This window comes from Cylas formicarius, unplaced genomic scaffold (assembly GCF_029955315.1).
Source record: "Cylas formicarius isolate icCylForm1 unplaced genomic scaffold, icCylForm1.1 PGA_scaffold_9__14_contigs__length_23061073, whole genome shotgun sequence".
Classification (NCBI taxonomy): Eukaryota; Metazoa; Arthropoda; class Insecta; order Coleoptera; family Brentidae; genus Cylas; species Cylas formicarius.
Window position 1 is genome coordinate 5,425,399 of NW_026844365.1, and position 69,021 is coordinate 5,494,419.

Here is a 69,021-nt window from a genome sequence, read left to right on the forward strand (position 1 = left end):
GATGTTTTACATATCATGTTACCTCGAGAATGGTAAGGTAGCGTTCTGTAGGTAGAGTTCAAATTTTATTTTAAAGTTTCTAACATATATAAAAGTATCAGATGCGATTGTGGATTATACCTATTCTTGTTTTGTTCTCAGCATTATTTAATACTTCATCAAGTTTTGAAAAGCTGACAAACCAATATTTTTGACTGATAGTGATTAATGTTTTACATAACCTAAAAACATCTATATAAAAAATGTTAAACAAAGATAAACAAAAATGGCGTCATTTACAAATGGATATAATTCCGGCTTTATATATCTACTAGCAGTAATTATATGGTTTTTAATTATTTGACATGTTTTCAGAGAAAAAAATGCATAAGGGTACTTGAAAATGTAATTTTTGCAAAAGGGTGGAAGCAAGATGGATAAAACGAAAAATAAAACTTTTTGAACTGCAAGATTAGAACACAATGATAAATTTGGTTATATGTCTGACCTTGATGTCGGGGAAACTCCTCATCGATTCCGATTGATCTATCGTTTGTAGCAACGTCTCAGTTAATGAAGTTTTGACTGTGGGCAATTCTAAAGAAATCATGGTGAAGTTGTTGACGAGTGGAGTTGGACCGCTGGCTAACAAATGCCTCAGTGACACTATAAAGGGAACGCCCAGCGTAATATGTTTGGGAATTTCACATCCGTTCTGAAATCAACAATTATTTCGATTGAATTTGTATTTCTATGATAACTACAATGTAGACATCTGGTATGTCCTTCCTTATCGCAAAGTTCTTATAACATCCACACCAGTTCCTTACAGCCTTTAAGTACTTTCAATATAAAATCTTAATCCCAATTTTTTTCTGTTAATATCATTTCCAGTTCCGTAAGTATTGATAAAAACTACCTGATTGGCATTTTCCCTTTTGTTTCGTGATATTCTCCAACAAATCGTCAACGCAAGTCATCCCTCATAAACCACGCACTGCTTACCACACAGAAATTCTTACCATGCAAAGTATTCACACTATGTGACAAAGAATGTTGTGGCAAACACACAAAGTTTTCAAAAAGAAAAAAAAAGAGACACCTTTTAAAATTACTTTGATATAAAATTTTCTAAAATCTTAACCCTGCATCTTTTAACAATTGACCCATTGTAAGCCAAATTTACAGCAAATTAAAACACTAAATAATATTTTATATCCAAACTACATTAAAACTTCAAACTTAAGAATTTAATATTATTTAAGTAATAAAAGGTAGAGAGAAAATTCCTGCAACAAAGAGTTCAAGAATTGTTCAAAAGATAAGAAGATGAGACCATGTGATGTTTTGCTACCTACCATGGCAAAAGAATGGTACGATCGATATAAACATAGAGAGTTTAGACGAACATAACTTCAAAAAAATCATTATTCTCATTAAAATAAAAATCTCATTTTTATTTTAATAATAATAACGGCGAATAACGCTCACCCTTTTATAGTAATCCGTGAAACTTGCCGACAGAGCAGCGTACAATACATCTGAAAATTTTCCTTTTGGCAGTCTGTTCCGGATCCTCTTGATAATGTTCAGGGATTCCGGCGTTTCCTCTGCGGTCCAAGCAGTTACTTTATCACCGATTAACGTACTTCCGTGCAAAGCGTGCCTGTCTGGATCCCTGATATAATGCCAGAACAAGCTGATCCCAATTGATACAGCCAGTACGTGTATGAGGTCAGTTATATTTTGTATTGCATTCTTCTAGAAGAAGAAATCTAACGGTTAGGGAATTAGGAAACAATCTACCTACCAATAAGGCGGACCATACTCCACTGCTTGCTTGGGATTTATCGTATTGCTTCGCCAGAATATCTGTAAGGTATGAGGTTCCAGCACCATCGCCCAGCGTTTTGATCGTTAAGGATATATAGGTTGCTCCATCACCCACTGCGTGACTGTATCTTAGTATTAGTGGATATATATAACGGTCCTGTTATTATAAAAAAATATTTATTAAAAAAACACTATTATACAGGATGTTACAGGGCGTCCAACCGGAAGCATCGATTAGTTATGGGAAAACGGCATGTAGCAAAAACTTGAGGTTTTGGAGTTGAACTAATGCGGGTGGAAGCCAATCCGGCTTAAATATTTTCAAGATGGCGGCATCAGAATATACAGAAAGTAGGTGTCAACTTTCCTATTTTAAATCGAGTTTTATATGACAAAACCCAGTCTAACTTGTGAAAAACTGCTACGGAAACTCTGTAATAGTCGATCGTTAACTAGATCAATTGATGTAAGAAAATAAGTTAATTCATGATGAAACTCTACGACAGTGGAGAGTTTCCCCAAATTGAAACCATTTATCGTAAAATATAGAACAACATCCATATAGTACGTTTTAGGAACCTCCAGGTAGATTTTCAGGTTTTAAAGGGTCTGAGAAATTTTAATAGAGGGATATTCAATATATATATATATATATATATATATATATATATATATATATATATATATATATATATATATATATATATATATATATATATATATATATATATATATATATATATATATATATATATATATATATATATATATATATATATATATATATATATATATATATCCTCACGTATTGATTCACGGATGGAAAAATGTGATGACACTATATTCCGGGATATCATCCGTTCGCTCGTTGAACTCCGACTGGAATCCTGCATCCGACTGGAATCCTGCAAATCCTGCATCCGACTGGAATCCTGCAGACGTTTCGCCAAAATCTCACTTGGCATCTTCAATGCTCGCTCTCCGAAAACACTTCGAATACAGTATTCGAAGTGTTTTCGGAGCGCGAGCATTGAAGATGCCAAGTGAGATTTTGGCGAAACGTCTGCAGGATTCCAGTCGGATGCAGGATTTGCAGGATTCCAGTCGGAGTTCAACGAGCGAACGGATGATATCCCGGAGTATAGTGTCATCACATTTTTCCATCCGTGAATCAATACGTGAGAATATATATATATATATATATATATATATATATATATATATATATATATATATATATATATATATATATATATATATATATATATATATATAAAAATTATTCACTCTTATTTTTGTGGATTTTCTTAGATTTCCTGGACACCAGTGACGTTTTTAAATCTCGCACTCCTTAAAAAATGTTTTCTACATTTACATCAACAGTAATTCACTCAGTTACCTGTCTTTTTTCCGATAGAGGTATCGGAGAGACTTTGGCTTCCCACATAGCAGTACCATTCTTCGGAAGTGGTTCGTTGCAGATGCCGCTGACGACACTTTTCAAAACGTTTTCGTCGAACGGCTTGTCCTCGGGTATGTCTAGCAGACTCGAGCAATCGTCCACGGTATAAGTGTCCCTTAACATGCACATGTAGCCCAGATGTTGGTGAAGAGTGCTTTTCAATTTCGGATAATCATTGGTGTCGAATATCTTGAACATATTTTTGTCCATGACCAGATTTTTTTTTCATTTCTCAAAAAAAAATCAGGTTTTATTATGCAGTTTAGGTTTGGAAGGTAGGTCTACGAAAGACTGGAATATCCTGCCGGAAGACTGTAACGATGATGTGCAGAGTGGTTATTCGAGCATTGGTAGTGCACTTAGCTTATGGTCTACAGCCGAGGTACATTTTTGCTTCCGGAGTCCCGGCGGTCGTAGAAGAGTCTGCCCAAGTAAAGGCATCGACTTCAATTTTGAATAGAACGTGCAACTATAGTTAGTGTAGTTTTGGATGCCACACCAGTTTTTATTTTAAGTCAACAGACTAATCCTGTTCTCGATGTCTTCAAATCAACGGAAGACGATGCAAAGTAAACTAAACTTGAAACTGTCCAATAGAGAACGTCAAGGGCGGTGACGTATGGAGTGCTATAAGAATATGATTTAAACACAAATGATAAAATAAAAAGTTTTGCTGACGACACTGTGATTTTTTATGAGGAAAAAACTGGCAGCAGTTAAACATAGATGTAGAAAAAAATTTTAAATATAACAAAATAAAATATATGCTTTACTTCATATACGAGCTCCCTCCCTAATCAAGGCCCCTTACAGGTAGAAAAGACAGACGAAATTCTAGAGACTGACTCGATAAAGTGTTTGGGAAGGACATACGAAATATGTCTGCAACAAAATTAGAGGCTTTTTATCTAAATTTAAATATCTTAGAGATTTTCTAGATATGACGCTGTTAAAAATAGTTTATCCGCCATTGGTTCGGTCGCAGTTATGTAATGACATCTGAGGTTGGGAAATTGTTGCACTATCACATCTCAAAAAATTGGTCAGCTCAGTTTATAAAAGTTACGTATAACTAAATACTTATCCAATCGAACGACTTTGTAAGGAAAATAAGTAGTTGGATATACAAAAACTATTTATCTCCAATAATATTCACAAAGGCGAATCGAAATGGAACCTGTAAGATATGAATGCAATACAAAAAACAATCAGTTTATCCCCCGCTTTGTGCGAGAACAAAAGTACTCTTTTATAAGTACTTTCTATCCCAACTTTGCAATCAATTACCAGAACAAAGTTTCATATATACAAGTCCCTTGTGAAGAAGTAGATTTTTGAAAATGGCAGGGCTATGAACTTCATATGATTTGAAATATGCCAGAAAACGGAATTGTGTTAAGAAATTGTAATAACTGACATGGCGTGGATTCTCTACGAATGATTTTTATGCATTAATGGTAAAAAAAATCTATTGCTTATATTGTAATATGTAAATCAAGTAAACCAACTCCAAATTTTATCACTAATGAGCATTGAATTGGTTAGCATTATAAGCAGTTATTTAAATATATTTGTAATTTGTTATTTGGAATAAACTTATATTTGTTTATTTAGTAAGTAACACATAAAAAAAGGATAAACCCATTGAATTATCAAAGGAATATGATCGTAAAAGACGACTTCTCAAAAAGTCCGGAAAAGTTGTTGCTGGTTTTGGCAAGTTTCTAACTACTGCTTTTTACAAAACTTCTAGATTCCTCCTGCGTTTCGAACTACTGTTAATACAAAAATTAATTTCCAGGAAAAGGAAAACTTAATATTTATGAATATGTATGACCAAAGTAATTAATCTAAATTAATACTTTGAAATGATCTTTTGTGTTCCTTATAATTTGATGGATTTAAGCGCAGTGCTCCGTTGCTCTGTTTAGAAGCGTTATCTTTTACTTTTTTAAGAAATTTTTAATTTGATTAATTAATTTCGTACTACTAAAGCGAACTAAATTAATCAATTACTCACGTGTTTCTTTACGTTAGCTTTGAGCTTACTCATCAAGTCGATTTTGGTATCGGCCTCTACTAGAGTGACAAGGCACAAGATGCTCCGCCAGTTTTTCTCCTGGACTGTCCAGATCATGTCCATACCTTCCAACAAACCGCCAAACTTTTTGCCGTACCTCCGAATCAACAGCAGCCGCACAAACTGTTTGTATAACGCGAGAAGAATAAGAACAGGTACTAGAATTATGTGTAGAGGAAATGTCATCAAATACAAGATGGGGCTCGGGCGTTGATTGCGTGCCGTACCGTGACGTACATTTCGAGTGAGAACCGTCTGAAACAACCAAAACAGGAAATCATTCATTTCATTTTTCTTGAACGAAATTGGGATAGTTTCTTTTCTACCATTCTAAAATGAATGCAGGATATGCAAAATCATATTTTTTAAAAAGCCTGTATTTTCTAAAACTGGCATGCCAGGGGAAAAAAACCCTAAAGTCTTCCAGGACCTATCTGAAAAAAGTAGGATTTCATCACAGTACGGAACAATTAAGATTTCTTCCATTTAATCATTTTTTATTTCGAAAACATAAGACAGGGGTATGGGGATTCTACCAAGTTTATATAGATGCGGCAACAGTGCATAATTGAATATATTTTAGAGCAATGACCTCTTGTTACATCGCAAGGAAATTAAAAATAAATGTTTTTGACCCGCCCTGTATAATTGAAAATATTTGTAACTTGTTGAACTCGGATAAGATTAGCACTTTACTTCTACAGCCATTGGTATTGGTATTGGTATTAAAGGGGGGCGCCCGCGCGGGCGTCCAAGCACTTAGGCCACCAGATGGGCCCGTTGTGCCCCCAGGCCGCTCTAAAGGGCGTCCAGAATCCCGCCCCTCCTATAGAAGGTCAGCAACTCCTTTAGCCCAATACCGTGCACTGAGTCCGGATCGATCAGGGCCGTTCCGAAGACTCATAATCTTGCCCATGTCAAGGCAGGGCACTCGGTGAGCAGATGATACGGGGTCTCCTCCCCTTCCATGCACCACCTACACTCCGGGTCGTCTCCAACGCCTAGCAAGCAAAGATGCCTCCTAAGCCTGCAATGTCCTGTGTAGGCCCTTGTTAGTGCTCTACACTCCCTTCTGGTCAGTCTAAGCAGCTCCCTGGTCCGAGGAAGGGCGGGCCCATCCATCATAAGCCTCGCCTGCCTCATTCCCGGAGCAACTCTCCAGCCCCCCGCGGCCCGGTCTCTCGCCCAGGCTTCGAGAGCTCCCCGCCTCACACACGGGGTGATACCCAAGCAGGGCTCTGGCCCTATATGCCTATGCGAGGAGCCCTCCCTGGCTAAGGCGTCCGCTGCCTCATTGCCCCGGATACCGGTGTGACCCGGGACCCAGACCAACGTGACCTTTCTCTCCTCAGCCACCCTCCTCAGTACCCCTTTGCACTCCTTTATCAACAAGGAGGGCGTACAGCTTCTACAGCCATATGGAACATGCAAATTTTTAGGTGATTTTGGCTCCCCTGTACATTTTATAGCAAAGTTGCGATGTGATTAACTCATGTGCCGAGTTATTACATTTTAATAAGCCAATCTTGAATTAAACATAATGGCAAAATTAGCAAATTGTTATACACTTACGTGCGTAGAAAACTATTCATTTGATCCATAAAATAAACATGCTATTTGGAATACAATTTAATATGCTTTAGTAAGAGTTTAAATTTATCAAAAGTGCTGATCTTTTATATGCGTAGCAAACGGTTAGAGCAATGAAACGTGTTCATGCTTGTTTAGTGATAGTAACAAACTTGTTATAGACTTAAATGAATCGCTTTTGCAACTGGAATTTTCACATTTCGATAACGTTTATCGCTTTAATTGAAAATGGACTTCGCCAGCGTGCTGTTGCTCGACAACTGGATGTGACACGCGCAGCACTTCGGAGAGTATGCCTGTATGAGGAGACTGGTTCCTTTGCTAGACGCTCAGAAACTGGCAGAAAGCGAATTACAATGGCTCGTGTTGACGGCTTTATTGTGCCAACAATAATAAGAAATCGTCACCTTAATGCGGTTTAAGTGCAACAACAGCTTCATGAAGTTCAAAGAGTGACCATTAGTCAGTGGACAGTGACAAGAAGGCTGAAGGAATATGGCCTGGCCCGAAAAACAACGGCAATTGGTCCAAAACTTACTCCAGGTTATCGACGCTTTGCACGGGATCAATGGGGGCCGGTTCTGTTCTCAAATGAGACCAGAATATGTCTTTTTGGTAGTGACCGACGAAAAAAAGTATACCAAGGACCAGGAAAGCGATTTGCAGAATGCTGCAATGGAGAGCGGAGCCCTTATGGAGGTTTTTCCTGCATGATATGGGGTGCAATTTCTATGAACGCACGAGCCGACCCTGTTTTCATCCGTAGGAGCAGCCGTGGTCAAGAAGCAAGAGGTGTAACAGGTGCTAAGATATATCGATACATCAGATCACGTAATATCATGACAATGCTAGGCCGCACACCGCAAGGATCGTGCAAGATTACATTACAGAAGTCGATTTTCCAGTTATGGAGTGGCCAGCATACAGTCCCGACCTCATTATCTCTCGAACAGCATTTTTGTTATCCGATCAGTAGTTTCTAAAAAAATTGAAATTAAAATCAAAAGTTTACAACGGGCCGATTTCTATGCACGCAAGTAGAGTTTATGTAATACATCAAATCCAAAAAAATACATTCTGATAATGACGAAAGTCCGTAACAGTAACAATATTTCTATTTGCGAATGTTATAAGTTATTAATCACGCTTTAATTAAAGCTAAATATGCCGTTGTTCAATTGAAGAAAAAGAAGACATAATTTAATGTTTTCAGTTAAAACTGTACGCTCGGTTAAACCCGGTTCGAGTCCAAGGCCACGTTAATGAATAACCGCAAGTATTGAGCAGAATATGTCGATAAAATAGCAGAAGAGAGCGTGGAGAAAACCAGACGTGGATTGTTCGACAACCTGTCAGGAACACAGCGTTAAGTACATTAAAAAACACAAATATTTCGGCAATGCATCACCCGGACTAGTAATAACAATTAAAAAAAAACCTGCTGACGTTCCGTCAATCGTTCTGTTAGCTTCTTCAAAGCTTAACTGAAACTGAAGATTGATGAAGAAGAAAGGAAAATTTTATTGTCGTTCAGAAAATAATTTCCCCACAATTTTTTTTTTATTATTGAAAATCTTGAATCTTCAATTCCGGGCCTACGCTTTTTAGGTTCACTTTTTTGAGAATTGACGTATGTTCTTTTTTTAAATATCCTGTATACGAAAAACTTTCCTAAAATAAACCTAATTTATTTGATGCCTGAGGTAAGAGACGCAAAAACAAATTATACGGAATATCCAATGACATCGACAGGATCAAATGTAACAAAAAAAGTAACCTTCAGCGATGTTTACAAGGATTGATATTAATTTTTTTGTTGTTTGCTAAAGTCTAATGTTTTAACCGAGGTTCAATTTTTTTCAATCGTTATTAAAATTACCAATGCGCGACATCAGTTTTTAACAATTTTTAATTATCATTAATAATCAATAATATCTAATTTGTTGGTCCAAATCAGTGTCATCGGAAATGTAATGTATGAAATGTAAAACATAATAAAAAAAGTTAAACAAAACTGTTTCCCTAAGATGTGGAAAAAGATTATAAAAACAAATTCTCGACCACAAATTTTATCCACGAAAAAGGAAACAAAGTCGAATTCCTTTAATTTATCAAGACATCGTCCGGTTCATTTCATTGCCATCACAAATTTTACAGCCTTTTTTACTTCCCAGCAGGCTCAAGTAAATATCGTTTTCACAATGAAATCAGATCAAAACTAGAGCTAAGAATTCACAAATTCGCAATTAAATTTATAATTATTTCTTACGATTTTGTGGAAAAAAATAATAAACAAAACCCATTATAAAATCCCCAAAATCAAACTGACTTATTGGAAAGAAATGAGATGAATAAAATTAATTTTTCAAAGAAACTTCCACAGCCTACTGTAACACTATTTGCAACTTGGTTAGAGGAAGAATCGTTGAGAGCGTAGCACCAAGTGTAGTACAGAGTAGTGTAGTGTTTCAAATAGATATTCTATTCACCAAGAGCCACAAAAGAAACAGATTTCTGCTACCCCAAGGGTACAAACAATAAAATGTCAATTACAATGCAAAATTAAAACAAACGAAATGCTATAGAACAGGAGAAAGACAGTTTTGACCAACCTTCAATATAGACCACATTTTAACCCGACGAACCTACTAACCGATCATGTACAATCAGCGAAGCGATCACTATCATTGCCCGAAAGCAATTGAAAATCATAAAACGTTCATTTAATAACTCTACATCAATTTTAGTATTAATGACCCAAATTATGTAGTTTTTGCTTGAATAGTAATAATTGGTCATCGAATAAACCTTTTTCACACTTCAGAAGAATGTATCAATTCTCATATCATTAAATATAGCCTTTGATCACTTTAATAAACACAGTCGACTTGCTCTTGAAAAAAGAAGTTTTTGATAAAGAAATATCTACCCATAGGAAGAAGATTTTTGGTTATGTTTTGCTTGTGATCACATAACACTGTTGATTTGTTTATTTGTTACTTAGTCGGTTAAATTAAAGTACACATTTTTGTAATTTTGAAAATTAGAATTTATAAAGGTTATGAATGAAATTTAATTTGGGTTTTAAAAAAGGGTTAGGGGGTGACACTTGGTTTAGAACAAAAGATAGTTTGTTATGTAAACGCCATCAGGGAGATACAACGAATATGGCGGATTGGCCAACGACAAATTTAATTAAAAATCATGGTTCACTTTTTGTATATCTACAAAACAAATGAAAATTCATATCATAAATTTACCCTGCCGTATATTGCACAAAGTGACTTTGATAAATGTTTAATATAAAATACAAAGTCTAATACAATATACAAAATTACACATAATACAAACATTTTAAACACAAATTTTACTTTAAACTTGATACTGAAAACAAGCAACAAGTAATTCTTAGTCTTTTTATTTTGGACATTTTCCCCTTTTTTGTTATTTATTTTTGTATATTTTTCTCATATTTCGTTTACTTTTTGATCGTTATGCGTTTATATTTATTAAGTTGTTTATTGTTGCGAGGTATACAGACAGAATAAAATTTTTGAGATGTGTTTTAAAAGCACTTAAGCACTTAATTGGCATTTTTCAAACCTCCCAGGTGTTGATTTTTATCGTTCCAGATTCGGCAGTTTTGGTACTTTTTGCTAACCCGACCAATCAGCCAAACAGTTTAATGGTGGTCCCAACAAAGTCGCAACTATTAAACAACAAAAACTAAAATTAATTATTGTCGCCAAAGTACGCACCGATACAATTTGATTTGATAAAAACGGGTCCGTCATGATGGGCCGCGTACGGCCGCCTTTAGATAGAGCGTACGAGGCCAGTGATATCTATTTCGCGTTTTTGCAGTATCATCCGGCAATTGAAATTTATTACGCGCGAGACGGGAGATTTCATTCCCACAATGTCGGCGACAGAAGCGGCGTGTACGAACGAACAAGTCGCGCGTGACGCTACCCGGTTCGAAAAGGCGTACCTCCAGTCGCCTGCGCAGTGCGACCTTCAGAAAATCAAAGCGGCCTTGAAAGACTTGGCCGCGCAGCATTCCAGAACCGCGGAATCCGAGCCCGAGAACTGCGACAAGCATCAACTGTCTGCCCAAAAATGGAGGCACCAACTGCAATTGCAAAGCGAGGACGAACAAAAGCTGCAACTAGAAGTTGCCAGGTTCGCGGAGTTGCAAACGCTGGGACCCGCTGTGCGACGGGTGGTGAGTTTAGGAAACAAAAATGGAGTCGTGCCGCTGGCTTTCGACCTCTTGGTCTTCGTGTTCTGGGTCACCGACGAAAAATTCAGACAGCATCACTACCAAAGCCTTCTAGAGTACTATTTCGAGAACCTCGGTTGTGGGCAACCATTCACCAAAGACGACTTCAAGGCGCAAGTCCACGCCGCGCTGCTAGCTGCAAAGCTGGAAGTCGCTGGTCACTTGGAATGTAACTCCGACAAACGAAAGGAACTGCTGGATAACATCTCATCCGATTTGAAATTTAGGCGTCTAAGCAGGGAGGATGTATACGAAATCGTCAGAAATAAGTTCGGAACTACGGACTACGAGCTGGTGTTCTACGAAGTGGTGAGGCTAGGCGAGCAAAACGGCCACTTGGGTCAATATTATAGACTGAACTTGGACGTGGAAGTCGAGGGACAACTTCAGCGGGTCGAGCTGTTTGTTAAATTGTTGATACAAGATAACGCCACGTTGAAAGTTCTACTGGAGTCGGCTTCTAGGAAGGAAGAGTTCTTCTACCAAACGCTCATGGCAGACTTCGAACGTCACGGCTTGCAGTCCATACTGACGTTCGCTCCGAGATGTTACTTCAGTCGGGTGAACGATATCTTGGTGCTGGACGACATGACCGTGAGAGGATTCTCCGACTTCAAGCCCAACGCGACGCTAGCCTACGAAGAGCTAAGCTTGTTGGTGCAACAGCTAGCAAGGCTCCACGCGTGCACGTTGATACTAGAGGAGAAGCTCAGCAAAACAGAAGGAAAAGAAGTACGCTTGAACGACTTGTACGGCAAGTACGTAGATCCCATCGAAATGACTCACGAGTTGGAAATGTACAGAGCTAGTACCGACGGGATCACCCATTGCATAGAAAAATTTCCGCACGTCGCTCGGGATATACCCGTCGACGAATTCAAAGCGAGAGCTGAGAAAATATACGACCTGAACTTGAAAAAGTACCAAGATCCGAGAGGTTTCCGCAGAACGATCGGACACGGCGACATGTATGTGGCAAACACTTTGGTTAGATTTGACGAATTCGGAAAACCGGTGGAAGCGAGCCTCATCGACTTCCAGCTCGTCAAATATAGCCTGCCCACCGAGGATTTGTTGATCCTCATTTACATAAACAGCAGCAAGGCAACGAGAGACAGATACATGGAAAAACTGTTGCAGGAATATTACCGGGAATTAGCTAGGTGCTTGGAAACTTTCGGAATTGATATCGGCAGCGTGTTTAGTTTGAAAGATTTCAACGCGGCCGTGAAATACCTGAAGTCGCTAGCAATCTGTCACGCGATGTCGTACAACCAGTTCATCAAGAGTCCGGACCACGTAAAGCAAAACGTCTTCACGAACGAAGAGATGCACAAGCATTACCTGATCGACAACAAGAGGGAGTTCATTGACATGGGTATGGCTTCGGAGGATTTTAGGAAGTTGCACGAGGATATGATTACGGATTTCTATGAAATTTGTTTAAGCGAGGATATTTCAGATTAGGCTAAGGTGTAGAAATAGCAGCTGTGTAATTTTTAAGCTCATTAAAGTTTTTCGAGTATCCATAGTACAAACATCAACTAGAAGAAAAAGGTAACTCTACCTCTCCAGTAATTGAAACAAATCTCGATAAAGTTCCGTATGTCCCAGCATGGGCTATTAACGGAAATTATTGGAATATAACTCAAATTATTGTTTTTCACCTTAAGCGTACGGAATGCTGTAAAAACTTGTTGATAGACAGACGATTCAGTTCCGATGTTTCCTCCCTAACTCAAAAGTCTTTGGTAATAGTATATTTTCTACTCCCGCCTGCAAAATACCTAATTACACACCGATCAAGCGTGCGAGAACGGCCACTTTACCACGTCAGGTTCGTTTCCCACGGATCCGAGCCACTTCGGACATTTCCGGAATTTTACCGCACGGGTTTGGGAGCAATCGGATGTTTCCGGTGATATTTCCCGAGCTTTGAATTTTGACGTTTGTTTATTCTGACGGTTATGTCAGTGAATGTACTTGTGCGGTTTTGCGAAAACTAACGGTCATAGAAACTGTATAATATGCAACACATTCGGAATTTGATTTATTAGATTTTGCAATCCGAATTGACATATAAAACATTATTTCAAACTTTTCTAACCAAAGATTCGGCAATAGATTTATCACTACTACATTTTCTGAGAAAGGTTCCGAATTACTGGAAAATGGGTTCAACTTTAACATAAATTACTCAAACAGCAATAAGGAGTTAAATTGTTTAGGGGTTGATTCCGAACCTGTTCTTGACGGTAATAATAACGATATCGTAAATAAACGCGGCAACAATACCAACTAATATTTATGAATCTTCAACCTCCAAAATTATATTATTCAAATAAATTATACAAACAGGATATGCCCAGTAGTTACGTAGTTTCTTTTGTAACAGTCAACTCTCAACTCTACTAATAAAAATTTTAGATTATGTCGCCTTTAAACCTAAATACGTTATCAAAAATTCGTTCGAACTAAACAACAAGGTTAAAATTCCTCTTAAGGCAATTCTAGTTTCCTTTGACGTCCAAAATGTATTTCCTAGCATTCTACCAATTGATGCAATAACGATAATAGACAATATTCTCACTCAGAGAGTAGTTAACACTATCATAAAACAACAACTAAATAGTCTAATAGTTTGTTTGGACTAAAATTATTTTGAATTTACTGATCAAGCGGAGCGAAGTTTTTAATAAACAAGTGAGTTAAAAAGTTTACCGAACTTGTTGAGTACTATACTTTTTCTACGACCGTCAGTTTCTGGGTACATTTTCGCACTGACATGAGCGTCAGAACTGACAAACGTCAAAATTCAAAGCGTGGGAAATATCTCCGAAAACATTGCTTCCAAACCCGTGCGGTAACATCCCGGAAATGTCTGAAGTGGCTCGAAACTGACGTGGTAAAGTGACGCTTCCTGCACGCTAGATCGGTAATTAGGCATTTTACAGACGGGAGTAGAAAAACTTTTTAACTCGCTCGTTTATTAAAAACTCGCTCCGCTCGTGTCAAATAAACTCATAAGTCAGATGCCGTTTATCGCACTTATTGCATAATATACTTGTTTTGATGGACTACTTATTAATTTATTTGCTCAAATGAACAACGTAATTTCACTGGCACCCCAGCGCCTGCTACAACATCCTGCCTATACGAATATATAAACAAGTCTGGTAAACCCTTCTTCGGAACACGGGCGCGCTCTCCTTTTATCAGCCGCGCACTGTTGCCACTGTTGCAAAATAACAAAATGCGTAGTTACAGAAAGAAAACCGTACAATACAATTATAAAGTTTACCAAACGTGTTGCATACTATACTTTTTCTACGACAGTTAGTTTTTGGATACAATTTTGCAAAACAACACGAATACATTCACTGGCATGACCGTCAGAATTGACAAACTTCACAATTCAAGGCGTGGGAAATATCCGACTGCTCCCAAACCCGTACGGTAAAGTCCCGGAAATGTCCGAAGTGGCCCAGACCCGTGGGAATGGAGACTGATGTGGTAAAGTGACGCTTCACGCACGCTAGATCATTGTGTAATTAGGCATTTTACATATGGGAGTAGAAAAAAATTATTAAACGAGTTATATTCATCACTCGGGTTACATTAAAAGTGAAAATGCAGATTTATTTAGAGTCCTAAAGCGTCGATCTGTGTTGGTAAAAATATTACGAAATTACCGAAACTCACCTTAGTCCAAAAGTTGATAATAAATGAGATACATTCATTTTTGAAATAATCGAGCTTTTTGCACAAAGTTTCGCAAATCGGTTTTTTTTTTGGCATGACAAATCAATTTTCGTGAAAAATTTTGGGGCCAATTGTAGAGGCCGCTACGTGTATTTGATACTTCATAACTGGAAATCTTACAAAAACCCCTTATGCGCTGCTTTTGAAGCTTAGCCTTCAGTTGCTGTACCCATTTCAAAATCATTAAATCCGTGAATACCTTTCACAACTGTCTGAACAGACGTAAACAACATCTAACATTTAAACGTGTCATTATTCCTCCATTATACCTAGCTTGACTGCCTGGTCAAGATTTAAGTCAATTTAATTTAAGGGAAGAGATTCAATAATAACAATATGCTATAATCTGGGTAAATCTTGATTCGTTATCATTTAATGCATGGTGTGACTATTTTCAACATTTTTTCTTCCTGTTTTATTCTTAGAGCGACTTAGTTGGATACTTACATTGTCACTGTGTAAAGCAAACAAAATCCATTTAACATAATTAAATTAGAACAAGAAATGTTCAGATTTTCACAGTTGTTTATTGGTCTTATCAAATATAAAATATGGCAATTATCCGACACCTATATATATATATATATATATATATATATATATATATATATATATATATATATATATATATATATATATATATATATATATATATACATACATATATATATATATATATATATATATATATATATATATATATATATATATATATATATATATATATATATATATATATATATATAAACAGGTAGTAATAGATTTTTAATTACCACTATAGGACTATAAACTTAAGTTTAACAACGGAGATGCATGTAACTGCAATTGGTCAATAGGTAGTAGATTGAAAGAATCTCCAGAGCTTCCAACAAATTTAATTTTTCAGTTTTACTATATTATTTTGAGAAGCCTTATTTTCAATTGATAGACATATGTAAAAATATTGGAATTTACTGTTGAGATTATATTAAATTAGACAATACGTGTTCGTTTACGATATTGTTGTTATTACCGTTAATATCAAGCCCGCAATCAACCCCTTAGCAAATTAACTCCTTATTGGTGTTGGAGTAATTTTAATTGAAATTGAAACCCTTTTGTACTAATTAATCTTTCTCAGAAAAATTTAAATTAAAAAATCTGTTGTAAAATTTATAATTAGTTGTAAATTTATGGTTAGAAAAGTTTGAAATGACTTACTGCTTTTTAGTGGGTTTTATTAAATTGTTCAACTTGGATGTTTGTCTTCTAAGACCTAGTAAATCAAATTCTATGGGATTAATTCCATGAGATAATTCAGAATGTGTTACCTTTATATCTTTTTGCTGTACTTATGCTTCGCTCTTCTTTTCACCATTTTAACTCACCTTGGAGTTGGGATCTTTTTGCAGGGGGGCTATTGTTGTTGGTTGTTAGTTTCATAAATTTCGGATATACTCTGTTGTGTAATCACTTGTTGAAAAACCAAATGTTTTGAATATATATTCTGCATCGTAGTAACAGTTTAAAATACCATTTTAACAATTAACACAATTAAATTAGAACAAAAAATGTTCAGATTTTCACAGTGACTTATTGGTTTATGTTTCGGCACTGTATTGTTATTATCCCCGTCTCCACTGTAAGCTATAGGACTACCTATTTTTCAAGTTTTGGTGGGCGTAAAATCTGGGATTTTCAAAACAAGAACATCTAAGAACACTAGTAGTTAGGAGGATGGAGGAAGGTCCTTCAGCGGACCCAGCTGTAGTTTACTTTTTAAGTAATTTGGCTTTATTTCAAAAATGGAAAATATTAAAAGAACAAAGGGCAAAATAAAAATACAAACAACAAAAACAAAAACGAACTAGATTTTATTGTACTACTTTCACCAAAACTAGCAGTGTGTAGCCGCCTTTAGACATATCAGCTACATCTGATGATGATCAACAAATATTCAAATCCTTCTTATTGTTTAAAAAATATTAATTGGAAAATATATTGATCTGAAAAAATCAGAATCTATTATTTCTAACTAACCAAAACTAAATCAAACAAACGTTAAGATTAAATTAATAATTTTGGTTGTTACATATATGGAAATACTTTATTTATGTATTCATTAATTCGATCAGTAATTATTTACAAACCAAATCATCAGCATAGATGTCGCAGTATCACCAGACCTATCTAAAAGTCATAACATCATATAATTTAAAATTTCAGTCAAGAAAAATTGTTGAAATTCCATTTTTTATATTAACGTCTTAATAATACGAAACTTTTGGATCGACGAGACGTGGTACGTCAGTCTGACGTCACTATCACAGTCGATGTATTAACACTGGTGGAAAACCACTGTCCACAAAAAGAAGAAGGTATCTGTAACTGTCAAGGAACATAACGAAAAAGAAGATCGTATTTGTTTCTAAGTTTGCCAATCCTTCTATGACGTTTTCCTGTTTGTTGCTTTGATGTTTTTCTCATTAATCATAAGTTATACAGCACAAAGTTTTGATTTTTGGAAAGATGCGATGAAAGTGACATTTAGTTGACGCCTTTGCGATGTGAAAGGAAAAATACAAGCAACTATGCCCTGAAGACTTCTATAGCTTTTGGGCATTGACCAAAATAAAACTGGGTTAGTGCAGCTGCTATTTGTTTAAATGCCTTCTAACAAATAGTCAAACTGTACAGTATTTTTATCCACTTAACTCAGAAAGCAAGAGCATAGCTTAATTTTATTTATGGTAATTTGATACAGTCCACAATATGGATCCTTTAAGGCTTGGGGAACCTAAAATTCCCTGTCCGAATGCAATAGTGATTAAGGAAGAGGATGATATTCGGCCTTGGTAAGTTTTTTAACCTTTATTGAACCAGTAATTATTTGTTTTTTTTTTATCAGCAAGCAGGAGCCTCAATTTATAGAAGAACTACTTGAATGTGAAATACAGCAAGACCCATCTGAATGTGCTAATGGGAATGAAATTGATATTGATAATCAATTACAAAACCACCACAGTGTGTTCTCCATAATTGATGGTAAATATAATGACATGGTGTGCTTAATACTATTATCACTTTTTTAGATTCCAAGGCACAGGGTGGACGAGTCCGTAAATTATGTGAGTGCCCTTTGTGCCAAGCAGGTGCAAAGTGTACAATCGGTAAAAGGCAGCATAGTTGTCATGTACCGGGCTGTACCAAAGTGTACAGCAAAACTAGCCACTTACAGGCACACCTTAGGAAGCACACCGGAGAAAAACCTTTCATTTGCAATTGGGGAACCTGCATTAGATCTTTCACAAGATCGGACGAGCTCCATCGCCACTACAGAACGCACACGGGGGAGAAAAAATTCGTTTGTGAAGAGTGTAATAAGGCATTTACTAGGTCTGACCACTTGAGGAAGCACAGGAACACTCATAAAGGAAAAACTGGAACGGGCAATTCAGTTCTGCCTAAATTATATACCATCAAGCAGGATGAAAAAAACGATTCCCCCCTGCCAGGTACCAACAGAAAGGCTCCAAAGCAAAATTCGGTAGAACCAAAGGATATTGTCAACAAGGTTGTGTCAGATAATTTCCCAATCCCAAACAAACAGGGTAAGTGTTTTTGCCATTTTCACTGCAAAAGGGACAATTTTATGTGTTGCTAAAAGGTTTTAATAGCTAATTTATGACCTGTGGCGATATGAGACTGTCAATTTATGTGCCTTTTAACATTTTCTGCAATACTCCAGATTTAAATTATACAAATACAATTACTTTACAAAAATCAGCATCATTCAATGGAAAATCTGCGTAATACCACTGGAAAAAATTGTTAAAAATAATAATTTAGTACTAGATAGTAATTAATGTTAATTAACAAAAACTAACTGTTAAATATAGTTATTAAATAAAATGGCCTTCTATAAGAAGTCATACTAAAATATTATGATATTGAATTGAATTAAAAACAATTGATAAAGTATATTATAAACTATTATCATTTAAAAAAGCACAACTTTATAACTCAAAAAAAAAAACTGACAAAAGTGGCTACTCCATTGGTTTCTAAGTAAAAAAATTTCTATAGACGTATTTATTAACGGAGATAAGAAAATATTGGTGACATCTTTCCTTTGACACAAAAGGGCACCATGAACTGTAAATTGCGAGCCTACAATTATACTTATAATTTATAATTCCGCCCCCTTTAAATTTTTTATTTAACATTTGGGAAAAAAACGTCAAATATAAAAGTTTTATATATACAGGGTGTTGCGGAAATCACCTATATATAAAAGCCATATCTTTTAAATCCCATAAAAATTCTGCATTTATAGATTTAGCAAAACTTACATTCTCTTTATTATAAAATGCCTTATTCCGAAAGAGTAAAGCAAATAAATGTGCTAAATGCACGGTTCAGGCAAAAAACCTTTCATCGAATCTATGAAAAATTTTAATAAACACGCCGCATAGTCAAAAAGGAGAGAAGATTGGAAAGGAATGAAGACAGTGATTTCAGGACTCTTTAACCTCCCTCAAAAACCCAAGGTACCACAAAAATTTACACCCAGACATCAAGAAAAAAGGTTTGTTTTGCCTATACAATAATGGAAAAAATTAACTGAAATGATGCTTATTTAAAAAATGTTTTTTGGTATGTTAAATCGAAAAAACAGCACACAGTGAGCCACAGTAAATCCTCAAAGGGAATTTCAATTTCAAGGACATCAAACTGTAAATCTGTGGCGTGCTATTTTAAACAACAGGATAATAGGTCCTCATTTCTGCGACGTTACTCTAAGCGGTAATGGTTATCTAAAATTTCTTCAGAATAAATTAGAAAACTATATGGTCGAGCTCCCAATGGTACAAATAGCATTTGTTAAATACTATTTAAATCAAATATTTAATGAAAGAACTTCACAACCACCTAAGATATTAGGTTTTATTCATATATCGGGAGTATTATATCTTTAAAAGAAGTAGTATCGTGTCTATTTAAAAAATGCCATATTGCCAACAAGTTACCTAATGTGGGCAGCTTTAAATTCAACAAGAATTTGTATGGGTGTTATCTTAAACCTCGAATATCTCAAAAGGTAAGTAAGTAAGTAAAAACTTACCATATTTTTTGTCCTAGAATTGTTATCTGAATAAGAATATAGGGTGTTTCATTTGAAAATATTGAGGTTTTGTTAACAGAATTCGCCAAACCGGCACCACCTATTTGGAACATCCTGTATAAGCTGCTGTAGTGCATAATCTTCTTAGTCTGTGGTTTAATTTGAAAAAAAAACACATAACCTCAATTTATGCCTAGACTGTGCAAAATTCGGATAGGAATTTCTTGAGAAAGTGATCTCTATTTTAACGAAGGATTCAAAAAATGTCGAAATATGCAGGGTGTTCCATTTAAAATAACAAAGATAATTTTGGGGGGGGGGGACACTTTCGCGATACCCTGTGTCAACAAAATTCCAATAAACTTTGGTACAAACCTTTTTTTCGTATCTCCTATGGTGTACAACCACCAGAACTTACAAGCGTAATCGAGTCAATAAACAACCGTTGATTACCAACTTACTAATAAAATCAATTGAAAACGAGTATATCTGGCAACACCGCATGGCCAGAGTAACCAACATTTCAGATTTTTGCCGTAAATGTCTAATAGGACACTCACCGTGTTGTTGTATTTTTCGTCTTTTTCTCAAACGTTAAATGGATGAAAGTTAAAGGGGAGTGGGGTACATTATAAATAATCACCGGGTACATTTTGACGTTACATGTCGCCGTAATTTCAGCGACGTCGTGCGATTCGCACTGTTTGGAAAGCCAGGACTCTGGGGACGACGAAATGACGGGGGAAACTTCCGTAAAAACCACCAACGAAGAGGAGGACCAGCTAGACCTGTTCTTCATGGAAATCGGGCCTGTGGTAAAATGCCACGAGTGCGACTACGAATCGAAAAGCATACAACAGTTGAACGAGCACGTGAAAAAGGTTCACGAGTCGGTGAAAGGGCGTAGACTGTACGAGTGCGACCATTGCGATTACAAAAGTTTATGGAAGAGGAACGTCACCCGACATTCCACGACGCATAACAAGTTCAACGATACCGCGCTGTACAAGTGCGCCACTTGCGGTTACGGAAGTATCTACAAAGGCAATTTGGTGACCCATATCCACACCGTCCATCAACGTTCGTCCCCGGAAACCGAATGTAAAGTTGACGACGACGTTATCGAGTGCTCGAGCGACGAAGAGGTAGAAGAGGACGAGGATAGTGCTGGGGGAATCTTGAAAACGACACTGGGTGAACATTTGAAAACTCACTCAAAGCAGGTCAAGGGATTGAGGGCGTCGGGGAGGGGTAAAAGAAATTGTGTCGACGGTGTCGCAGAAGACAAACGGAAATTGGTAAAATAAGGGTCCAACGGTTACTAAGTGCACAACCGATTGACGCAAATTTAAGGGCGACGTTTATTTTAGTGAAATGGTAATTTTAGTAAAGACTAATGTGGAAGGTTATGCTTTGGCGATGTACATAAGTGAATACAACTGTTATTAGATGAAACGTTTGTCTTATTTGGCTTTAACGACAGGTTCTGAAAGAAAGTGAGGGGAGAATTCCTTTAGCTTTAGCTTTTAGCTCTCTCCATGTGGAAGTCTAAGACAGTGACTCCATTCCCTGCCTTTGCTTGAAGGTGGTGGACAATGATTCAGGATTTCGGATTATTGGAGGTGTTTTCTAATTGGATGGGGCGATTTTTGGATCTATTTTAAAAAGAAAACTTCATATGTCCTAAAAATCTTAAATTTTGAGATTAAGAGTGATAAAATTTTCAAAAATAACATTTTTTTTTTTAATGTCGGTAATACCACTTTAGATATGTTAATCTGTGACGAGGCATTAATTAGTATACCTCAGTTTTTTCAACATACACCAGTGGCGGGCGTACGGAGTTTGAGTGGCGTGCCACTGACTGTCTATGAGCAAATAATATTTTGGTGAATTAGGTCATCACTGCACTGGTTAAATCGAGAACTTTTTTTTTTGAAAAATAAAATATCTATCCAAAATAAAATATATAGTTTTTAGTTACCAACTAGTGTCCTTCGGAAAAAATATATTACAAGACTATTCCTTTTACTTTTACAGTTTTAGTGAAAAAACAACATCCTAAAAAGATAAATAATAAACGAATCTTATTTAAAAAAAAAAAAAAAACACTACCTACTAATAATAATTTTTTACCAAATTATCTGTTAATAAATTGATAAACTTTTTGAAAAAAAGTAGAATATAGGGTCAAGGGTTAAACAATCAATGAATCAATCAAAAGAGATCAAATCTGCTCATAAATGAATGTAAATGTCATTATTTGTCTATGAGCAAATAATATTTTGGTGAATTAGGTCACCACTGCACTGGTTAAATCGAGAACTTTTTTTTTTGAAAAATAAAATATCTATACAAAACAAAATATATAGTTTTTAGTTACCAACTAGTGTCCTTCGGAAAAAAATATATTACAAGACTATTCTTTTTACTTTTACAGTTTTAGTGAAAAAACAACATCCTAAAAAGATAAATAATAAACGAATCTTATTAAAAAAAAAAACACTACCTACTAATAATAATTTTTTACCAAATTATTTGTTAATAAATTGATAAACTTTTTGAAAAAAAGTAGAATATAGGGTCAAGGGTTAAATAATCAATCAATCAAAAGAGATCAAATCTGCTCATAAATGAATGTAAATGTCATTATTTGCCTATGAGCAAATAATATTTTGGTGAATTAGGTCACCACTGCACTGGTTAAATCGAGAACTTTTTTTTTGAAAAATAAAATATCTATCCAAAACAGAATATATAGTTTTTAGTTACCAACTAGTGTCCTTCGGAAAAAATATATTACAAGACTATTCCTTTTACTTTTACAGTTTTACTGAAAAAACATAACATCCTAAAAGATTGAGATAAGGATATAACAGCAATTTAAATGGAGTATGGTCTGTTCATAGATAGATAGATAGATATTTATTTCGCTTTTCGATACTACATATAACACATATATGGGTATATTAAGCACGTCATATCACATTGAAATACAGTGTTTAAACAATACATTTAAAAAAAATCATCTAAGTAGAGACACCTATCAGTTAGAAAGGTCTTAATTCTTTTCTTAAACAGAGATAAACTATCAGTTTCTTCGAAGCATTTAGAGAAATTTAAAGCTCTGTTATATACTTTCAAGCCAAAATACCTTGGGTTTTGTTGCCCGATATGCAGTCTAGAGAATGGAACATCATCATGTTACTTTTGACGTAATTCAAAAAGAAATAAATAGATAATGAAGGAAGTTCCCTAAATAAATCCCTTCATGAATGTTTACTAGTTACACGCATCATGTAACGAATAGCACGTTTTTGTGCTAAGAAGACCCGGTGTGCACCTGTGGCTAGACCCCAATAAATTATACCGTAACCTATCACTGATTGGAACAGCCCATAGTACACCAGCTTTAAAACGTCAATGGATACCATATCTCGAATATTTTCGGTTAAGTATGAGCAGGAGCTTAATTTGGGCAATATGTTGTCGATGTGATGATTCCATGTAAGTTTGTTGTCAATGTGCAGACGGAGAAACTTGGTAGCCTCCACGTTTTCTATAGAACGTCCCCCTAATTGGAGAAGAATACTGGAATCAACGCGAGTATTTTTTGTGACTATTTCCATAGCTGTTGACTTAGATTTATTTAATTGTAGTCCGTTATCGCGACACCGTTCATTCACCCTCGTGACCCTTGGTTCTGCGGCCCCTTTTAAATTAGCTCTGTTTTTATCTGTAACTAAAATGCTTGTGTCATCTGCATACAGTACAAATAATGCATCTATATTTTCCTGAGGAAGATCGTTAATAAAACGATTAAAGAGGAGCGGTGATAGGCAGGATCCTTGCGGGGTACCTCTGCCTACATATTAAGGGCTAGATTTTGAACCGCCGATCACAACCTGCTGTACTCTCTCGGAGAGGTAAGATTTGACCCATGAGTTTGCTGGACCTCTAATGCCGATGTTTTCCAGTTTTTTTAGGCTGTGATCGACAGTGTCGAATGCGCGGCTCAAATCAAAAAATAAGCCTAATGTGGCTGTTTTGTAATTAAGGCTATTGTAGATATGCTCCAGAGCACAGTTCAGAGCTGTAGTTGTGGCGCGGTTGGCTCTAAATCCGTTCCGAGCATCAGAAATCAAAGAGTATTTCTCAAGGAATCTCTGCAGTCTATCATTATAACAGGACTCAAACATTTTTGCCACTTGACATTGAAGAGCTACCGGGCGGTAGTTCTCTATGTTGGTTTTATTGCCTTTGTTTCTAAAAATAGGTACGATTTTTGAGTTTTTTAAGGCCTGTGGATACTTGCCTTGGAGGAAGCTCAGATTGACTAAATATGATAGAATAGGAGCTATAATATCTTTAATAGAGATTAACAAAGTGCCCGGTATTTCATCGATTCCAGATGATTTCTTACGGCATACTTTTCTAATTACTTGTGTTATCTCTACTGTTGTAGTAGGGTAGAGAAACATCGAGCTTGAGTGTATTTTAATATCAGGCGTTAGATTTTGAGGCTGCTTGCTATTGTTAGCAAGATCAGCAAAATATTTGTTAAAAATTTCACAGATTTTGTATCCGTCTTGTAGTGTTTCACCACCAACGGTTATGTTGGTTATAGAAGAGGATTTACTTTTATGGTTGCTATTTTCCCTGACTATTGCCCAACTTTCCCTACTTATGTCATCAGATTTCATTAACCTTAAATTGTGGTGAGTTTTCTTTGCGTGTTTAAGTTTTTTGTTGTAATGGGATTTATATTTGTTTCAGTTTTTCGTATAAAGTCTTAAATTTTTTATCTAAGTCGTCAGATTGAATATCGTAGAGCAAATTATTCCAATCTGTGTTGGATACATAATCTATAAAAGAATTTACATTATTTTCGCTAAACTTTCTGAAAAAGCGTTCTGTACAATTATTATGGCAGAACTCCTCAAAAAAGAAGAGCTGAAACGTGTGGTCAGAGACACATGTGTCTACTGCCAAGCTGCCAAGTGGGCTCTTCTATAGAAGCAACTAAATTATACTCAAGAAGTATATTATTTAGTATTTTAGTTTGTTTGTTGTTTTCAAGCAAGTTGACGTTAATGTCACCGCACAAAATGTGCTTATTTTTAGGCTCGTATATAGCTTCTAACATTATTGAGAGTTTCTCTACAAATGCTTCGAAGTCTCCCTTTGGAGATCGGTATACAGAGAAAATTGTGATACATTCCTTGTTAAGCTCTAATTTTATTGAACACATTTCAAAAGTTTTTTCTTCAGAGTTATTAAATGGAATTTTTGAAAAATTTAAACTTTCTCGACCCAAGATACAGACTCCCCCTCCTCTGCAACTAGTTCTCGAGAAATAACTAAGAACCTTATAATCTAAAAGCTTAAGAAACTTAATGTTTGAGGATTCATGATGTTCTGAGATACACAGCACATTGACGTCGTGATTATTTAGTATTGATTCGAGGGCTTCTTTTTTGTTTGCGATACCCCCTTGAATATTAAGGTTCATAACTACGAATTTGTTAGGTGTCTCGCCGTCTGGTTTAAAAAATCCTCATTTTCTGAGTCGTATTTACTGGCGCTGTTTTTTACATTTTTCTTGGGATAGAAATATCCGCTTAGTCTTGCACCTTGCGGCCATAAGTCTCCGTTTAAAATTGCATCCTTGTGCGTGAAAGGAGCACATATTTTAAAGGAACTCCACTGTTCGTTGTGGTTAAAGTTAAGTTTTTCACAGCTTACTCTACAGATATCAGATAAGTTTTCTTCAATCTGTGTTGATGTTGTGGATTTATCCAACCTTGTTACATATATCCAAGCTTTCTTCTCAACTCCTTGTATTCTACTTGTTGTGTTTGTTACTTCTATAAAAGTTCTATTTCTTCGCCGTATCGGCTGGACTAATTGAAATCCATCGTCATCTTGCTTGTTATTGTCTGTGTTAGGCCAGGTTTTTTTAGGTGTCGTCATTAAAGTGTCTCTTTTTTGTGGGTCTGGTTGTTGTTTTGTTTTTGTTTGATGTGTCTTTGGTGCATGTTTTATCGAGACGTGGTGAATACTGCGGCTGGTACCCGCTTCTTTTCGAATGAGCTTATGCTTGTCATTGACAGATGTCACCTCGTGTTCTACGCTAGTTGTTTTATTTGAGGTGGCTAGAGCCGCGTTGTCTTCCAATTGTGAGGTTAGAAATTTTAGATGTTCGTCTAATTTCATAATTTTCTTATTTTGGTAGTTAATTACTTTATGTTGCACACCTGCAGTTGTCTTTAATTGACCGATGTCGTCCTGAAGTTTCATAAACATCGTAGAAATTACACTAGTGCTAACATTACAGCTATCGCAGAACCATTTGAGATTTTGTGTTTCTAGCAATAATTTCACTTTATCTCGCGATAAATTGATACACTGTTTGTGAAAAAGTGCGTTGCACACACCACTACAATTAATTTTTATATCGTTTGCCAAAATTTCCTGCGAACAGGATCCGTACGTCTGAACTCGTCGCCGCCATCACTACATAGATATAAGAAAGTGACCAATTGCTTTTGAATGAGATTATCCAAGGGTGGCCATTAACATACAACGCAATAAGATTATTACCTAAAGTTTCGGAATTTAAATTCAAGTAAAATTGTGGTACGCAATAGAAAATAATTTTATACCTACCCGTGTTTAATATTCTTTGGTTTGGTATACTACTTAGTTTAAGTGTTTTAGTAATCTTTCTTATTTCGTGTGTAATACGGCGTGTGTTGAATCGTGTGCGAATTATGCAAAATATTTGCGAGTCTAGTGTATCTCAGGAGATGCTCCCGCCCAAATGTAGAAAACACTATTCTATTGAGACTAAGGAAGTTATAAACAAGGTTTAATTGACTCTCATTGAACGTGGTGAAAGTGATCAAGATATAATATGGCGTAAAATTTACCAGTTATAGGAGGAACAAAGCGTGCCTACATTAGATATCTTAATTAGGAGGCTTGAATAAGATGAAACCGATGTTAAATGTGGCAGAACTACCTTATGGAAGTGTATTCAACACATGGGTTTTAGATTTAAAAAAATTGACCAGAGGCAAGTTTTAATGGAATCTTTTAGAATTCGGAAATGGCGACTGTAATGTTATTTACTTGGATGAAACCTGGTTCGACACTTATGATACCCCGGAAAAGGGTTGGTTAGTTTGTTGACTCAACTGATAAGTGTAAAACAAACGCGCCATCAAAAATAGCGAAAAGAATAAGTATTTTGCATGCTGGCTCTAAAGATTGTTGCATTCCAAATGGACTTTCTCTGTCTGCGAAAAATATTAAAGATCCTTCTCTGGATTACCATGAAGACAATACGGCTGATTGTTATTATTATTAAAGTTGGGCGAATTCTGTTAAACATATAGAAAAAACAGAACCATCGTATATCCATATTAAAAATAATATAGAACAAATAATAATTAGAACAGGCGATGATAGCGATAGTGATACTGATATATTATGTGAATAATTTTAAGTAATTTAAGTAGGTAATAAAAATAATTTGTAATATTATTTTAAACATAAATACATAAATAAATATTGTTTAGTATCTTTCCTAAAATAACCGGCCGCTCTGCAGGTAAACCCTGTACGATTTCCTCGTCGCATCACGGTTGGCGACATTGACCTTGACAGCAGAGACCGTTGGGCTCTGGCCGTGTTATTGTCTGAAAAAGGGATGGGTTTTTAACAGGTAGCAGGTTAGAAACCCATAAAAGAAAACGCATTGCCGACTTGATCGACGGTCGTCTATTTACTGAATCTTTTGTGCATTCGGTGAGTGCAGGTATTACCGGCATCTTCATCGCAAGTGTGTTAGAAAAATATCAGTTTGCAACGATCAATTTTACGATTCGTAGGATGAACATAGAAATAATCGGCGCCGTCAAAGGCGAGGCCCGAGAGTTGGTGGTGAAGGAAGAAGCAGTGGAGATCACATCCGGAGATGTTGCAGTGAATTCTAGCGACGACGACATTACTTTTTTAAGCGAAGATGATTGCAGTGTTGTACGGCAAATAACGACCAAGATTGAAATAACCGATGACAAGCCAGTTTTGAGTGAGATTAAGGATGAAAACAAAGAAAATGCGCAACCTGAAACAGAAATGCTCGTCCTGAACAACCAGGTTATACCTCAAAGAATGTGAGTGACTAATGACATATTTCTTATAATTTTAATTATAATTAGCATCATGGTAGTGGCGAGAGGCGGGGAAAAAAGGTGCATTGTTGAGAGTTTTGTTTCAAGTTCCGTCTCTAGCGCTAGAGGTCGCAACTGGTATGGTAGCATAAAAACTGTTTTCTGTACAGATTAAAGCAAAGTAGTTTGACAAATGACGGGTAAATTCTGATATTTGATTAAAAAAAAACAACGTTGGAGTGTTTTAATAAGAAAATCCTGATCTGAATTAGGTACTGCAAAATAGACTTACATGGACTCGATTTTGGAGAAACGTTTAATGGCTAAAACCGCATGGCGATATCTTAACCACTCACCGGGCATTTTGCATTCAATCTTCGGCACTTTTCAAAATTGCTCATAACTTTTTTATTTACGAAAATTTTGGATTCGAGTAAAAACATTATTAGGGCATTTTTATAAGGCAGGTTCAAGTTCAAGTTCAATGATGCGTTTCACAGATAACTGTTGGGCACGACTACCAGGATCATTCGCCCATTGCCGACTTCCGTCGAGGATTCTCGGATCTTCTCCAGGAAGGAGACAGAATATTGAAGTTCTAAATGTCGAGGATTTTCGTATCTTCTCTGGCGAAGAAGACTGATTTTTGAAGTTCCAAATGTCGAGGATTGTCAGATCTTCTCCAGCGAAGGAGACTAAACTTTAAAGTTCCAAATGTCGAGGATTTTCGGATCTTCTCCAGCGAAGGAGACTAATCTCAGAAGTTCTAAATGTCGATTTTTCGGATTTTCCCCCCAAGTCTGCGCTTTAAAATATCAATCTTTGCTTTAATATCTAGTAAAATGTAGCTGTTGGAAGCTTCAACCGCACTGCATCCGAAGCTCTGCAGGGCACTTTTGGAATCGGAGACAACTACTGCCTGTTTAATATTATAATCTAATATAAGATCTAGGGCGTAACTAATAACTACCATTTCTGCAAAGCAAATACAAAACGCGCTATTCAACCCATGCCCGACCCTAACATTGAGAAACGGAATAAATACTCCAAAGCCAACTCTATCATCTGGTCCCTTAGAGGCATCGGTAATTATAAATGTCTCTTCCCATGGGAGTAAAAAAGATTCATTAATCATGACTATATCCGGACCAAAGTCACGAATAAGTCTAATAATACTATCACAATTACTTCTAATACCGCAAGTGTTCCAATGAATAATTGAGAGATTACTAATTTTAACAGAAAGATTTGACTGTCGATCTGGGAACATTCATATATTAAAACCTGCATCCTCCGGGAGGAGGCAGGGAGTCAAAAAGACTCTCAATTTCATGGTAAGCACTTTTACTGGGTATATTGGACAAGACTTTTTTCTTTAAATTTTCAAACCGATACCAAAATTCACCAGAGGAGGAAACCCCTGGAGAAGCAGTGTCCATCTCGGACTCTGACGATAAATCATTTAAATATGAGGGAGAAGATTGACTTTTGCTAGTGTGATTCAACTTCTGCCTAGTCAACGGCGGCACGAGACAATCCCTGTGGGCGTCCCTATCATACCCTGATTCTATTTGGGGGGACTTACGCTTTTTTGCTATGACAGAATAGGTTTTAGAAGCAGATCTAGGGGAAGGCTGAGAGACGGGGGCAACCGTGTTATGAATAGGAGGGAAATTTTCATTAGAGCGATTAAACTCACTTGATTTGGGGCCTCTTGGAAAGAGTTTGGCCGCTTCAAAAAAGGATAAGTTGTACCATGCCATAGCCTCATTGATTTTCTTCTGTCTGTCCATTTCCGGACATGATCTATCAGTGGCCTGATGAGAGCCTTTACAATGGATGCAAGTTGGCTTTGGAGATATTTCGCAATTACCCAGGCTGCATTTACCTTCATGATTTAAGTGGTCTGTCGGGCATGGTTTCTTCTTATAAAACTGTTCTTTCAGTTCACAATGAAATACTGGATGATCTCCAGCGCAGAAACTACATCTACCCTTGCTTTTACATTGGTTTTTCCAATGACCAAACCTGCAACAATTCATACATAAGACAACAGGACTAACATATTTTTCGATTGAACACTCATTTTTATAGATACTGATTGATTCTGGGAGAGTTTTACCATCAAATGTTATTATATAATCATTAGATGGAACTGTCTTGAAACCAAAAGTGCCAGGCAGAACACCTGGGCATTTGACCCTTTTAGTTAGTCTGCGAACATTAACAATCTTAACGCGCTTTAGCGATCTTCCGATGTTAACCTTGGCTTCTGCCTCAGAGTAAAAATCATCCTCATCAATTAAGTCACCAATGTCCCTCACCAACCCTCGGCAAGTGACTAGTCTTTGAGGTATATACTTATTATACCCACCAGCTGTCGAATATGTTTCATTAGATAAAAATTTATTTGCAGACTCAGAGGTGTTAAACTCCAAACCGATTTTATTGGCTCCTTTTCTAGAAATTTTCAATATACCTTGAACTTTCTGCGCTTGAAGTAACTTCCCAAAGTTCATAGGATGAAGAGTCCCCACCTTACTTGTAATCCCCTCCAGAATCACCATAAAAGGCCCCTGGTCGGTGATTTCATATTTTGTTTTCCGATTTACTGTCCTTCTTATGTTTGCGGAGATTTTGGCAACTTCCCGCAGGATTTCAGCGTCTTGCTCGAACTGATTCTTGATAATCTGGATCTCTGCCGATAACTTTGACAACTCTTCACCTGAGGGCACATCAAAATACTGGGGCCTGGAAATATCTTCAGCAGTTTTTTTGCAATCCGGTGGCAAAATGTTACAAATAATGGCGTTCAACGGACGATTTTGAGAATCATTGGATAAACTGTCATTTTCTTGTGCTGCACTAACCGTCGGGGGGCCCTCGCCCCCCGAAGAGTCCCCCATGGTTGAGGTTAGAGGGCCAAGAGGAGGAAACTACCAGCCACAAAAACTGATATATAACTGGATGCGTTAAATGGACTCACCAAATAACAGAAAACAATAAAAATTAGGGCCGATGCCTAAAGATTTGCACAACAATACTCAGGTAGTGTTCACTCCTTCGCTGTTGTACCGAAAAAAAACTATAAGGCAGGTATTTTGCAGTTCTCTCTTTTCTCATAAATGAATACAAGTTACTTATTTTATACGGCCATCATAGTTACTATGGTCTTAAAATAAATGCCCGTGTCGTGCCGTTTTCAGGCATGTAAATTTGCTGGTATCTGTCATGAAAAAGGCGAAAATATAGGGTATTTTTTCTGTATGTGTTAGTAGGCCGTCCATACCGTAGGCGATTTTTGGGTCCATTTTCAAAAGAAAACTTCTTATGAACATATGTCCCAACTTTATCTGCCAAAACATCCGATTGCTCCCAAACTCGTGCGGTAACATCCCGGAAATGTCCGAAGTGACTTGGATTCGTGTGAAACGAAACTGACGTGGTAATGTGACGCTTCCCGCACGCTAGATCGGTAGATAATTAGGTATTTTACAGACGGGAGTAGAAAAAAATAGCAAATTGTCAACTCGATACTTCTGATCCACCCCACTGTGCGTCGTAGCATTTTTATAATGGAAAAACATTTTGTTGCTGTTATTTCAAAATATACAACATAGTTGCGTCTGCTAAATACGACAAGATTTTAAAAATCGAGTGTTTCTCTGGGAAAAAAATACTTCACGATTTTTACAACTTAAATATTAGTTTTTGACCACCCTGTATTTATTTATACTTAAAGTATCAGGCCACTCAGCAAAATTTAATTGCCTTTATGGATATTTTACAGTGTACAAGAATATGAAGTGACTTTAACCGAGAATGGAGTATTCAAATGTTTCCATTGCAAATACACACACAAATCCCGGAAACAAGTGAACACTCACGTAAAGTAAGTATGAAAACAAAATCCTGATTCGATGATTATAATAGGTCAGTGTGCTAGATCTCCTAACTTTTGAGCTACAGGATACATATTTTTTTTTATCTAATTTTATTTATTTAAAAAGATTTTCTAATTTCTCAACCAGTGACGTATGTGCAGTACGCGGTCTAAATAGGTTTGCAAAATATTATCCCATTTTCCTAGTGGGCATCCTGCTTAAAAAAAATAAAAAATCTACATCCTGTTGGTGCTTAGTGGTTGATGCCAACAAAATTCATTAATATATCCAGAAGGTTGTCTTTTGTTAACTATGACTGAAAAAAATGTTTTTTGGAAACGCCAAGTGGCTCAAAAGTTAACATGCGTTTATTTCAGTTTTTCCTCTTATTTGCCATAGAGCCATGGCCGATAGGTTAAATAAAAATTAGGAGCAAATATTAACGACGAAAAAGATGGCGTGATTTATTTATAGGGTTATCTGTTGTTTTATTGTGGATTAGTTATGTCACAACTCGTATACAAGGTATTTCACAAAATATGCGCCAACGCTGTGCTGGAGATTCGATATCCAAAAATGAAAAAAAAAACACTTTTAATTTTCAAGATACGCTGTGCTAGACGTTTTTAAAATAAAAACGGCTTTTTCATGATAGGTTCTGAATTCCAGTGCCCTTGCGGAAGGTATTCTAACGAATACTCGAATAGTATCTTTAGAGAGATGACAGGTGTTTGTTTATATTTTGTACCATATTCATGGATACGTTAAGGAAATATTATTTTATTTTATACTTTTTCAAAAGTAATTAATACTAATAAAAAATCACATCCGTATCATATAAATTTGCAAATAAATAAATATTAACGGAATAAATGTCTATGCAGACATTATTTATTTTTTAGTAAGTTCACTTAAAATTTAAATATAAATATTGCATAAACGGCTAATGCTAATATGAGGAAAGTTCCTGGGTGTTGTAGGATATGCCATTTTGACATATTTGCAATTATTTTTTTTCTATTCTATTATTACCAAAAGAGATAAGATAAAAAATGCTACAGTTTTTGTATGTAAAGTTGTTCTGTAACTCTTCAACATTTGGCTGTTGATTTTTTTTTGCAACTTGAATAAGCTTCCTGTACTCTTGAGTTATTTTCGTAGTGATGTCTATTTATTTACACCCTAAAATTAGTTATACAAAATGAACACCAAAGAAAATACATTAATATTAAACACCCGGTGTTTTGGAGAGTAAGCATCTTGGGACCTTCATTTATATTTCCAGCTGATCGTTGATTTTTTAAACGCCCTGTTCATTGTGAACTTTTATATACAGATTCCGTTATTGGTTAGTTTGTTTTTATCTAGACAGCAAATGAAAGCATTAAAAAAAAATTAAGGAAAGGAAAAACCAATCAAAACTTACCAAAATTGTCAAGTGAAAATATTCCCGCAAATCTCGGAACAAATGCACATCATGTGATTGATTTTAGGAAAATACACAGACCTAAGAAAAAATGTCCCCATTGCCCCTACAGGTCCAATTCACACATGAAAAAACATATCTTGAATGAGCATGGCGGCCAATGTACGAAGTGTGATTTTAGAACCTCGAACAGATCCGAAAGAAGAAATCACTTGTTGGAAAAACACGCGTTTATTTGTGACAAATGTCCTGACAAGTAAGTGGGTTGCACTGAAAAATTGCAAAACTAGGAGATGATAGTTTGTTTCCATTGTCGCTTTCGCGCTGACATGTTTTGCGAAAAACACTGACGACATATCAAAGAATCTCTAATTACAAATTCTGGTTTAGAATCCGGGTATTTAAAAAAAAAAGAAACTAAAACGAAAATAAAAAAAACAACTTTGTATTTTTTTTGTAACCCCGGTACGTTTCGAGATATATAGTCTGTTCATAGATATAAGAAAGTGACTAACAGGCACGAATGGGCCGTACGGATGTGTATTTTGCTTAGAATTTAATTATTTTGAGTTTTGTTAGGAAAGATACTAAACAATATTTATTTATTTAACCCTCTTCCGGGGTATCATAAGTGTCGAACCAGGATTCATCCAAGTAAATAATTGGCCTTTGTTGCTCCCCGTAAATCCAAATTTTTTTCTAGATATTCCAGTCGCCATTTCCGAATTCTAAAAGATTCCATTCAAACTTGCCTTTTGTCAATTTATTGTCAATAGAATAGTGTTTTCTACATTTGGGCGGGAGCATCTCCTGAGATACACGAAATAAGAATGATTACTAAAAGACTTAAACTAAGTAGTATACCAAACCAAAGAATATTAAACACGGATAGGTATAAAACTATTTTTTATTACGGACCACAATTTTACCTGAATTTAAATTCCGAAACTTTAGGTAATAATCATGTTGGATCACCCTTGAATAATCCGTTCAAAAGCAATTGGTCACTTTCTTATATCTATGAACAGACCATACCTATCCCCTTTTAAACGGGCCGCCCTGTGCATTGTTGCCACTATGTAATTGGGCTTGTTTGTTCAGGGGTCTGACCAAATAAATAAATAATTTTCTAATCATGTCAATTGAAAAAGTAATAAGTCGCAATCAATTTTTTTTTTCGTTTAATTCGCAGTTGTTTGAAGTGTCAACGATTGAATAGGCTCGAGTGCAGATTTTTGCATAATTACGAGTTGGTGGGTCACATGGAAAGGTGTCACGAACCGCGGGACCAAATCCAATGGCTGCAATGCCCGCAATGTCCGGCAAAACGTAGACACCAGATCGACCTTCAGGAGCACATCAAGCGTATTCATCATCCCGATATTTTCAAGTGCCACATTTGTGACGTAAGGTAACTACACCCAATTAATTTTGACACGGCTCCGAAATTATGTTCGAGCGAGGACGAGGTGACTTTTTAAAAACTTTATTTTCAAAATACAATCGAAAATTAAGAGTTTCTGCAGCAGCAGTTACAACAAGAATCCTTCATATTACTTAAAACTAAGACTTTATAGGTTCGTATCCGAAACGTTGACAATGTGAATCTCACGGTCTCTTCACAGTACCATCGTGAAAAATGCTGACGTCGTAGATCTCACGGTGTCCTATCCTTATTACGTAGAAATTATTGTACATAACTCCGACGAATTTTAATAATGCTTAAAGCCTTACTTGACAGTCTACTTGTAGCTTGTTATTGAACTGGGCCTTTGTTGGGGTTTTAAAAACACATTCAACTCTCTGTTAATAAAAAAAAAGGGTCAACATGTATTGAAGAAGTTCTTTCTGGGCACACCTTCCGGGTCAGACTGTTCGCAAGACTGAGAGAAACTTAAGACTGGTGTGCCGCAGGGTTTAGTTTTTTAGCCCCCGTTCTTTTCGGTGTATTTATGCGCAATCCACAGTGTGCTGAACTTAAGTAGGATCTGACCACCATGAAGGAAAATGGCGCCGAATGACAATCGTTTTTAATATGATGATCTAGCTGATCCAAAAGTTTTGCATTTAACACACCCAGCAAAGATATACGACAGCGTGCCGTTCTAAAAAAGTTCTAAAAGCAGGGCGAAAATGAATTGCGCGGGATGAGTTCATTGTGTTCAAAAGTTTTCAAAAGTTACGAGAAAACGGTAACTACAAAAGTTATCAAGATTATTTAAATGCACAGAGTGGCCCAAAAAAATGTTTTGAATTAGTTTTAAAATTTTACTTTAATAATTTGAAACCTAATAGTTTTACCAATATTTTATTTTTTTTTTTACAATTTTCACACAGTTTTGGTGTGGTTCCATGTGGAAGGGATGATATTTGTTAGCTACTTGACGGCTACTGACCTGGGGATTATATTCATCTTCTTCTTCATTAGTAGCATTCCGGTTTACCACTTTAATTTTTTCATATTCAATACCACCACTAGCACCAAACTGTTTCATTAAACACTGAATAGATTGTCGAGTTAGTATACGTCTATTAGTATTTTGTCCGCCTCACCCAGTATATTATAAATCATATTAATTCAGCCTTAGGAAAATTTATACTTTAATATATACTTACACCACAACAAAGTTTATGAACTTTTATAGCAATAGTGTTAAACAGAAAAGTATTAAAAATAGGTATAAGACATAGTTGTAGGTTTTTGTAATATTTTTCAGAAAAAATGATAATATACAGTGTGTCCAAGATAAGGATGCACAGCATGGGGATCTCGGAAACTATAAGAGATACAGTGTCGGTTAAATTAGACAAAAGTTGCGCATTTTGATACCGAACAAGATCCCGTTTTACAAATTTGAAAATTCCAAGCCGTTCCGGAAATATCCGAGAAAAACCGAAATATTGCGATTTCGTTTTTATTATTTTTTAAAGCTATTTGAGAAGATATGAAAAAACGGAAAACACTTTTCCATTGGCACTTTTTAATCTCTCCAAATTGACGTTAACAAATTTTCATTACAGCGTTTCGATTCTATGGAACCACCATCAACTTTGATTTTTCTTATGGGACGGAAAAAAAGTACACACAGTATTAGGTTGTGCTTTTCATTGCGAATTCAACGATGTACGATACAATACGGTTACTTATGTTTTTATCCAGAAAAATGGCTTTTTAATACATTTCTAGTATTTTATTGTAGTAGGCCATGAGATCCGAACGATGAAAGGCAAAAGAAAATGGTTGACAAGTTCGAGTTAATGTGTTTATTTATTTACTAACTCTAACTGTTCATTTAACATAACAACTAAATCCAACAAGTTAATAAAAAACAAATTCTATAACAAATGTTCGAATAAATGACCTCCATTTTCTAGGCATAAGTACGCCCGTCTCACGGTAGACTCCAAAACACGACTTAACATTTCAGGAGTAATTTTATTAAACGCTGCTCGTACTGATTGACGTAATTGTTCCTCGTTGTCAAAACATTCTTTGAATACCTCATTTTTTATGTAGCCCCATAAGAAAAAATCCAAGGGAGTTAAGTCCGGGGACCTTGGAGGCCAAGGTGTTTCACTGTAAGTCCCAATGTATTTTCCATCAAACCGTTCAGTTAAATATTGGCGAACTTCTCTCGAGTTATGGGCTGGGGCACCATCTTGTTGGAACCAGCAGCCTTGCACAGCGCCTAGCGGTAAATCATCTAAGGCATCTTCTAAATCGTGCCTCAAGATGTCAAGGTACCGCTCGGAAGTTAAGGAATTATTATAGAAAATAGGGCCTATAATCTTGCTACCAAAAATCCCACACCAAATATTAAACCCAAAGCGAACTTGATGTCTGGATAGTCTATTAACACGTGGATTTTGTTGCGACCAATAGTGTGTATTGCGCCTGTTATAAATACCGTTATTGGTCACCATACTTTCATCAGACCAAATCACTTTATATGGAAAATTAAAACTCTCATCACACATCCTGGTATACCACTCACAAAAATGTCTACGTCGTTCGTCGTCACCCGGTTTTAATCTTTGACATATTCTGAATTTGTAAGGCTTAAATTCATTTTTCCTTAAAATAAACTGAGCTGTAGATTTAGCTACCCCATTCTGGTCTTCAATTTCTCTGGTAGAAGTTTGTGGATTTTCGATAACAGATTGTAGAACAATGTATTGGTTTTCTTCATTGGAAGGTTTTTGTCGGGATAATGCAGGCTTCTTAAATGATCCATATTCTTTCAGATTAAATAACAAACGCCGAAAAATACTCTTGTCAGGTTGTCTCCGCTCTGGGTATTTGTTAGAATACATACGCTCGGCTTCCACACAATTTCTTTGGCATCAGATGTAGCAAGACAGCATATCACATTTTTCTTCGTTTGTAAAATTACCTCCCTCCATTGTAGAACAAAATAAATTAGAAAAAGACAACAACAATAAAAATACAAAAACAATAACTAAAGGAATAAACTTATGATCGACTGATAACAAAGACAAATAACATTAATGTGTCATTGAAATTGACTGGATGTCATTTTGTCATGGCCTACTCCATTTAAATGCTGAAATGTATTAAAAATCCATTTTTCTGGATAAAAACATAAGTAACCGTATTGTATCGTACATCGTTGAATTCGCAATGAAAAGCACAACCTAATACTGTGTGTACTTTTTTTCCGTCCCATAAGAAAAATCAAAGTTGATGGTGGTTCCATGGAATCGAAACGCTGTAATGAAAATTTGTTAACGTCAATTTGGAGAGATTAAAAAGTGCCAATGGAAAAGTGTTTTCCGTTTTTTCATATCTTTTCAAATAGTTTTAAAAAATAATAAAAACGAAATCGCAATATTTCGGTTTTTCTCGGATATTTCCGGAACGGCTTGGAATTTTCAAATTTGTAAAACGGGATCTTGTTCGGTATCAAAATGCGCAACTTTTGTCTAATTTAACCGACACTGTATCTCTTATAGTTTCCGAGATCCCCATGCTGTGCATCCTTATCTTGGACACACTGTATATGGCGTGCCGTTTCAGAAAATAAAGATTTTTCAATTTAAATTGATCCAAATATATTTTGAACACCCTGTAGCGTCTCATTCAAATTCCGTCACGTCGTCTTCGAATAACGCCAATATCAAATATGAGTGATCGATTTTTAAAAATAATGGCGCTAAATTAGAATATTGGAAAAACCATTTAAACTAATTTTAAATTGTGCATCCTAAGTATACGTACAATTTTAGTATTTATCATTTTCTCATAGCTTTTGAAACCAATGAGATAACGAACGACCTGTACAACGACTGTATACCAACATGACAGGAAATCGCCTATCAAAAGCAAGAATATTATGTATGACTTCTATACGTTTTAAGATAGAAGACGCGCTTTTGCTGCAACATGAAAGTGCGACGTTCGTGTTTCTTTATGTTTTTAGTGTATCTTACTTGGTTCAATGAAGTATCAAGACGTTTTTTATCATTCTTTACTACAATACCTTGACGGCTCATTTACGTGTATTCTCTGCCTATGTACTATATAAAATGTTAACAATATACCAAGGTCAAACATAAATAAAGGAGGAATGCGCCGTATTTCTGTTACTCATATTTTATGTACAATTTACAGAAATTCCAATCAAAATACAAAATATTCCGGATTATAGAAAAACCAACAAAGGGAAGTTCATAACCAGAATAGAACAAGCTACAATTTTTTGTTGTCTGTCCGTTCTCGTCTTTTGGTTTTTCCTGAATAACTTTCGAACCGTTGGAGTTACAAAATTGAAATTTGCCTCCTTTTTAACCCTCCACGAGGCACATAAGCTTATAAGAAATGGCCCTGATCCGACGCCGGTATCCATCTTTTTTTCGCGATTTTCGACTGTTTTTTGGACGTTGCTATAAATAACGATAAGTGTTCGAAATTTGAAGCAATCGACTTCATATTTCGCAAATCTATGCAGCTTTGCCCCGTGACGGAACCTATTGAAAATACGGGGGCTGGGGGGTCGGGAAGTATTAAAAAAAAAAACAAAAATCGCGTGTGCGAGGGACTACAAAAAAGACCATTTTTCAAAAACCGTTTACAAGACCGAAGAAATTCTTGAAGCAAAAGACGCAGAGGAAACGATTTCATAAACTCTTATTCTTGACAATTTTTCAAAAATATACAAATTCAATAAAACTGAAAAATGGGTCTCCTTATTATTGAAAATTGGCAATAATTTCAAATCTGCGTTTTAGATGTCGGTTTCTTTTACATGACGATATAGCCCATATAGACAGTTTAAACTTTTGTATCTACGGTTTTTAAGTATTGTACAGGGTGTTCGCGATATTCCGTGCAATATTAAAAAATATAATAAGTACTCCAAATTTGCAGCTACGGACTTCAGACTTGGGAGAGAAGTAGAAGTCTGGACCCGCATTTTTTAAACTCTTTAAATTGAGAGCAATAAAATAACGCGAAGTACTTTTTTTTTTTTTAATTTTTTTGTGGTTATTTTGGGATCCACAAAAACAGCTTTTCCACCAAAGCCATTCATCCGATCGGAAAAATTTTACATCCGTAATACGTGGGACACCCGGGGCTATAACTTTTGCCTCACGCATTTTTTCGATTATATACAAGGTGTCGTACAAACAGTAGCTAATCCGTTCAAACATTGTTAAGAGCCCGATCAGGGGCGACAATTTTTGTATTTACGGTTTTCGTCTATCAGATACGCTGCTCGAGATATTTGAAAAAATATAATTTTAAATTGCAATTACCAGTAAAATTTTTAATATTTACCGAAGTGTAACTTTCAAGTTCGACGAGATATGAAGGACACTTTAGACGGGGTGTATTCACAATAAAATAACATCGATTTTGCGAAAGTTCCATAGTGGTCAGCAGGAGCTCGATAGAAAAACAATGCATCCCTCTAGGACAAGAATAAGCTAAGCGCCTTCTTTTTAAAATAAAAAGGTGATTGGTTCTATTTGCGACGAACTTGCCCCGCCCAGCAATGATTTTTTCGAAAGCAATCTTGTTTCTTCTTCTACTGGATTTTTTCTAAAATATAATGTTTATCTCCTAATTTAAATTCGCGATTATCCTGTAGGTATAGAAGAACACATTAACTTAGGTTTATTCCAATCGTCAGTTGCCCGAATTGGAAAGATTTGCTTCAAAAAATTAATAAAAGTTTGTCCGAGCCGTTTCAAATTTGTTGACTTCTTTCGGTAGTCGGTAGATATTGGTTTTTGTAGGTTCAAATTGGCACAAACTTTGGAGAAGCACGTTAAAACGGTGCACAACGGAGAGGAACCGCCACTCAAATGCGACAAGTGCGATTTTAAATGTTTTCGGCGGATCGTTTTGCGTTTTCATCACGTCCGTTGCAAACAGGACGAAAATACTGAGACGTTTCAGTGTTACCACTGCAACTATACAACATGCTACAAAGCTCATTTGTTGACGCATATCAACCACAATCACAGGTAATTAAAGGTTTTTAGGTTTCCGTAAAATCCGATTTAGTAGCAAAAAAACGGATGTTCCGAAAAATTTGAAAAAAAAATTGTGGTGCTTCAATATATCCGAAAATAAATGTCGATAAGTGCAAAAGGACTTAATGGGTCTTAATAAACTTAAGTCGTTAAAAAGGGCTTTTCCTAGGTTATGAGCAAGATGATTTCCTATCGGACGGTTTGGATAAGTCTGTTATCAAAAATTTGTCAATTGGTCAATACTACGCAGAGTTATCGCAACAGTTGACGTACGAGGTACAAATTAAACGCCCTCATTTGGCGAAGAAAAAAATTTGTTTCGTCACTATAACTCACCAGCGCATCCGTCGCGCGTCCAGAATTCACGAACTGAAATATGAATTAATATCACAACCTCCCTACTCCCCAGACTTAGGCCTCAGCGGCTACTACCTGCTTCCTAACCTCAAAAAATGGCATGGCGGTAAAATATTTAAGAGCAACGAAGCTAGAAATCAGTATTTTGAATAGCTTGAGGAATCTACTACAATTGGTATAGACCAAATTAGAACACCGTCATAAGAAATGCATCAGTGTTGATGGAGATTACGTTGAGAAATAAAGCAATTTTTTTTTAAAACATCGTTTTTCTTGGGCAAGTTTCCGGCTTTTTTCGTCTGTAAAGGAACGTTTTTTAATACAATAGGCAAATGGTTTCTTAAAAAGGTCAAATAAATCTTGCCTTTAACTTTATGATAACAATTGGAAGACATATATTTTTTAAGCTACCCTATAAAAATTGTTATTATGTACCACGCACTAAGCAACCACTTGCGAGAGAGATGCAATCTTGCCAATAAAGAGCGTTTTATTGGTCAACTGATGAAGACTTTCGAATTTGCAGAAATTTCCTCACTAGCTACTACCGCTATAGAATAGTTCTCACGAATTCATAAGTTTTAATATAATATTTCATTTGCCCATGCATTTAGTGGCTGCGACACCTCTTCTGCCTTTTTTTGAAAAACGAACCAAGACAAAGCATTACTCAAGGGTTATTAACGGCTAATTAAATTGTAGTTCTTTTTCGCTTTGCCCTTCCTTCCCCTAATTGGGTTGTATCACCGCCATTTTCCGAAAGTGTCTTTAAGATCTTGTTATAAATTGCTTGTCGGCTCTGCACTCTTCCCGCCCTTAATGAAACATTCCACTTGTTGAAACTGTCACAATCACATTTCATATTCACATTCAATAAGATGACTACATAACACAGGACAAAAATAACATTTACTATGGCGCCACCTCTTATCAACTACACTTACGTATAAAGTTCGCTCGGTATTGTGTAGATGGCGCAACTTAAACACCGCATGAAATGAACTTCTGTCGCATCGTAAAAATGCGGATCGTGCTTTAAAAGCGCCAAAGTGTCGTTTATGAAATATTAAAGATTAGAATATGATAAGGACATCTGCAAACGACTATTTTACGCACACTTTTTCAGTTCAAAACCAGACCAGATGAACATCTGCGAATTCTGTTCATTTCAAACGAAAAGTAAGCAATGTCTCAAACTTCATGTAATTAGTAAGCATAACGAGAATAATAATGAGGAGGTAATGCGGTACAAGTGCGAGCACTGCGACTACAAGACACATAGGACCTACAATCTTCAAGTAAGTTTATAACACTATTAACGCCGGCTCTGTAAAAAAAAGCATTAGAATAATTCTTCTATAACTATGTATCAAATTAACAAATTAAAATAAGAGAAATTTTAAGATTGACATTTTGAAAATTTTGCATTTTCTAGTGGTTTCAGTGTAAAATTCGATTTGTTGCATGGCAAATTTCATTTTTCTATAAATTTTATGTTTATCCTATATTTTGGCAAACTGCATTGTTTCCCAAATTTCAATCTGAGAGTAGAGAGAGAGAATGAAAAATTTCCTATATAATTTTAACTATTTTCGACCTTAAGCCTGATTGGCCACTTCCGTTGATGGAGAAAATTAAGCTAATTATACCCTGAGTTATCCTGGGAATACAACATTATTTTCTTTACTCTCAGATTAGTAGTGCTAGTCCTAGCCCATTGTCTTTATTATTTATCTCCCAATTAGTAAGAAAGTAAATCTATCTGACTAGTGTGCTTTTTGTAGATTCACTATCTCAATCATAAGAAGCCGGAGGAATTGCAATACTTCTACTGTTACCATTGTCCTTTCAAGGCGAAGAGAAAAGACAACTTGAAATCTCACATATTCAAGATGCACATGCCAAAGGACGAGTTGAAATGTTTCATTTGCGATTTTAAGACGACGTCCAGCTATTCGCTAGTGAAGCACGTAGATAAACATAAGCGCGATGCAGATGACACGGCACGAAAGGGCACTAAAAGGAAGCGCAAGTAAATTACCCACTTTAAATGTTTCAATTCAGATTTTTTTGAGGCAACGGAAGCAGCAAAGCTAGACACACAGCTCTTTAATAAAGATTTTATCTATATTCGATTGGAGTCTTATTTATTTCCCATTCTCTGCGCGTGTTTGCTAATTTTTCAGTTTTCATGTAAGCCAAAAGAAGGTACAACTTGCTGACGTTTCTTTGAAAAAAAAAAGTGTTAAAAACGCACACCATTTTTGTATACACCACAATGTTGCTCTATTCGGGAGAGCTTTGCTACCTCAGGATCTCGGACGTCCCTAAAAATTCGACTTAAACTGGAAAAGAAAAGCTAATTGAAAAAATTAAGGCCCGTTTTCTTAATGTGACAAGTGACATCATTAGAGTGATTGACGAAGGCGAGTCCACCTTCTTGAATATCTGGGCTTTTTAATAAAAAATCTACTAACCAGGGAAATAGCAAAAGGTGGTCTATCTTAGACATAAGAACCGGAGTTTCACGCTCCTGTTTATCATTTACACCACAAAATTCATAGATATTGTCGAGTACTGTAAAATGCAGTCATCTACTGACGACAAGCAGCTCTGCCATGTTTTTGACCGTTTTCGCTGACTGATTAAATGGCAAAACATCAACAATGACCTAACGGTCGTAAAAAAAGTATAGTATGCAACACGTTCGGTAAACATTTTAAGTCACTCGTTTATTAAACACTCGCTCCGCTCGTGTCAAATAAACTCGTGAGTCAAACGCCGTGTACCGCACGTGTTGTATAATATACTAATTTTCTAGTCTCGTCTGCAAAATGTCTAATTACACACCGATCTAGCGTGCGAGAAGCGTCACTATACCACGTCAGTTTCGCTTCCTACGGATCCGAGTCACTTCGGACATTTCCGGATTTTTTCGAAGATATTTGAATTGTGACGTTTGTCAATTCTGACGGTCATGTCAGTGAATGTAATCGTGTTGTTTTGCGAAAATGTACCCAAAAACTAACTGTCGTAGAAGTCAAATGCCGTTTACCGCACTTGTTGCATAATATACTATTGACGAATTGACAGAATCTCTAAAGATCATGGTTTGTTCTTAAACCCGAGAACATCTGCGGTACGGTCTTGCTTCTGAAGTATTCATAAAAATAGGCAATATTATTTTGCCATTGGAGAACGAAGTAAAGCGAAGACATAATTGGAGTGGATTGCATGGCCTAAGCTAAGGCATTTTCTAACTGAAAATCTCAAAAAAAACATTATGCGATGCTCTTGTCGCTTGGCAACCAAACTCGTATCTTGGCAACGGTGCGTCGTACGGCATCGCCATTGGCACGGATGGAATCGGTGCCTACAAAACACGTTTGTCTGTTCTTTTCTCTGTTTTCTGTTTCTCCAGTTCTCTGTAGACGCGACTTAAATGGCCACAACTTTCGAAGCAGCTTATGGGACACATAAGTCAGTAGAAAATGGATGCGATCGGACCTCGGCAGCCATCTTGTTTTTTTTCTGCTATTTCTTACACACGATAAGTGTCCCAAATTTGAATCTATCGACTTGAAATTTAGCATACGTATGGAGCTTAGTTTCGTGACGGAACCTGTTGAAATCGGGAGTGCATATTTTTAAAAAAATGGGTCTTAAGATGTCAAAAATTTTCACCTGTGGTACAGAGTGGTACAAGATATAGAATAAATTATTTTGACTTCTAGACAAAAAAATATTTTGTCGAAAACTACCAACTTGATCGACAGGATTATATAACCAGAAGACCCGTAAGATCCGGTACTATAACTTTTATTTTATTCATTTTTTCGATTGTGTACAGAGTGTTTCAGTTATTAAATATAAATCAAAATTCGTAAAAAATATGGCTATTTCAAATGAAAAAATGTTTTCTCGAAAACCATTTCCTCTGTTGGAAAAATTCGTTGGAGGTTTAGGGCTATAACCCCTAGTTTTGGCAATTTTTCAATTATGTATAAGGTGTGGGCAAAACATGTATAACATCCTGAAAATTGCCTTTTTTTTGGTAAAATATTAGCCTTAAATAAAAAACTGTAAAAGAAGGGATAGTTTGGTTTAGATAGTATCGTAGACTGTGTCGGGAGCTACAATAGTCGTGTGTACAGATTTTGTTTATCATACAGGGTGCGCGAGATGATGTGAGAAAATATCATGTATATCAATAATGTAAGATGTGAAATTTTAGTTTGAGCCATATGGGCGTTTTGTTATATGGAAAATGGTCAATAAATTTTGTTAATATAACGTATAACTATTTAGTATGGGCTTCGTTGGCAAAAAAAATAAATGAGAATGAAGATGAATCAAAAATTGTTCCTCGTATTTCGTTAAACTACCGTTGAATTATTTAAAAAAAACATATAGGGCAATACGATCGGAAGAACTATAAACCAGGCGGACAAAACAACCAGGAAAATTATGCTCCAGGCTTGCAACAGTTTCGGGAAATCAACTTGACGCTTATAATTCTCCTGGATTTTTATGCTTTTTTGTTATAAGCGACAATGCCGCTGGCCGTGCAGATATAATTGCCGACCCGACCTATCGAAGCACGATAATTATATCAAGTGGCTGTCGCCTACTTGATAATTAACAACAAATCGGTAAATAAAATCATTCGGTGTTTTTCGTTATGGCTGGCGGTCGCTCTTCTTATCTGCTCTCGTTAGCGTGGGTCGTCTGTTGCCTGGCGGTGGTTTTCGCCCAAAATGAAGTCGGAGACGCGGTTCAGCCTACTCCGATTGTCATGTGGCACGGAATGGGTAAGCCTGTTTTCCTTTTCATTTCCAGAGGTGCCGGTTGATCTCTTGTACCTTCTGATCTAAATTAGGTGTCATCATTGGTAACTTTGTTGTGAGTAGAGACAAAGTCGGTTAAATTGGCAAACTAGTAGCAGTTTTTTCACTCATTATAGAAAAACAATTGAATGTAGGAAATGGAAATGGGGAAAATGTACTCTTTTTAAATGTACGAATGATAACCGAATTATCAGCACATTTCTTCATTAAAATATATATAAATAATATATAAAAACATAAATAAATAATATATAATAATATAATAATATATAATAATATAATAATATATAATAATATAATAATATATAATAATAATATAAATATAATAATAGCACCAATTTCCTCGGCTCCTTCTACCAGCAAAAACGGTTACGTTATTTCTGAAGATTCGAGGAAGACGCAGAAAACATTATTCAAAGAAGGCTGTGAAAGTGATGACAGCTCTGCCAGCAAGAAAACCAGTTGTCAAAAAATTATTTTTAATGAATTAATTATAAGTATTATTATTGAAATTAATTTTACTGTATCATTAATCCAAAAACGGTTTTTACACACGAAGAAAAGTGTGACATGTTGTAATGTCTGTAAATGGAAAAAGGAGTTTTATTTCTTAACCACTCATAGCCATCTTAATTCTAGGCTAATATTGCATATGACCTTTTTGTTTTCTATGGGGTGTTCCATTTAAAAAGAGTACACTTCCATAATTTTTTGCTGAACCCTACATTCAAATGTTTTTTCTGTTTCCATCGTCGTAATCGTTGGAAAAATACTACTAGTTTGCTAATTTAACCGACTTTGTGTCTCTACTCATAACAAAGTCACCAATAATGAACACTTAATTTAGGTCAGACTGAATATGTTACAATAAAATTCAAAAAATAAATATAAACATATAAATTCTATTCGCGAAAGAAGCAAAATAAACAGAGATAGAAAATTTGTGATCGAAACGTTTCTCACAGAATTGTTGCGGTTTACTTGTAGCTGTGACAATTTGTTGAAGATAAAGATAAAGACGCTTTTTACATTTCGAAGAAGGGCGACAATGCGTTTTCTACTGCCAGTAATAAAAATTATTTCAATCGAATATTTGAAAAAATACGTATATAATAAAGAAACTCAAGTCATTTACTTTTTACAAAACTTTTTGCTAAGTCGAAATTGCTGACGTTTCGCCAATCATCCTGATTTGAAAATATTTATAATGGCTGTAAAGGTCGTATTATCAGCGTGGACAGCTATGCAGGGTGTTCTCAAATTATTCCTGACAAAAAACTATTTTTGTTGAAGCCTTCAGGCAGAAACGGACAAACAAATATTTTTGACAATTCTGTGTAAAATGGATCTTGACCCCCATGCTGAAATTTCTCGCAAACTATCTATGTTCCAAATTAATCAATTCGTAATTAAATCAAGTTTTTATGTTTGTTTTGGGTAGTGTCCAATTTTTCACTAGCGCCACGATTATTAGCGGTAAAAAAATTAATTACTTTCTGGTCAGTAAATCTTTTAGCATTATTCATGGGTGTTAATGGTGTTAAGGAAAATATTCATCGGTTAAGATAACATTCTCTTGATCAATCTCAGACATTGCCATAAGCTACACTTGGATCAATCAAGATCTCAAGGTTAGGTGATGTGAAGGACTTCTGAGATACCCTGTATAACGATAACTAATTTTATTGCACGGAGCACATACATGGATTTTTTTTTGTTATTCTATATATTTATTTTTTTCGAAAATATAGATATTAGCAAATAAAAGTAAATGTTTGGTCAACTAACTATCATCTTTATCATCTGCAAAACTTATCACGCGTCCATGAAATGGAAACCTTTTTTTTTCATTTACACAATCATTTCCTCGGCTTTTTCCATTCGATAAGGTTACGCGCATCGGGTCGGAAGAAAGCAGAACCGGTACCCTTAACAAAGAACGACTATTGTTTCTTCTAATGGGATCAGCGGAATTGGGCCAGACTAGGTCTTGTGTAACACCTGCAAATTAATTTGTTTCGATCGTAAATCCAAACGCAGACAGATAGATTTTGAATTGCATTATATTGAATTACATAGTATATATAGTCGGTACGATTTGCGATGGCATAGTCGGCTATAAAACCAAGGTGCTCAGTATTTTTCCTGCCTCCACTAGTATACTAAGAATAGCAAAACCCACCCCTTTACCTTTCTTTATTAGCCCCAGGGCGAAACAACATCTGATGAGCAACAACGTACCCACTATAGTACGTGTGTACTCAGATTCTGGGTATATTAGCGACCATTTGTAAATAATCTCTTTGAAACTTCGAACCATATGCGATATAACTTCCAGTCCTAGTTTTTAGGAAAGAGGTTAAGGTCCATTTGGCTGGAATTGCAAAATTATCTATCTTAAATGAATTATGATTATGATTCTACCGAAATTGGTTAAAGTTGAGTAGCTGACATCAACATTAGTTTGTATTGGTATTAAGTAATATTGACAACAATTGTGTACAAGGATTGAAAATACCTCAATAAAAACTATTGTTATTACTATTAGTGTTATTATGATTTGGAATAGAATTTTTTAACGGAGGTACTTCAGAAATATATGTGATATAATATTTTGTAAATGGGTTCCTGAATTAGGTTACCCGGTTTTTCTTTCTTGCAGCAATTATACTTATTAATAATCACCTTCCGATTTCAATACGCGAATTAAAAGCAACGCAATTTTGACGGTAATCCTTGCAATTATTTATATTATTTAAATTAAACTGGTTTCGTAAATTAGACGTCACAGGTACTTAATGAAAACACTCGATTTTACAATAATGTTATCTTATTCAATGTAGACGATAATTATCTGTAATATCTGTACATTTTTTATTTTTTTGTGTGTGCCAGGCTACAACCTCCCCCAATATTTTTATTTTCCGACTATAGTATTGTAGACTGTACTGTTTTACGGACAATGTAATAATTTATTGGAAAAATTGAATTATATACGAGGTGTTTCAAAAAAAGGTTCGCTTTAAATTTCTAGCAATTTTGTGAGTTTAAAGAGAGTGCTTTTAACAACCAAATAAAGATTTCCATTTTGTTTTCAATACACAAATAAACGGACAAAAAAAACCAGAGAACGTAAACAAAGAATAACAATAATAAACAATTGGGGCAAATAAAAAAACGTCATAGGTCGTTTATCGAAAAGTGTTGGAACATTTTTTTTAAATGTCTTAAGAGACTATAAAAAGTATGAAAATTTCCTCATATTTTTGTCTCAGGTTTATTGGCATCTTAATAAAAAACAATTTTTGTTTTTCACTGTAAAAAAACGTATTTTTGCAAGGACCTGTTGGAAAAGTTTTTTTTTCTCAAAGACTACTCAAAATTAAGAGAATAATTTGAATGAAGTTGGTTACTGTCCCGGCCCAAGGAATACCCCGTACACATGAAATATTATAAATAAAATACATACCGAGCGTCAAATACTTTTTTCATTTAACTTTTCTTCTTCAGTGTCGTACTTAATGAGATAAGGTTCAGGAGCATCTTAAATGGACCACCCTGTACACTAGTAGTGTAGATAACATAATTTCCAGGTGACTCATGCTGCTTCCCATTCAGCTTAGGCGAGATCAAGAACAGACTAAACGATTCGCTGCCGGGAGTCTACGTAAATTCTCTTCAAATCGGCGATTCCATCATTAAAGATATGGAAAATGGCTATCTTTTGCATCCAGATAAGCAGGTCGCTTTGGCCTGCGATATCATTCGGAAAGACGAGCGTCTACAGGACGGGTACAACGCCATCGGATTTTCTCAAGGATCGCAGTTTTTGTAAGTCAAAAAAAAAAAATTACGAATGCAATTATACAATAAAATAACAGAATAGTGGAAGGAAAAGATCAGGAATAAGAATATTTGGCAACAACATTATGTTCCACGGACTATAAAGGTTATGGCTAGGATGTTGGACTGGAACGGAAAACAAAGAATAAAGTCGAATTATTCTCGCAGTATTGAAACTGACATTCTCCAGGGATTCCATTTCAAATATTCCAGCTACTAGCCTCTAATTGATAGGTTTAAGATAAATTGCAGTCATAGATGGGGAGTGATTACAAAACAACAACTATTTCTAGTAACAAATTCCAAGTTTTTCAGTCCATTTCCAGCAATTTTTTTATACGATTGTTAAATGTGAGTTGCATATAAAAAACAGCTCCACAGAGGCAGGTTTAAGTGTATTGCAAAAAAAGTTTGAATTCAAAAGTGGTTTCCAGTAAAATGATCTTTAATTTTTTTTGCATTCTTTCACTTTATTTATTTAATTATATTTTTAAAATATTTTCTTACATTTTTGAACACAGTTGTTATAGAATATCATCGGGAATTAGGTTTGGTTGTTGTTTGTCCACATTGATTTTTTACAAAATAATACTCTTTCTCAGACGATTTTCTGCAAAATGTTAGTCTCTCAATTTTTTATCAATTAATCAAAGCCTGTGGAAGTTTCTCCGAAAAATTATAGATTTTTTGATTTAAAAAAACGTAAAATTTTACAAACCTCTTGAAAAATAAAATTAATAATTTTGTATCAAATTTTCCACATTTTGAATAATGCACATATTATACGAGGTGTGATCAGAAATTCAGGCGACTTTTATGTATTAACAAAAAGTATTTATCTATTTATCAAAATGTTGTCCCTATTATACTAAACTCCCAGATATAATACACTTGTGCCAACGTTTTTTCTAATCCTCGAAGCAATTTCTGGTATAGCATTGACTTTTTCCAGCGATTTTTTTTAATGTCTTCAATCGTTCCAAAGCTCCTCCCTTTCAAGACTTCCTTGAGTTGTGGGAACAGGAAAGAGTCGCAGGGAGCCAGATCCGGTGAATATGGTGACTGAGACATGATTGTGGTTTTGCTGGTGGCCAAAATGTTGCCACGAGCAACGACGAGTGAGCATGTGCATTATTGTGATGCAAAATCCATGAATTGTTTTCCCACAATTCTGGTCGTTTTCTTCATATTGCTCCGCGCAAACGACGTATAATTTTAAGATAATACTCTTTATTGACCATACGACGCTATGGTAAGAACTCTTGATGTTCTACGCCACGATAATCAAAGAAAATAGTAAGCAAAACCTTCACATTTGATCGAACTTGACGTGCTTTTTTCCGTCTTCGTGATTCTGGGTTCTGCCATCGGGACGACTATCAATAGAGATGTCGACGTTGTCAGCCACTTCTCTAATAATGATTCGACAATTTTTCAACATCGTTTGTTTGATTTCTGCATCACTTTTATCAATTATTGACGTGGTGGGGCATCCCGAGCCACCTTACTTTTTGAATACACCTCGTACATTTACCACAGTGATTGGTAGTTCAGAGAGTTTGATGGTTTCATTGTTGTTGCCATTAGTTTCTCAGTTTAATTGAAAAATGATTGTCTTGAATATATTTTTTTTATAACTGTCAAATTTTTGAACCTTCAATCTCCATTATCCAGTCATTTTTATGGAAAACTTTGAGAAAAAAGCCCTCGACGTCTTCCATCTAAAACTAAAACGATGGAAACGCTCCGTTGGTGATATTTTGTTAGCAATTTAAACTATACACCCTAACATACGTTATATCATTGAATTTAAAACTACTAATAATCTCCCATTATTAGATATTATTGTGAATAGGAAATCAGTCCTAACAATGGGTCATTCTGTTTACAGAAAATCTGCGCACACAGACCGATATCTTAATGCATTGTCACATCACCATTCGGCCCAAAAATCAGAGATGAGATGAACTTCGTCCTTTCCTCTTTGTCTTGGTCCATGCATCAGTGGTGTGAAATTCATTTTTCTTAAACTCATTCTCAGTCGATTTTCCCTACTATCTGATCGAAATCAAGAATGAGAAATTATTTTTTTAAATACAGAGGGAGGTTTTATTTTGATATCTGCAATCTCAAGGCAACGAAAAATTTGTTGCCGAAGAGTTTTGGAAAGACGGAGAATATTGTGAAGTTTGTTTATCCATTACGTGAATATGAAAACATGGCCGTTTTATGAAATTTTGATTTATTTTAAAACGGATACTAAACAACAAATAGATGATCACAACCAGATGGGTGCAAGTGGAAGTTTACATGAGGCAGTTATTCAGTTATTAACAAATGAGAGAAACTGCTTTTCTTCTTAGCATAAACATACAATTTATCAAAAAAATAAATAAAAGAGGTCCCAACAATATAACCCATTACTTTTTACAAAACTTCTGGATTCCTCTTGCGTCGGTTTTTGCGGAGTCGAAATGGCTGACGTTTCGCCAATCATCCTGTTGGCTTCTTCAGAGCTTGATTGAAACGAGCTCGTATTTTACTCTGCACCTGTTTATATATTGTTTGAGAGGGGCGGTGACAGGTAGAGACCTGAGTAACAGTTAAAATTGTTAGGTTGTTTATTTTATTTTTTATTTTTATATTATTTATTCTTATCAATAAGAAATCAGACCTAACAATGGGTCATTCGGTTTACAGAAAATCTGTGCACACAGACCGATATCTTAATGCATTGTCACATCACCATTCGGCCCAAAAATCATCGCTTACTAACTCTCTTGTTTACAGAGCCGTAAACCTATCCCAACCGGAGTCACTGAATCCAGAATTAAAACACGTTACATCAGTTCATCACAAAATACACTCCACTACAACCTTTCAAAGACAATGAGTGCGAAAGCAACTCCACACTTACCACTATTGTCCTGACTCCATATAAAATCTCTTAACACCTTCGCCAAAGACAAAATTCCATTTGATACACCAGGAGTCTACAGCATTCAGCATTCAGAGACCGGACGAAAAATGTCAACCAGCACTTTGATACAGGAGATATCCAGAAGATTAGTAAATAGTAAGGATGTAATTACTTAGGTCCTATATAACGCCAATGTGTGGACAGCAACAGCTTTTTCCAATATCATGTTGCCCTGCGATAATACATACAGATAAAACCTGCCCTTTTATGATCTAAATGTCAAAAACGGAGCTCATATCATAGACCGGCAATATTTTCTCTTTCTTTAGACGTGGACTCGTCCAGAGATGTCCCAATCCGCCAATGAAGAATTTGATTTCTCTGGGCGGTCAGCACCAGGGTGTCTACGGATTGCCCAACTGCGGTTCCCTGTCGAGCACCATTTGTGATTACTTGAGGCAATTGTTGAACAAGGCTGCATATTTGGAGTAAGTTGAGGGTTCGCACGAAACGTTGTACCCGGAGTCGCGTTTAATTGCAGATGGGTGCAAAATTCGCTAGTGCAAGCGACCTACTGGCACGACCCGTTAAACGAAGAGGAGTATCGAAACCACAGCACTTTTCTGGCAGACATCAATAACGAAAGGGTCGTCAACCAAACGTACATCAAGAATCTGCAGACTCTGCAGAACTTCGTGATGGTGAAGTTTGCCAACGACACCATGGTGCAACCGGTCGACAGCGAATGGTTCGGTTTCTACAAACCGGGACAGGCTGTCCAAGTCCAGAGCTTGGAAGAGTCCCAACTATATACAGAAGTACGAATTTGAGCTAGTCCAATTTCTTGTTGATAAATAAACTTGTTTGTCTAACTGCAGGACCGGCTGGGTCTCAAACGAATGAACGAAGATTCTAAGCTGAAGTTCATTTCCATCCCCACCAATCATCTGAGGTTCGAGTGGGACTGGTTCGAAGAGAACATCGTAAAGTCGTATCTGAAAACCTAAATTTAAACTATTTTGGAATGCAACTGTGATAATTTCATCAAAATTAGAAAAAAATAATTATTGCCAACAATTCATCAATAAATGTTTTGCAAAAATTTGGTGTTATGTTATTATCGGTACTTCGTAAGCGTCAGTGAGACAAACTCAACATCCTACGCAGGAGAAGTCTAGATTTATACAAGTTGAGTCAACGTAAAGTCCATTATCTCATTGGTTTCAAAAGTTATGAGAAATGGTTAATAAACAGCTTTTGAAAATTGTTAGGATGCACAATTCAAAATTATTTTGAAGAATACAGGGTGGCTTAAAAAAGCGAGATGAATAATACCTAAGCTATCCTTGAACATAACGCAGATTAATTTACTTTTTATGTTAATTCAAAATTTTACAGTTATTTGCACCAAAATCGCTAACAAAATTCTTTCTCCTGTTAATAGTTGGGCCAACTAATTTTATAGCAAAAGTCTTAGACAAAAAGGAGGGTAAATATTGTTAAAATAAAAAAAAATAAGTTAAAACAAGTCGCAAAGTATTAAAAATATACATAAAAAGAATTATTATTGTAGGCAGTTGCCGGAAAGCAGTAGGATTTGTTTGTTGTTTGATACTGCAATTCACACTAACTTTTTAAGGCTATTCAAAACTAACCCTGGTAAACTAGACGAGTAGTTCATATTAATATGTATTCCAAAAAGTATACATATCATTATTTACAGGAATAAAAACCAATAAATTAATAAATTAAAAATTATGTATGCTCCGTAAGTTAGCACAACCCCTGCAGTAAGCTTTTTAAATAAGTAAATTTTGAAAAGAGCTTTGTATTTTTGAACATTATGATTTAGTAAATCATATGGGGAAGATTTATAAATGATGTCACAAGCAAAACTTTTTAACTGTACTTTTTCGGTATTAAAAACTTTAATTTATTTCTGGTATCTCTGTTATGCATACCAGAGTTCAACTTGAATTTATTTTGCAAACCTTTGTAAAGTAAGAAACAACAACAACCCAAATGATAAGTCGTTCGATAAAAAATGTGCAACCACTGAAGTTTATTAATTTTGTGTGTTATATGACCTGACTTTGTTAGGATAAATATCACACGACAGCAACTATAGTGCACCTTTCAAATGCTATACTGTTTGTCTTCTTGCCAATTTAATTTGGATTTGAAGGCGTTCAGTTTTAACACGTCTTCCACAGAAAGATCCTTTAGTAGATTTAAATCAGAACAAATGACCTCCGTATATTGAAACATATACTTTATCTAAGGCCAAAGCATGGTTTTCAGCAAATAATCTACAACTGAATGAAGCTAAAACGAAGAATTTATTAGTGTCTAGTAGCAGTAGGTTGACATGTGGCATGGGATGCAAGATTACCTTGGATGATACTCTGAGTTGGTCAGAACACATTGGCGAGCAAAGTAAAAATCTTTCAAATATCCATTTTCTTTTGCGTCAACTTCGCAGAACGGTGAGTTTTGATGTGTTGAACTCAACTTACTTTGGTTAATTTCACTCGCGTATAAACTATGCCACCATACCGCGGGGTAACTCCTCTAATGCCATTAAAATATTTAGGATGCAAAAAAAGGCACTACTCTAAGCGATTGTTTATTAAACATAAAATAATGACGTTCCATGTTCCGAAGTGTTCTTGAGATACACTCCACTCCGATAGTTTGCCGAGGGATTCTGATTCTCATAAGTATGACGCCCGAAGTGCAAGTAATCTCGTGCTTCCGAGATACAGGTTGCAGAAATAAAAACAAAACTCTCCTTATATAAAACTTTATAACGCATTGCCACAATCTTTTGAAATTTTAAACGAAAAACATTTTAAATATAAAATGAAAAGTTTTTTCTAAGTAAGGGCTACTATAGCGAATTTTTTGAAGAAAACATCGGTAATGACGTGTTGCGGGGTATTGTGCATATTTTAATGATTGTTTTGTATGTATGACTTGCTACAAACAATGATATTGTAAAGTAGTCAATAAACCGTCTATCTATCTATCTATAAGTATTAAAATCAGTCCAAGAAATGTGTTAATAAAGCTGTGTGACATCAGCAAAATCTTGCACCTTGTCTAAGGTAGTAGAGTCATGTTTGGCAAGAGTGCGCATTTTTTTTTCTATGGTCATAAAAATGTAATAATTGTACAAAATAAATTGAAATAAAAGTATTTATTTAAAGGGTTTATTGATTTAACAATTACGTAACATGAAATTCAATTTTATTAATTGTAATTAAAGAAATAAAATAAAATAAATGTTAGTCAGAATGCGCACACTTACCCCAATATCGGGGTAAACGTGCGCAGCACTGCGGGTAAGTGTGCGCATTTGTAATAATTTAAACCATAACTTGTTACATATAGTTACACCATATTTAATGTTATAAATATTATTTTTTATCAATACTTATCATTTTTTACTTCATTTTTTATATTTATATATTAAATATATAATTTTTGACAAATACTGTTTAACTTGATTTTTATCGAGAATAACGCTTAGAGTAGTTAACAGTTTTGAATAGAGATAAATTCAAATGAGATCGTTTTTAACGAATATGATAAAATCTTAATTATTAGAACATATATCACATATGAAAGCACCAGTTTCATAATGAATGCACTGTTCATGCCACCAGCTATGACATAAGCTACATTTAATCCAATCCTCTGTAGGTGGATCAACGTATTTTTCACCACACAATGCACAATAATCATCATTTTCCTTAAAATCATTAATATTTTCTTGACTAGCCTTAACTTTAACAGCCTTATCTTTGGTAGTAGTATTCTTCTTTGCTTTCTTTTTAGAATTTTCAGTTTTATTTGCACAAGCATTTTCTTGTTTCAATTCTAAACGTCGTTTCTTTTTAGCTATTTTTTCTTCTTCTTCCTGACTTTTTTTTTCCAATTCTAATTTGAAAGGGCTATCAGTAGCGACAATAGATTTTTTACCTTTTCTACGTCTTGTTTGTTCTTTCGCTTTCGGAAACGGTTGGATTGATGACAAAGGTGTATAAAAATTAGAACATGTATCTGCAGCTGATGATGGAGTCACTACAACTAAAGCTAAATCTGTTACAGTGCTCACGTGTGATGAAGTTGGTAGTGGATACAATGTTGAAGACGTACTCGGTTGAAGTTCTGATACAGTTAAAGCATTAGAAGTACTTGGCAAAGAATCTGATGTAGAAAATGCAGTAGATCTATTAGCTGTGATATTCTGTGAGCTACTTTTCTCAGATGATGTAGATGGAAGGTTTATGTCAGTAACAGAAGCTGCTGCGAAATCTTCTTCTGAAAAAATTTCTCTATCGATAGACCATATCCCAGAAGTTCTAAAACCTGAAGTAGCATTATTAACAGTTGCGACTTTTTTTAAAGCTTTGAATCGCTTCCTGAGAGTACTCTCTTTCATTCCAACCTGTTTAGCTGCTTTTCTTTTACTTAAACCTTCGGCGATCAATCGCTTAGCAGCATCAAATTGATCACGGGTAACAACGGACCTGTGTGGAGCCTTCCGCTTGTAATTTCGGGGCATTGTAGTTTTTTTTTAAGAAATATATAAGTATAACCTGAAACAAATAACAACGAGTGTCAATACACAAAGAATTCACTATCGGGGTAAAAGTACGCATTAAAATATGCGTACTCTTACCCCACAACCGTATGCGTACACTTAACCCTAATCGCCTTTACAGATTTAGTTTAAAATTACACATTTTTGCGTCATTCTACCAAGTTTTGATGTATAGCTGATAAAATTAGATATATAAACGAGCATAATTGGACATAATTAATACTAATTATCGCTACATAAATATAAAAGTATTTGAATTCTAAATTGGAAAAAATCGTAAGAATAAAAACCAAAATTTTTACTTACCCATATTACTAAAACTACGTAACTTTGCCAGACAAGACTCTAGTCTTTTGTCCAACGTCGTAGTGACTACTGAAGGCAGTTTTATAAATAATAAGCCTGCGCACACTTACCCGCTGCCCCACATGACTCTAAGTACATTTAAGAAGCTAAGTGTGGATTATAAAAAATATAGAAATATAGGACCCAGTATAGAGCCCGCTGGTCTCCGAAGAAACATCGTCCACCAGAACTTGTTATGATAAGATCTGACAAGATTTAATGATCCATTCTGAAACCCATAATACCCAAGTTTGAATAATAAGAGACGGTGGCCAATCGTATCGATTGCTTTCGAGTAATCATGGGTCATCGCAAGGGACGAAGATGGACTAAATCTTTAACGAAACCCGGGACAATTTTTTCATTATTAAGTGTAATAGAGTGTTTTGGTTTTGAGAGTTTCGGAAGTAGTTAGAAAAAATTGGCCTAGCGCTCATTCGAGGACTAGCATTAAAAGATAAGTAACTTGTACAAGAAGGTGACTCATTAATATTGTTTACAATTTTATAAAGAAAAATTACGTCCAAGCAATTTCTGCGTGTTTCAAGCGACCTCAATTTATAAGACTGTAGTGCGTGAAAATAGTGTCTGTTCGTATTGCGTCTAAAGCGAAGGTTTCGAAAAAGCTTTTTTTATGCGATAGATCAGATTCCATACAGTGGATGAGTATTCCAAGATGGATTTGATGACGCTATTATAAATTAGAATGACTGATTTGTGGTTGCGAAAGCCCCTGGTATTGCGTAAAACAAAACCAAGATTTCTCAAGCCCCTCTTTACAATATTTTCTACATGTGCTTCAAATTCTAACGATCACGCCTAAATCTTTAAGTTGAGTAACTCTCTTAAGTTTTATATTGTCCAATTTTCAGTCAATATTAATAGGTTCTTTTTTCCAAACTGCATTATTTGGCATTTATAGATATGTCTGTGATTTTTACTGTTATATAGAGATCATTCTGGAGTTCTAAAATGTCCGATTGGGAATGAATTTCTTTTTTTACTTTTACTCATCTGCAAATGAGGCTGCTACTGAATACTGAAAACAGCTTCCAATATCAAATATAAAAATATTAAAAAGTAAGGGTTCCAGTGTGACCCTGAGGGCCTTCAGACATTATTTTCGCATAAGGCGACTTTTCATCGTTCACAACCAAACTGAGTTCTATCGGTTAGGCAACTTTGCAACCTTATCAAAAGCCATTCTGCATAGAAAGGTTAATATTATGGACAAAAGGAATTAGGTTGGTAAATACGAAAATTAATTGGGTATAAACAGCGGCTTTAAAAAAATTGGCAAAATGACATAGTCGCGAGATAGGCCTATAATTAGCTATTTCTGTGGCATCACCAGACTTCTAGATTTTTTTTTTCACTTTTTCCCAACTTTCTCTTTGTCATGCAGCAATTTTTTGGTGCTATGAATGAACCCAATGGGAAACTCGGTCCTGTTTATTATTTGAGCGAAGATAAATGTACGTTTTTCGATTTATAACATACCAGTGGTAAATAATATGGCGAGTCCTCTTATTAGTCGTTGAAATTTTGTATATTGAAACTTGCAATTGCTACAGTGCCATATTCATTATCTTTTACACGATACTCGTAAGTTATGTTTTAAATAATTCTAAATTCTTGTTTAAGGGTAATTTACAGTTGGGTCAGGTTGGTAAAATAAGAAGTATCGGCAGAAATAGCATCACGACATCAGTATAAAGATTCATAACAAAGAAAAGAAATATATAAAAGGTCCTTTTCCTGCCATTTATTGCTGAAAATATTAATAAAAGTTCTTTTTTTACAAAACTTCTGGATTCCTGCAGCGTCGGTTTTTGCTGAGTCGAAACTGGCTCAGAAGAAAGTATTCAAAAGTACTAGAAATGAATTGCTGCTATTACAACGGCAATGACTTGGTTTCGTTCCCATGTTTGATGACATCTAAATCTAAAGTCCAAAAGACCAATCTTAGACGGTAATTTTTTCTGCGAGGAAAAGCCCGACGCGACGTCCAAGTGTCGAAACGTATAAAAAGCAAATCAGCCTTATTTTCATTTGCGAAATGAAGGCGCGGCGGCGAGCATTTTTTCATCCCACTCGTTTCGCGTCGGTTTCCTTCTACTTCAATTAATAAATTACCTTTCCGCTTCAAACAACAGCATCATCATCATCATCATCATCGTCATCTCGCAACACGCGGCTCAAACAATACTCCGAAGGCATATTTTTCCAAATTGCCTGCCGTATGTCATTGTTCGGAGTCGTCAGAACACAACAAAGCCCTTTCACAACCCGCTTTATAAACTAGTCTGATTAAGCGAGCCGAACCTGCTGTCTTATTCCTGCAAAACTGATGCCTCTTGTACGGGGACGGATCCACATTTTTTCACAATGGTTAAAAAAATTGATTAAGGTTCGAAGGAAGGTGGCGTCAAACTAACCAAAACTCGAACATTGGTTTCAAAAGTTATTAGACGACAGTAAATACAAAAATTGTAAAGATTGTTATACTTTAAAACAAAGCCACCTACAGGGTTAATTTTGAAAGATTGAAAAAAAAGTGTAAATACAAAAGTTTGAAGATTTTTGCTTTATTATCAACAAATATCAGAAAAAACAAACGACGATCGCAAGTTCTCAATATCAACAGCAACGTATTTTTTTTTTCAAATGGAATGCCTAATGTACTATTAGCTTAATATGTAGAACTTTCTTTCCTGATTGCAAAAACATGGTTTATTGACATTTAATTCAGCAGTTTTTGAGATATTTCAGTTTAAAAATAATTAGCACTCGATTTCTGCACAATATGGTCAAGTCTGATTTGACAACACTTTCTCTTATCACTTGTAAACTTCCAGGCCTATTATAGTAAATTTTACTTTTTAAGTATCCCCACAAAAATGAAATGTCAATAAACTATATGTTTTTGAAATCAGGAAACAAAGATCTGCGATTTAAGCTAATAATATACACGGTGTTCCATTTAAAGAAAATGATGTTGCTGTAATTGTGACAGCTTGCGATAGTCGTTTGTGTTTTCTGATATTTGCGAAGGATAACAGCGCAAAAATCTTCGAATTTTTGTATTAATATATAATACTTTTAAAAATACCCTGCAGGGGAGTGTCAAGATATAATGAATAACCCTGTAATTATAGTCTGCGAACTCTTAAAAGCCCTCATGTACTCCTTAGTGTAAAAGCTATGGGAAAACAACACCAAATAACTTATAATATCCATATTGGTGACCGGTGGAACTCAATTAATTGAACAATCTAAACTATCCATGTCTAAAATAGACGGATCTAAACCATCTAATAATTATCGTTTTATCTGATGTCTACAAAAAAACATTTCATTAGTTAATAATAACTCCGCATCTCAAAATAACTAACACACAGAATTGGACTTCACCTCAAAACTCACCACACAAAGGATTTTCTAAACGAACCTACTTAAGACCCACCACAATTGTTTGCCATATTGGATCACGTGGTTTGGATTGAGTAATTGTACCGACATGCAACTATTTACGTGTTCCAACCTGACCGCTTTAGATACGCTACTCGTATCTCGATAAACTTTTGATGTATCGGTTGGCGAAGTTATCGGTCACCCCGGTTTTCAAAGGCACTTTAAGGAGTGCAAAAAACCTTCACTTGGTCCGCGAAAAAGGAATCCCGTGCTTACCGTCAAACAAATCGGACCGGGGGGGTTGGGGCGGTGGGGACGAGGTATCTCGTGAAATGGTTTAATTACTGCCGGATAAGTCAAAAGCGGCCTGTTCGGCGGTTTATCTGAAACATTGCAACATTTAATGAAAATCTCGTTTAAATTACCAGGGAAAATGACCGTTCGTGGTGGCTTGCCCGTCAAATTACGTGCTTACAGTCTTCACAGATTACGCTGGTCTGCAAAAAAAAATTTTTTTTCTCTACTTCTTGTTTTCATGCATGAATTCATCTTATTTTATGCTTTAAACACGGAATCTGATATACAAATAAGTACCACACGTAGGTATAAATAGTATAAATAAATAAAAAATAAAAGTATAAATAATAAGTATAAATTATTATAATTAAATAAAAAAATGTGGCGGCTTGAGTTTTACAGTAAAAAATCCTAAATTATATTAACATAACTCGATTGAGATTGTAGACCCGAAATATTTTTATTTTCAGCCTCCTCATTAACTGGAGGAACTGGAGGTGGAGTGTCTTTATCACAAGGAATTGGTCTCTTTGCAGATAGGACGTTCGGATAAACAATCTTCACAATCTATTTTTATCCGAGAATCCTCGTGTAGATGTCATGCAGAAATAACAATCATTCCCATGATTTTGAGGCTCACTCCAAATCATTGGCATTGAAAACGGCATGGATTTGTGACTTTCTTCAAGCCAACCTCTCAACGTTCTTGAGCAGCTATTGCAGCATACTTTTGGCAACCAACTTTTATCTCGCTCATCGATAGAAAATCCAAAATATAGCTTATAAGCTGTTTTAACCAGATCGGTCATGACATGTCGCTGTGTTTTTAGTATGTATTCCCCACAAATGTAGCAAAAACAATCTGAGGAATTTTTACAAGTCCGTGGCATTTGTAACCTAAAATCACATAATATTAATTTCAAAACGTTTGAATCATTATATTTATCAGAAAATTTTTTAAAGGAGGATTTCATTGCCAACCAGTGTTACCATGGTTACGGCATTATAAGCTGGTCAGTTTTGGTTGGATAAAGTTGTAAATAAACTGGTCAGTGGTTCTAGAACAAACACAAGCGCACAATTAAATTTTATGTCCGGTTTCATGAGTGTGTTCGGCACCAACCGATGAGTTTATTTGTCTTAGTCGTAAGGCTCTTTCTTGTTCTTGATATTTTTCGTCCGGTCTCTCCAATGTATTGTTTGCCGCATATGCATATGCATGGATTTTTGGACAACTGGTAAATCTGATTTTGACGTTATACTTCTTTAGAACTTTTTATATGTGGTCAGTGATGTTTTGAATGTAAGGAAGGACTACAGTGGCAAGTGAGATAGTTTTAAGGCTCTGAAAATAAGAGAGTTGATAACCGATGATTTTTAGGCCGGATGGTGATGTGACCATGCATTAAGGTATCGGTCTGTGTGCGTAGGTTTTCTGTAAACACAATGACCCATTGGTAGGTCTGATTTCTTATTGATAAGAATAATAAATATAAAAATAAAAGATAAAATAAACAACCTAACAATTTTAACCGCGACTCAGGTCTCTACCTGTCACCGCCCCCTCAAACAATATATAAACAGGTACAGAGTTAAATACGAGCTCGTTTCAATCAAGCTCTGAAGAAGCCAACAGGATGATTGGCGAAACGTCAGCAATTTCGACTCAGCAAAAACCGACGCAGGAAGAATCCAGAAGTTTTGTAAAAAGTAATGGGTTATATTGTTGGGACCTCTTTTATTTATTTTTTTTTGTAAATTGTATGTTTATGCTCTGTATTTAAAAAAATAATTTCTCATTCTTGATTTCGATCAGATAGTAAGGAAAATCGACTGAGAATGAGTTTAAGAAAAATGGATTTCACACCACTGATGCATGGACCAAGACAAAGAGGAAAGGACGAAGTTCATCTCACTCACTTTATCTGCAGTTCACTTTATTTACGTAAATGGTGATACCACAAACAATTCACTGCTTTAAATAAATCTCTTAGTGAAACGTTTGTTGATTAGTTTTGCTGTAAAACGCATTTACATAATTCATTTTTGTAACAAGTTTGATAAACTATTAACAGGCAAGTAACCGCGAACGGACTATTCGGCAAGGCAAACACCGGATCCCTAATTAATCAAGTCTTAAGCCGCCTGCCGGTCTATTAACGGCATTGATCATTGGTCCATTCAGCGGACCAACCGCAGTCTCTCCCCACTTTCTCCCGTTTTCCTTTAAGTCGATTTTCACCTGCTTTATCGCGTTTTTGCTAGGCGAGGAGATGTCCGCCTACTTCCGGATTTTTTGGTTTCTCGGAAAATCTTGCGTTTTCTTAAATTAGGTTCCTTAGATATATTAACGGCCTACATCATTTTGAAAAAACGAATGGGATACTTTTCTTTATCAAAGTCAAGTTTCCATCAAGTTGCTCAGTTTATGAAATCCGTAGCATACGTCGCCAACACCACATCTCATCTCTCGCATGTCTGGTGTTTTCATAGTGCAGGATTCCGCACTGTACAAGGGATTTAACCAGCATGATTTTCGTGTTTCTTCTGATGTGTCGATCTCTCCATATTCTGGTGAGGTTGCTTATGCCCAAATGACCCAAATCATTTTTGAAATAAGAGCAAGTTTCCCGGAAATCTGGAGTCCTTTGGCATAATTCATCTTTTAGGTGGCCATGAAATATCCGTGGTATATAAATAATTCATTTTTCGTTTCTACTGGTTCCCGTATCCTTAAAATAATAATAATAGTAATAGTAATTATTGCTTTAACCGTTAACAGCAACAACGAACCTTATCAAAATGTCTACGAAGGAGTCTATTTGGTATGAGAAGGACCTCTTCAAATGCTGCCGCCTCTTCGATGCTGTCGCATAGTAAGGGGATGATTCAAATTGTGGATATCTAAGAGACATGTTGGATCAATATTTACCTATTATAATCTTACTGGTGAAAGTGAAACAAAATGAAATTAATTCACAGATTCAAACAATTGGAGCAAACAACCGAAATGAATTCCAAAGAGACACAGTTTTTCATCAGGACGCATTATTCAAGACCTGTTAGGGAATGATTGAATGCTACTTTTCCGGATTGGAAGACGAGCCTCTATTGAAGGAAAGGACTCAACAACTCGATTTTTTTCTTTGGAGAAATCTAAAAAAGTAAAATTTATGTTACCAAACCAAATTCAGTTGAAGATCTGAAGGACAGAGTTAAAAATGTTTGCGGTTTGTTGACATACTCTAAAATTGTCAAAATTCACAAGGTGCCAATTGCGAACATATAATAGAACAGTTTTTTTTGGGGAACATGAAAGACAGTTTTCGTATAATGAATAAATATTTTATTAAATTATATATTGGCCGTTCTGGTCGAACACCTTTTGCCATCTTTCTGGCAGTAACATAATTCCCCTCTCATAAAAGTTTTGGTCCTTGCTGGCAAAAAACTGGTTCAGGTGGTTTTTGACATCTTCATTTGAGGTAAAGGTTTTGCCATCCAAAAAATTTTGCAGGGACCGGAACAAATAGTAGTCGGAAGGCGCCAGATCTGGAGAATATGGTGGATGTTGCCGTACGTCCCATTCAAGCTGTAAAAGTTTTTGGCGAGTGACCAAACTTGTGTGAGGTCTCGCATTATCCTGGTGGAACACTACACCCTTCCTGTTAATTAATTCGGGCCTCTTCTCTTTAAGTGCATCATTCAATTTGTCCAGTTGATGACAATAGACTTCTGAATTAATCGTTGTATTGTCCGGCAAAAGCTCAAAAAAAACGATTCTTTTGACATCCCACCAAACGGAGAGCATCACCTTTTTTTGGTGAATGTTGGCTTTTGACACGCTTTGAGCCGGTTCATCTTTTCTGCTCCATGACCTCTTGCGTTTAACATTGTTGTATACAACCCATTTTTCGTCCCCAGTAATAATCCGCTTCAAAAATGGATCATTTTCTTGACGTTTGAGGAGCGAATCACACACGTCAACGCTACGACACAAATTTCGCTCCGTAAGGACATGGGGCACCCACACATCGAGCTTTGAGGTTAAGCCCATGCCTTTCAAATGGCCATAAACAGTCGAATTCGACAAATTTAATCTCTCACCGATCTCTCGTGTGGTTATTCGCCGATTTGCATCAACTAATGCCTTTATCGCATCTTTGTCAGCTTCGACCGGCCTTCCAGACCGTGGTGCATCTTCGACATCAAAATTGCCGGATCGAAATTTTGCAAACCAGTTCTGGCACTGACGTACTCTTAACACGCCTTCTCCATACACATCCGTCAATTTTTTTCTCGCTTGGACAGCATTTTTACCTTTTCTGAAGTAAAAAAGTAAAATATGACGAAAATGCTGCTTATTGCTCTCCATATTTAAAAGGGCACCAACCAAAAACTACTGCGTAGAATTAATAGAACTTTTTCACACACAAGCCTTGCAATATCAGCTCTCAAGACATATAATGGTTATGCGGCTTAAGTGTGAAGTTGGTTTCGAAAAAACGTAATTAAGTCCTCTGACGGGAAAAAACGAAATGACTTTCCGAACATATATGAATTTTCGTAATTTAAGCGACGGTTGAGTAATAAAACAATTGCAAGCATTCATTTGACTGCCTTGCAAAAATTGAACAATAAAAGTCTTCAAAATTGCAATGCGAATAGAACGTGAAAGGACCTTTAAAAAAAAATATATTACATGACCACTCTTATAATTAAAAAAAAAAAACTTAAACTTATAGTGAAATGGAAATCATTTAAGCTTTTCAAAAATATTCCTTAGTAAAAATTGTTTTGAGAACTACGCTCAAAATTGTTACTACTCAATTAATATTATATTATATTATAATATATTGATATTATTAATAATGTCTTATTAATATGACAAATATTATGTTATTATAATGTTAAGTAGATAGTTGGCTATGTCACCCCTATTAAAAACAAAAAAGCAAATGTGTCAAAAACTTTCGAGACTGTTAGTTTTTAATAATATCTTTGTTAGCTATCCATTTGTTCTCATTGTGTTTATATTTCAATTTAATTAATTTTCTATTATATTATAAGAAAGAATTATATTAACCTTTTTGAGAAAGTCATTCCAGAATTACTCAAAGTTACTTCCTTAATATATTATAGTCATATATACCTTCAGCAAGATGACATGACTTTTTTCAAAATGGGTAGGTACCAACGGACCTGTAAGATGGCCTCCACGATCTCCGGATCTTTCAGTTTTAGATTTCTTTTTCTGGGAATATATGGTAGGACATTTTTTACACTCAAAATCGACAGTTTTGGATTTCACCCTGTATCTCAAAAAACAAAAGGGCCTTGACAATTTTATTAAGGTGCCCAAATCGCAATTAAACGAAAAGCTTGCGTGGGACGTCGCGTTCTATCCGCTGAGAATTTTATTAACGGAAATCGGAACAGGAACAGAAGCGGCTTTCCGCGAAAAAAAAAACTGGAACCTTATCACAATAAAGGCATCAATTATGACGTTTCGCCGGATTGATTAAAACGGGGACCAGGGGGCGGTAAAAACATTACGCGCGAGGCCCAACAATGGCCGGAGATGTAATGATTGATTCTGAATGCAATGAATGATTTTTAATTCCGACGGGGCTTTTGTTGTCGGGGTGCAGTGGCGGCGAAAGTCGACGTTCAATATTTATCGAACTTCTTAAATTCTGATTTGGCACTTAAAACTTCTATTCGTACATTGCAAAATCGTATACCTATTTCAGCCAATTAAAATGACGTTCTCTTCTTCTTCTTAATTTATTCTAGACAAATAGTTTATTCCTCGTATTTCTGCCTCCCTCGATGATTTAGCTCTGGCGATCTTTACTGTCCTTGTTATGGTTGTTACACCCCTTACCTTACATGTGTTCTTTATCACTTGTTTCGGAGTGCCTTGGTTTCGGTTGTTTATATTATTAGTTTAGGTAGGTTAAATTAGCAAACTAGATTGCGATGGTAAAATCAGAAAAACAATTGAATGTGGGATATCGGAGAAAAACGAATAAAATGTACTCTTTTTAAATGGAACACCCTGTATATTTCTTACCATTCGTAAACAACCAACAGAACAAAAGAGGTCATGTGCAATATTAGCCTAAGATAACCGAATGAAAATTCTGGATGATTTTCTAGATGACCTTGATTTCATAATTTTTGACAACCATTTTCAACAATGAGTGGATCGTTACAAATACCTTGGCCTTCTACGTCACCAGATATAACCCCACTTGATTTCTATTCTACTTGTGGGGTTATTTAAATGCCGACATTTATGAAGAAAAACACCAGCACGTTGACGTTTGAAAGGCTGCAATAAGAGAAAAAACAAACCAGATAAATGGCAATTGTGGCAAAAACGTGATTAAAAAGTACATTTTCTTTAATTGTTCCTAATGTCTAGATTGAATTGCTTTTCTTTTTTCACCGTCGTATCAGTGGAAAAAATGCTACTAGCTTGCTAATTAACCGACTTTGTATCTCTATTTCTTCTTGGCAATACATCCAGGCACCTTCATTACTTTTGTTGATTGCTCGGTCACCTCTGTCTGCACATCACCGTAGCTTGAGATCTTCATTGCAGAAGTTGTTATGTTAAAAGAACTGGCTGTGCGGTTGAATTGGTTTAGGAGCTGCATAAAACACGATGTTATTATCCTTGTCCCCCATTTTTAATTATTCCGTGAATAATTATATTTAAAAGTGGGGGGCTTAGGGAACCCCCTTTTCGAATACCGTTTTTCACTGGTAGTTCTTTGATAAGTTCCCCATTTAATACTTCTTCTACTTCTGGTTGCGGCGTCACTTATACCACTCCAGTTTTTTTATATTGAGAAGCCAAGAATGTTGTTTTCGTCCCCGTCATTGAAATGTAAACTAATAACAACCTCCCATTCTTAGATATTCTTGTCAATATAAAATCAAAGCTACACTTGTTGTCCTTCCTTATATTCAAATTAAGTAAAATGCGAGCCAGTCAAGGAAAACCGACGCAGGAGGAATCCAGAAGTTTTCAAAAAAGAGTTATTATTATTAATATTATTATATCCTTCATAATAGTATGTGCGTCAGTCTTGGATAACACCCTGTATACTAATAGTCGTTTCTTTTGAGTACAGGTTAAATATAAAAATATTTAGTTATAAGCAAAAAATCGAAATAAACCTTTTAAACACTAATAAGTATTTTTTGAACATAGTTCTGCTATCCAGTCCACCGTGCGCCACTGCCCAGGCGAATATATGGTTTTATTCATTGCATCGTTGCGGGTTGTTTCCCTTTCG

General features: G+C 35.6%; 5 protein-coding genes across 12 annotated transcripts; 4 read left to right on the plus strand and 1 right to left on the minus strand.

Moving 5' to 3' along the window:
* The first annotated feature begins 3,216 nt into the window (after positions 1–3,216).
* On the plus strand, positions 3,217–14,282 carry LOC132707679 (uncharacterized). Its single transcript, XM_060679603.1, has 4 exons — positions 3,217–3,377; positions 3,652–3,705; positions 7,488–7,643; positions 10,765–14,282. The coding sequence occupies exons 1-4, from the start codon at positions 3,294–3,296 to the stop codon at positions 12,691–12,693; spliced, it is 2,223 nt and encodes a 740-aa protein (XP_060535586.1). The 5' UTR covers positions 3,217–3,293; the 3' UTR covers positions 12,694–14,282.
* A 3,129-nt stretch (positions 14,283–17,411) lies between these two features.
* Positions 17,412–21,535, plus strand: LOC132707655 (histone-lysine N-methyltransferase MECOM-like). Its single transcript, XM_060679577.1, has 4 exons — positions 17,412–17,822; positions 17,876–18,012; positions 18,060–18,578; positions 20,774–21,535. The coding sequence occupies exons 1-4, from the start codon at positions 17,740–17,742 to the stop codon at positions 21,397–21,399; spliced, it is 1,365 nt and encodes a 454-aa protein (XP_060535560.1). The 5' UTR covers positions 17,412–17,739; the 3' UTR covers positions 21,400–21,535.
* A 1,863-nt stretch (positions 21,536–23,398) lies between these two features.
* Positions 23,399–43,536, plus strand: LOC132707588 (zinc finger protein ZFAT-like). Of its 5 annotated transcripts, XM_060679494.1 has the most exons (9): positions 23,399–24,018; positions 24,070–24,368; positions 27,988–28,272; positions 32,060–32,161; positions 33,647–33,835; positions 34,772–34,990; positions 40,840–41,070; positions 42,563–42,734; positions 43,221–43,536. In XM_060679494.1, exons 2-9 carry the CDS (start codon positions 24,163–24,165, stop codon positions 43,470–43,472), a joined length of 1,656 nt encoding a protein of 551 aa, XP_060535477.1. In that variant the 5' UTR covers positions 23,399–24,018; positions 24,070–24,162; the 3' UTR covers positions 43,473–43,536. The 5 variants fall into 5 exon arrangements, with proteins under 5 accessions (XP_060535477.1, XP_060535481.1, XP_060535479.1 ...); XM_060679498.1 differs by lacking the exons at positions 23,399–24,018; positions 24,070–24,368 and adding an exon at positions 24,389–26,731; XM_060679496.1 differs by lacking the exons at positions 23,399–24,018; positions 24,070–24,368 and adding an exon at positions 24,390–26,276.
* Positions 28,740–31,364, minus strand: LOC132707750 (uncharacterized). Of its 4 annotated transcripts, none has more exons than XM_060679690.1 (2): positions 30,749–31,364; positions 28,740–29,069 (listed from the first exon to the last, which is right to left on the minus strand). In XM_060679690.1, exons 1-2 carry the CDS (start codon positions 31,173–31,175, stop codon positions 28,972–28,974), a joined length of 525 nt encoding a protein of 174 aa, XP_060535673.1. In that variant the 5' UTR covers positions 31,176–31,364; the 3' UTR covers positions 28,740–28,971. The 4 variants fall into 4 exon arrangements, with proteins under 4 accessions (XP_060535673.1, XP_060535672.1, XP_060535671.1 ...); XM_060679689.1 differs by having other exon boundaries at positions 30,158–31,364; XM_060679688.1 differs by having other exon boundaries at positions 28,740–29,244; positions 30,158–31,364.
* Positions 43,537–46,088: 2,552 nt separating the features above from the next.
* On the plus strand, positions 46,089–54,137 carry LOC132707742 (palmitoyl-protein thioesterase 1). The gene is made up of 5 exons (XM_060679678.1): positions 46,089–46,247; positions 49,877–50,114; positions 53,376–53,534; positions 53,588–53,864; positions 53,925–54,137. The coding sequence occupies exons 1-5, from the start codon at positions 46,118–46,120 to the stop codon at positions 54,051–54,053; spliced, it is 933 nt and encodes a 310-aa protein (XP_060535661.1). The 5' UTR covers positions 46,089–46,117; the 3' UTR covers positions 54,054–54,137.
* The last annotated feature ends 14,884 nt before the right edge of the window (positions 54,138–69,021 follow it).

Excerpts from the sequence above, each read along its gene's own strand:
- LOC132707742 (XM_060679678.1), top strand. The coding sequence starts at position 46,118 with ATGGCTGGCGGTCGCTCTTCTTATCTGCTCTCGTTAGCGTGGGTCGTC. Across the intron at positions 46,248-49,876 it reads TGTCATGTGGCACGGAATGG|GTGACTCATGCTGCTTCCCA; the intron begins GTAAGCCTGTTT and ends CATAATTTCCAG. Across the intron at positions 50,115-53,375 it reads TCTCAAGGATCGCAGTTTTT|ACGTGGACTCGTCCAGAGAT; the intron begins GTAAGTCAAAAA and ends CTCTTTCTTTAG.
- LOC132707750 (XM_060679687.1), bottom strand. The coding sequence starts at position 31,175 with ATGGGGGACTCTTCGGGGGGCGAGGGCCCCCCGACGGTTAGTGCAGCA. Across the intron at positions 30,098-30,157 it reads AGACCACTTAAATCATGAAG|GCTCTCATCAGGCCACTGAT; the intron begins GTAAATGCAGCC and ends TCCATTGTAAAG.
- LOC132707679 (XM_060679603.1), top strand. The coding sequence starts at position 3,294 with ATGCCGCTGACGACACTTTTCAAAACGTTTTCGTCGAACGGCTTGTCC. Across the intron at positions 3,706-7,487 it reads TCGTAGAAGAGTCTGCCCAA|GTTATCGACGCTTTGCACGG; the intron begins GTAAAGGCATCG and ends AACTTACTCCAG. Across the intron at positions 7,644-10,764 it reads AGAGCGGAGCCCTTATGGAG|ATAGAGCGTACGAGGCCAGT; the intron begins GTTTTTCCTGCA and ends GGCCGCCTTTAG.
- LOC132707588 (XM_060679494.1), top strand. The coding sequence starts at position 24,163 with ATGCTCCAGAGCACAGTTCAGAGCTGTAGTTGTGGCGCGGTTGGCTCT. Across the intron at positions 28,273-32,059 it reads CAGGTTATACCTCAAAGAAT|TGTACAAGAATATGAAGTGA; the intron begins GTGAGTGACTAA and ends GATATTTTACAG. Across the intron at positions 42,735-43,220 it reads ATAGGACCTACAATCTTCAA|ATTCACTATCTCAATCATAA; the intron begins GTAAGTTTATAA and ends TGCTTTTTGTAG.
- LOC132707655 (XM_060679577.1), top strand. The coding sequence starts at position 17,740 with ATGGATCCTTTAAGGCTTGGGGAACCTAAAATTCCCTGTCCGAATGCA. Across the intron at positions 17,823-17,875 it reads GAGGATGATATTCGGCCTTG|CAAGCAGGAGCCTCAATTTA; the intron begins GTAAGTTTTTTA and ends TTTTTTTATCAG. Across the intron at positions 18,013-18,059 it reads TGTGTTCTCCATAATTGATG|ATTCCAAGGCACAGGGTGGA; the intron begins GTAAATATAATG and ends TCACTTTTTTAG.